The sequence below is a fragment of the Prunus persica genome, chromosome G2 (genome assembly GCF_000346465.2).
Source record: "Prunus persica cultivar Lovell chromosome G2, Prunus_persica_NCBIv2, whole genome shotgun sequence".
NCBI classification, from domain to species: domain Eukaryota; kingdom Viridiplantae; phylum Streptophyta; class Magnoliopsida; order Rosales; family Rosaceae; genus Prunus; species Prunus persica.
Genome location: NC_034010.1, coordinates 7,468,889 through 7,540,977, shown reverse-complemented (window position 1 = coordinate 7,540,977; position 72,089 = coordinate 7,468,889). Strand labels below are relative to the sequence as shown.

At 38.8% G+C, this 72,089-nt stretch overlaps 3 protein-coding genes and 1 long non-coding RNA gene across 11 annotated transcripts; 2 read left to right on the top strand and 2 right to left on the bottom strand.

The window, feature by feature from the left end:
• On the top strand, nt 30,049-31,054 carry LOC109947262. The gene is made up of 2 exons (XM_020557191.1): nt 30,049-30,391; nt 30,546-31,054. The coding sequence occupies exons 1-2, from the start codon at nt 30,049-30,051 to the stop codon at nt 31,052-31,054; spliced, it is 852 nt and encodes a 283-aa protein (XP_020412780.1).
• LOC109947102 lies at nt 33,217-36,028 on the top strand. Of its 2 annotated transcripts, XR_002270090.1 has the most exons (6): nt 33,217-33,440; nt 34,003-34,106; nt 34,216-34,332; nt 35,063-35,173; nt 35,299-35,523; nt 35,618-36,028. It is a non-coding gene; the product is annotated as an uncharacterized LOC109947102 (long non-coding RNA). The 2 variants fall into 2 exon arrangements; XR_002270091.1 differs by lacking the exon at nt 34,003-34,106.
• On the bottom strand, nt 37,072-39,928 carry LOC109947079 (probable serine/threonine-protein kinase kinX). Of its 2 annotated transcripts, XM_020556482.1 has the most exons (3): nt 39,551-39,928; nt 38,885-38,988; nt 37,072-38,777 (listed from the first exon to the last, which is right to left on the bottom strand). In XM_020556482.1, the coding sequence occupies exon 3, from the start codon at nt 37,994-37,996 to the stop codon at nt 37,364-37,366; it is 633 nt and encodes a 210-aa protein (XP_020412071.1). In that variant the 5' UTR covers nt 37,997-38,777; nt 38,885-38,988; nt 39,551-39,928; the 3' UTR covers nt 37,072-37,363. The 2 variants fall into 2 exon arrangements, with proteins under 2 accessions (XP_020412071.1, XP_020412072.1); XM_020556483.1 differs by lacking the exon at nt 38,885-38,988.
• On the bottom strand, nt 43,298-48,693 carry LOC109947627. Of its 6 annotated transcripts, XR_002270407.1 has the most exons (8): nt 48,404-48,693; nt 48,156-48,279; nt 47,209-47,258; nt 44,852-44,923; nt 44,677-44,733; nt 43,994-44,074; nt 43,877-43,891; nt 43,298-43,648 (listed from the first exon to the last, which is right to left on the bottom strand). XR_002270407.1 is itself a non-coding variant. In XM_020558215.1 (5 exons), the coding sequence occupies exons 3-5, from the start codon at nt 44,045-44,047 to the stop codon at nt 43,387-43,389; spliced, it is 336 nt and encodes a 111-aa protein (XP_020413804.1). In that variant the 5' UTR covers nt 44,048-44,074; nt 44,677-44,733; nt 44,852-45,387; the 3' UTR covers nt 43,298-43,386. The 6 variants fall into 6 exon arrangements, 2 of the variants coding, with proteins under 2 accessions (XP_020413804.1, XP_020413805.1); XR_002270406.1 differs by having other exon boundaries at nt 43,877-44,074; nt 48,404-48,684; XR_002270405.1 differs by having other exon boundaries at nt 43,298-43,653; nt 43,877-44,074; nt 47,209-47,261; nt 48,404-48,682.

Here is a 72,089-nt window from a genome sequence, read left to right as displayed (position 1 = left end):
ACGTGTCACCCATGGTGATGCGAGGAATTGACGGAAATAAGGGGTACACCTAGGTGGTAGTTTTAAACCGTTTTCAATGCTTTCAAGAAATTAATGTTGACCATGAGTATGATTGGCATATATATATATATATATAATTTAGTTTGTATAACTGTTTTTACAGTGGGGTTAATATGTTCATATGTATTTTTCTAAACTTTGTTTTTGGGTCCACTCACCCTTTTAATGTTTTGCGCCCCGAGGCAATAGGCGTGCACAATGATCCACCACCAGGCCGTTTTTCACCTTCCGCGCTTTCCTTTCTGATGTAGAGCTTTTTTTTGTAAAAGAATTGACTCCGTTGTAAATTCTTAGTAGTCGCTCTAATAATTTGCACTATAATTAGAATTTAACTGTTGGAATGTATATATACGTATGCCGGCAGTTGGTTGTGTATATATGCTTGTTTGGCAGGTGTAGGTTTTTGGGTATTGATCCAGTTACAAGGGAGACTCTGCCGATTTTTCAGTAGGAGTCAACCTTGTTATTTTACCGAGCTTTGTTGGGCAATTAGGTCATTCGTGCCTGACATCCGCCAGGTGTCAGACACGCATAGGGTCTGACTCGGATTCCAAAGTGGAATTTGGGTCGGGTCCTGTCAGCAGGTTATGTTTTACAAGAGATAAACAGAGAACAGGAGAGTTGGTTTTCTAGAAAAAGCAAATAGACCATCATAGTAGGTTATGTTTTGCAAGAGATAAGCATAAAACAAAAGAGTTGGTTTTTCAGAAAAAGCAAATGGACCATCATAGCAGATTAAAAACTTCCCGATTCTTTGCATTGGAAAAGAAAAAAAAATCATTTCCAAAATATCTGCCCCCAGATATTAAAGAATAGACCCTCATTAAGAGTCTCTATAAAAATGAGATGAGGTGAACCGGATTAAGGGCCAAAAAATTTCAATCAAAACAAAAACTCTCAAAGTCACATTGACAAATTCAAAACAAGATTAGTTGATCTCAAAGGCCTTCAGGCCCTGAAGCAACCAAACTCTTTGATTCACAAAAGACAGACTAGCCAGAACTCAAGTTTCTGACTTCAGTTCAATTCAGAGAAACGGTTTACAAAGGAAACGAGCTCTCTCTCATTACAAATTTGGTTCAGTACAAGCCAAATCAAGCAGAATTCGGGTTTTTCATAATATGAAAACCTCAACAAATTTACAAAGATGTCTTGAGCTCTAAGAATTGCTAGAATAGCTCTTGGATGACTCATAATCAAGTAGAACAAGTGTTGTAGTGTAGTTCCAGGCCAGTAATCATCAATCTAGCCCCGTCCAGACTGAAGAAATCTCAGTTCTGCCCATCCAGCAAGTCTCTTCATGGCTAGAATAGATTAAAGCTCTGCCCCAATTGGTATCGATTTCCAGCTAAGCCTCATCATTTGAAGGTGTTGACGTTTGAATCCAACATAGATACATCCAATCCAGCTAGAATTACAGACAGCTATCCAAGCAGAAATCGAAGTCCAGTGTTTTGTTGACCTTTCAAACATGGCAGTCCTCTTTTGTCTTAAAAGTTCTGTAATATGCAGTTTTTCCTTAGAAACAGTTTGATCTATCTTTCAATATTCATTTTGGCTAGAACTACCAGTTTACTGTGATAGATTGTAAAGTCCTCACTAGTCTAAGGCAAAAAAAGAACTTGCTTGAGAGATATTCCTCACCCAAATTCACAATCACTTGTTTAAAGTCAGTAACTTGGGGCACAAGTTATCTATTTTTTCATAGAGTTTGTTAGAATTTTAACTAACAGTGGCACACTTGCACGCCAAAGAAAGTTGACTTGTTAACCACCAAGGTTTTCAAGCCAATGGGGAACTTTACCCTACCATGACAGGATTAAATCAAAACGGGTGAACAATTATAATAAACTTTGTACTGTGAGATGACCATTTATAGAGTGAAATTTTTTAATTGGAAATATTACTGCGATAGTGATACAGCTATACTCAAATTTTCACCCTCCAAAATACAACTATACATGTATTTTCAGGACTCAAAATTTTTTTTCCTCCAACCTTGCAGACTCATAATTTGAGTCTGCAACTTTATTAAATTGTTTAAGAATGATTAGCCCCTAATTTTTTTTTCTTGTTAATTTTTCTTGACATTATTTTTGTTTCAATACTCGTGATTTAATTTTCTAAACATTTTAACCTAAAAAAATTAAAATTCCAAAATGTAATAGAATTTCACTTAAAAATAAAAACAAGTACAACACCATACGTATGCCCAGAATAATTCAAACCCTTCATTGAAGCCATTGCCATAATTTTCTTCCATTTTTACTTTTACTTTTACTTCATTGGATTCCTTTATTCTCATTCAAAAATGTTTTGAACTTTTGCCCACCTCCACTTATGTTCTTCAATAATTTTCTGAACTCTTTCCCATCCCCTATTATCTTGTTTCAATCATGTTCTGAACCATTGCTCAACTTTGTTCATCTTACTTTATTGGATTTCCTTATCTTTCCCTATCTTTTCCTATCTTCATTCAATTATTTTTTGAACCATTTCCCATCTTGTCTTGTTTCAATCACGTTATGAACCATTGCTCATCTTTGTTCATCTCACTTTATTGGATTCCCTTATCTTTCTCTATCTTTTCCTATCTTCATTCAATTATTTTCAAACATGTAGGTCATCTCATTCTCTTGTCTATTTAAGAAGTGTTATTCTACTAAATTGACCACAAGATCTGCTTCAATTCTCCTTCTTACAATGAATTCACGTGGGAAGGCTATACAAAATTTCTTCAATGATGATTCTGATGATGATGACCTTCATCAACAGAGGATTGCAATGGCTATTCAACACCATACATTTTTGCTGGAGCAATATGCTCAACAATCCAAACATGGTGGTTCTGTTGCAGGCCGTGAATACAAGAATCAGAAGAGAGAAAAACATCATAAGAGTCTCATGGAGGACTACTTCTGTGAAAGCCACTTTATCCCTCAGTGGACTTTCGCAGGCGGTTCAGCATGAGAAGAGAGCTTTTCTATCGCATCTTGAATGATGTTGTTGCACATGAGCCATACTTTACCCAGAAGATAGACGCTTGTGGACGACAAAGTCTATCCCCAGAGCAGAAGCTAACAGCTATTTTTCGAATGCTCGCATATGGATGCTCGGCAGACTCAACCGCTTAGTACTGTAGATTTGTGAATCTACATCCCTTGAATGTTTGCGAAAGTTTTATTCTGTTATTGAAGCTGTGTATGGTCAGTGGTACCTCCATTCCCCAAATTCGGCCGATCTTTACAGGCTCTTACACAAGGCTAGTCGCAGAGGATTCCCAGGCATGTTAAGCAGTCTTGACTGCATGCATTGGGAATGGAAGAACTGCCCCACTACTTGGGCAGGCCAGTTTACTGGCTACAAGCATAAGCCAACTGTCGTTCTAGAAGAAATGGCCTCATATGACACTTGGATATGGCATGCCTTTTTTGGCATTGCCAGATCGAACAACGATATAAACATTCTAGCTCGTTCCCCGTTGTTCAATGATGTAGTGAATGGAGTGTCTCCCCATATCCAATATGCTGTCAATGGAAATGAATATAATCTGGGTTATTACTTGGCTGATGGTATCTACCCTCGTTGGGCTACATTGGTTAAGATGATTTCCCAACCGGATACTCCAAAAAAAAAGACTATTTGCCCAAAAACAAGAGGCTTATAGGAAGGATGTCGAAAGAGCCTTCGGAATACTTCAGGCTCAATGGGCAATTGTTAGGGGACCTGCATGTATGTGGCGCAAAGAACAACTTCATTCAATCATGATGACGTGCATAATATTGCACAACATGATTGTTGAGGATGAGTATGAGGATCTAGATGCAGAATCTGATGATGAAGACAATTGTCCATGAACATCTAGAAGAGCAAGACCAAGACTCCAACTATCACGTACGATATAAACTGAGATAGACAAACTATCTCAGACTACATGGTCCATCATAATAGAGTTCGTGCTTCACAAGTGCGTCACAATCTAAGAAATGATTTGATCAACCACATTTGGAGATGCGAAGGAGAGGGGCAATGAGCTATGTTGTGTGTTTAAATTATGTAAGTGTGTTTAAATTATATAAGCGTGTTTAAATTATGCTGTGTGTTTAAATTATGAAAGTGTGTATAAATTATAAAAGTGGTTGTGTGATTTTAATGAATTATATGGTTTATCATTGAATTTATAATTAAAAAAACTAATCATAGAAAAATAAACAACAATCATAAAATAAAATAAAAAAAGATACCGATAATCTATATATATAAAGCAAAAGGCAGAGAATGGTGAAACATTCAAAATACCAGAAAATGCCCTTGGTTAATGCAAACATTAAGAATTGAAATTATTAATTAAATGAGGATAATATGGTAAATTCATAATTTTTCGTTTTAAAAAAATTAAAATTAAAAGAAAATTCAGATAATGGGTCCTATTTTTATGGAACACAAATATCCATTATCTTTTTTAATTCTAAAATAATTTTAAATTTTTTTAAAAAAAAACCTCTCGCATGCGCGGAAGCGCGTGTAGAGAGGCTAGTTATATATAAAGATAAACAACAATTACAAAGAAAGATAAACGATAATTAAAAATAAAGCTAAACAACAATTAGAAATAAAGATAAATGACAATTATAAATAGAGATAAACAACAATTACAAATAATCGTAAATTAATAACCACTATGTGGAGGGCTTGGATAATAGTCTCCAGAGTTGTCTTCTGGATTGTAGGGGGAACTTGTATTCATCTGGGCCTCAATAATTTCGTCTTGCTTATTCCCCAATACTTCTTCTTTCTTGGAGTAAATTTGGATAGGTCCATGGACATTATCCTTCGTTCATTGGCCTCCTTATCTTGTTGGATTTGATATGCATGTTGCTCTTGTAGGAGCTCTAACTTTCGCCGCCTATCCTCTTTTGCCTCATTTCCTTGTTGAATCAATTCAGACAAGAACTTACCACTTTGGTTGAGACAACTTTCAACACATTTCCCTTTCTTTTTTTCATCCTTCTGTTTATCTCTTCCCAATGGCCTTGGAGTGGGCATGACCACATCATCTTCATCTTCCTCCAAGTTGACTGTATTGCCACTATGAGAAGAATCTTTGAATGTTTGTGTGGGAGATTCACATAGGTCGTTCCATTTTGGGCAATCTTTTAAGATTTGCCAAGCATGATACAACTTGAAAGGCCTATTTAGAGGTTTATTATCATTCAAGAAAAGTGTTTTTGCATTCATATCCTACTCATGAAATTAAAAAAAAATCAAGTTAATAATTGAAAACAATTAAAATTATAAATTTAAGCATTGAAAAAAATGGGTACTCGCCACATCTTCAAGATTGGAGCCACTCACATGCCTTGCATTGGCCTTTGTTATACATGCCTTCCAAAGAGAACATTGTTGGTTGATGATCTTGAACGGAGAAGCAATAGCTTGCGGTGATCGTACCCCGGCTCCGCTCATGCCCGAATCATTTTCCAAAAATTTTTGGTACACACGCAACCAAAATGAATCGTTTGATTGATTCGTGCCAATAGCCCCATCTTCAAAGACAGAAACCCACCCTCTACACAATGCCTCATTTTCTTGTGGTTTCCAATTCACACTTCTTTGGGGTTTTGGGGCCATTCTCAACAATAATGAATGTAGAATGAAAAATTGTAATAAAGGGAGGAAAAAAATGATTTTGGTGGATTATTTACCAAATGAATGGCTATTTATAGAGTTTGGATTAAGTTTTGGGGTTGGATCTGACTTAGATTAATTATAAATATTAATTTGACTTAGATTAATTATAAATATTAATTTGACCATTGGATTTAAATTTGAGCTGTCGGATATGAAATTTTACTGTTGAGATTGCTTAAAATGAATCAGAATCGTTGATTTTATAGCTGTTGGAATATATATATATTTTTAAACAGCATAACAAAACATTTGAAAAAGTAGTCATTGCTTCTCAATAAAGGAAAGGGAATCTTCATTCCCACTTGTCAAAGCGGGCCAGCAACATAGCCCATCACGTGGGCTTCTCCTAGCATTCAAAAAAAAAATATATATATTAAAGCAGATTTAGGCGCCACAAGTTTATCAGTCTAGGCAGAATTCTGACTGGAATTCCAGTCCAGTTTTGAGTCATCTCAAATTTTCACCTCCCAAAATACATGGGTTGGAGAAGTTTTTTGGAGGCTAAACTCAAAATTTGAGTTTCCACCCTTTGGGTTGGAGATGGTCTTAAGGGAAGGGGATTGAAAATGTGATCGATGTTCAGTTTGGTGGTGGAAGAGTTATACGCCCGGGGGAAGTGCTAGTAACAGCTGAAGAAAAAGCTGCTAAAGAAGCACACATAAGACGATTAGTTGCTGCTTACAAGAGTAAAATGGGCATGAACATTGATACAAAGCTAAGATCTGAATGTGGGAAGGTTTGCTTCTATTGAAATTTTTCCTTGTCTGCTTGTATGCCAAAATCTTTTCTTGCCCTGAAAACCCTTTCCCTTGCCCTATTGTCTTTTCTTAATATACTTTTGTTTTTGTTTTTTGGTTTCATAGAATTCCTTTTTTAAGATAATGTCATTGCAGGATATGTTTCCTTCTCTATTTGCAATTCAAAGGAATGGTATACTTGGTTTATTCATATCTGAATTAATGTTTTTTTATTTTTATATAATGCTCATACAGCACTCCCAAATAGGAATTTGAAATGTTTCTAAAATTCTATTGTTATTTGCAGGTTTTAAGATGCTTTACTGAGTAGGGAGCATGGTGAATAATAATATTGTGATAGGTCAATCAAAATTGTGGCTCCTCAACTGTGAGGGCAGCGCTTGCGAAGCTCTAAGCTAGCTATATTGGAGCAGCTTTTGCATGATGCAAAACTTTTTATTTGCCGAATAGAATTCCAACATTGTGCTAGCCCATATGTAGAAGTACTTTGTTCTATTAAAGACTTAGATGTGCCACTAACTAGTCTACTGTGGATCGCTTGTTCGCCTACCCAACAAACGCCAACTCAACAGCTTCACCAAGTTACCCCCATGGTCGACGCAACTTCTAGCTTGCAAACTTGGGGGATTGGGGAACGCCCTACGGCGCTTGCTAGACCAAAAATACTCGATTTGATTATCCAACCCAAAAGCCACTTCTTGATCGCAAAAGTTGAGGGACTATTGTTTATACCATACTAAGCACATTTGGCACTAAAGGACCAGCACGAAGATAGACCCGAAACCTGCCGAAGCTCTCAGTTACAGAGCCTAGAACCATGGACACGCATCACCACTACAACGATTTGGACAAAGTTCCACGTCAAAACTTTGTGTAAACTCTCACTTTCAATTCTCTATAAAAGAGGAATAGTGCCCAAGTAAAAAAGGTAATTACTTTTCACCTTTACTGTTACTTTACTAAAATTACTACATAACCTACTCTTGTTGACTTACGTATCGGAGAGCCTTCGGTAGGTACCACAGTGGTATCCGAAACTTGATGATTGCTTCCTCCCTATTTCTTTCGTGGGATCTCTCCTTGCCGAAGGTCCACAACCCTCTTGTTATGCTGAACACTTGACACTTCTTCCACCTAAGATGTCCTCCGATTTTGGGCATCAACAAGAGTAATGGCACAAAATTTCAGGTAATTTTGAAAAGAGAAAAAAAAAGAAAAAGAAAAAAGAAGATTTGAAATTAGAGTTGAAGAGTGACAGTTTCCATGGCAGTATTTTTATGAGGAAATATGCCAGATCTTTACAGATCACAAAGGATTCCCATATTTCTTTATACAGGAGGAAGAAAACTTGAGACGGAGAAAATGGTCAGAGGTTATAGATACACTCAGTATGAAATTCTCAAGAGAAGTGGCTTATCTCCGAAGGAGATAGATAATCAGTGATAGTAGGACAAAAGTTTAGCTGGATACGAATAATCAGAAGCATTGTTAACCACTTTTCAGGGAAGATCAGTACTAAGGACACGAATATGTTCACCCGTTTTCGCGTTTACTCCTGAGATGGAAGGGCGAAGTTCCCCACTAGCTTGGAGACCATTTGTTGGTCGACAAGTCAGCTTTCTTTGGTGTGTGAGCGTGCTACTGCTGGCAATGTAAATCCTAGCAGACTTCTTTTTAGAGTGGATAACTTGCGCCCCAAGTTACTGACTTCTAAAACAAATGATTGTGAATTTGGGTGAGGAATATCTCCCAAGTAAGTTCTTTTCTTGACTCAGACTGGTGGGGACTTTCATAATTTATCTCAGTATCAAACGGCTGTTCTGGCCAGAAATATTCGATAGAAGTTGGGCTGTTTTAAACAGAATTGCCTTTTACAAAACAATAAATATGCATATCGACGCTAGGAAGGTTAAAAGACGGCCGGAACTCCGTTTCTGCTTGGATAGAAAGCTCTGGCTTGGGCTGGACTGGACGCACCTGGGTTGGTCCGTACTGCTTCGTGACTTCAGATGCTAGGCTGAGCTATAAATCGATACCAAAGTTCGATTTTGGCAGAGCTTTATGTTTACTTCACGCTTCGTGAGGCCTTTTAGTGGGCAGAACTGCAGCTTCTTCAGTTTGAAGGGGGCAGAAGTGGCTATTCTCGAGGGTTTGGTAGGCTAGGGGTTGCACTACGAGCGTTGTTCTGCTTGAGCAGGACTCTTCATAAGTTCGTTGAGGTCTCCACGTTTGTGAAAACTCGAACTCTGCTTGCCTTAGCTTTTGCTGAACTAAATTTGTAACGAGAGAGATCTCGTTTTTAGAATACTTATTTTCTAAGTCTGAACTTTGAAATTCTGATCTAAAGCTGGTTTCTCTTGGAATCCAAGTGAGCTTTTGGTTGTTTTCTTGTTGTTTGTTTTTTTGATTGATTGATGAATTGACTGTCCGTTCCTTCCTTGCCTACTTCTGTTTTTATAAGAGACCCTCTTGGGGAGGTGGTTTTAAATTTAAATAATGGGCGGCAAAAAGATCTCCTATAATGTAAAGTAAAAGGGATTTTTATCAATCAAGGCAGATAGGCTCTCAGTAGTCACCTCCTAAAGCAGTCCCTTCCCTGGTTTCCTGGGTGGCAGCTTTCTATTTCAACCAACGCCACCGTCTGTGTGGGCTTTTTATGGCGGTTGGTTTTTCTTTTGTATTTTCTGAACAACTCCCTGTTTCCCGTTCTAATTTAGATAGCGTGACCCGGGAATTCCTTGGAAGATGGTGTATTACTTTTTTGGAGCAAAATCTCCGATCACAGATGGGTTTTGATCTTCTGCTGGCAGTGTTTCAGAGATGTCCCTCTCATATTTTTAACTTAGTTGAATTTGCTGACTTTTCAAAGCTGAGGCAATCATGTGGGTGTGTTTTTAATTCCCTTGGGTTTGAACCCAACAAAATTTATGGGCTGATCCTTGAAGCCCAAATGACGGTTTCCACGTTGGTCCTTCTCGGGTCCCCTTTTTTTGTTTTTGACATCCTAGCCTGAAACCCAACCTGTCTGGATCCTAATTTTGTTACCCTCAAGCTTTTTGGGCTAGGCAGGTAATTTCACTATGGGCCTGTCTTTTGAACTTTGGCGTGCCAAATTTAGGCCTAAACAATGCCCCCTAAGTCTGAATCGTTTTGGAATTGGAATGGTTTCAGACTTAATGCTTTTGCCATTAATTTGCGCGCCAGTCGTCTGCCACGTCCGCCTACCACGAACTAGAGTTCGTGGGAAAACGGCTAGTTATTAGCTAGTTACTAGCTAATAATCATCAGGTGCCGTCCCATCTTCTTCTTCCCACATTTTCGAGCTTCTCTTTTAAAAGAAATTCAAATCCACCGCTTCTGAAAACCTAGCCCTTCTGACTCCGTTCTTCCGAGCTTTTCTTCGGGATTTCCATTGTTTCCTTCAGACCTCCCTTTTCTTTCACTTTCTCTCTGCTTCTTCCCTCGAATCAGAAATGTCTTCCCCAAGGTCTCGTGCTCAGTCTTCTTCAGCTCCAGTTCCTCCTGATTACATTACTGGGACCGGGATTGATGCTCATGCGATAGAAGTCAGGGGCAAGCTTCATCCCTTTGCCCAAAAGAATCTGGACGAGAACGTCCTTCATTTGTTCGAGAACACCCTGGTGCTAGGGCCTCACTGGTTTGGCTCTGTCCTGGTTGAGGTGGCAGAATTGCTGAAAAAGGATGCCGAGGCTCCTTTGTGCTTTGAGAGTACTTCTGCCCTGGCTTCTTATTCTTGGGTTAGCAAGAATTTGAGCCGGTCTTTCACGTCCAGCGAGGTGAGGAACAGTCCGGTCAAATGGGCAGGCTGGATTGACAGACTTCTCCCGAGGTATGGGGGTCACTGGAGGAGAGCCGAGATTTATGATGCCATTCTCCTGTCCAAGCAGTCGATTAACAGAGATGAGAACCTGCTTGCCGCTGCTTTGTGCTTCTGGAATTCTGCCAGTAACACGTTTGATTTCCGTGTGGGTCCTATGGCGCCAACCCTGCTGGATATGGCCCAAATCTTTGGGTTCAGGCCCTATGGCAGGCCTGTTGATGCTGTTGGAGATTATCACAGGCGGAAAAATCAAGAAAAAGTGGCCATTCCCTTTACTATCTCTCAAGCCACGATCAACCAGAACTGCTCCTTCTCCAATTATCTGAAGAAATTTAGCGCTGAGAAGGACAAGGATCAGCAACACATGTTGTTCCTTTTGTATTGGCTGAACTGGTTCGTTTTCCCCAATCGGTCTTCGGCAGTTCTGCTTGAGTACAGACATCTGGCAGAAGCGCTTCACAATCACACTGATGTGGGGCTTGGGCCATCAGTTCTGGCTCACCTTTACAAGAATCTGCACACTGCCACCCTGGAGAATCCACTGAACCTGTCGGCCCCTAGCGCATTCTGGATGATCCAGATCTGGCTGCAGGTCTATTTTCCAGAGCTAAGGTTCTCAGACATAGTTCTGCCTGAAGACCAATTCCTGGCCCTTCCTCTGATATCGGCAGAAGTGCCCAAGCGTTCTGTTGAGGAGTACTTGATGCTCTTCAGGCATTGTACAAAGAGGTCGGCAGCTCAGTGGCAAGTGGTGATCAGAAGGACCTATCCTTGGTTCCAGACCGGATTTCGGTTGTTCGAGAAGGAGCTAGAAGATGAGGCTGCCAGAACAGACTTCAGGAAGAAATTTCTGAGCATTACTCTGCCCAGAGATCTGCCCCACGGTGGGGGCAAACCTCCAAATTATCATCTGGGGGCATAAGTCTATCATCCCAACTTCTGTGCAAGGCAGCTTGGCTGTCCTCAGCTCATTCCGCTGAAATCATATCGGAGTTGTAACCGGGCCTCCTCTTGGAGGGATGCAGATGATTTGGAGGTGCACAAGGATGCCCGGTGTGCAGTGAACAAAATCAACAACAGCTCGAATTCCTGCAGTTCCGCTGATTTTGACGCCTGGTGGAAAGCCAGATTCCAAGGTCTGCCTGCTTCTGTCACTGCCCTCAAGGTGCTTTTTGATGGTTGGGAAAACTGGGCCATTTTTGCGGATGGGGATGCCAAGACGCACATGGTCCAGACTATCAAAGACATTAATGCACAAATCATAGAAGGTAGATTTCTGATTCTGTCTGGGATTTGTTCTGTCTTGATGATCGATTTCTAATGTCTGTTCTGCCTATATCAGATCCTTCTCTGACCAACGTAGGTGGGCAATCTGTTCAGGCTGGAGAAGTGATCGGTAAGTTTTCCTTTTTAATTTTCTTCTGTCTTTTCCAGCTGGATTGGTTTCTAATCTCTAACTCCTTGGTGCAGTCTCTTCTATTATTGCCGCTGGGGACTTGGAGCTTCCTTCTGCAGATGAAGAAGATGAGGTCCAGGTAGAACAAACTCCTGCTGAGGCCGCTCTTTCTGGCAGAAGAAAAAGAAAAGGACCTGCCCCTCCTCCGGACAATACCACGCGGCCTGGCATTTCAGGTAAGCTCGTGATGTTCCAGCTATTCCTTTCAATTTTATTCTGACTTGCCTTCTTTTTCCTAATCTTTGCTTTTTGTTCTGTCTAGCTGAAAGTCCTTCCCCTCCTCCTACTAAGTTGAAAAAATTTAAAAGGAGGAGTGAAGTGGAGTACATTGCCACAGAAGAAACCGTAGCAGTCCCTACCACTACTTCTGGGACGGATGAAGAGCTGCGAGAGGCTTTTGAAGAGGTGGAGCAGGAAAAAGAGCTGGAAGAGTTGGAAGGAGTGCCCCAGGAAAAAGCGGCAGTGGTGGAAGGAGAGGTGAGTTTTATTTCTGTGATTTGTATCAGTTCCCCTCTTGCCCCATTCCTTCTGTTCTGATCCCTGTTTTGTAGGAGGAGATCCCTGCTGAGGTGATTGCAGAGAGCGTTGCCTTGGCGCAGAAGTAACAAGGGGGTCCAAGGGCTGAGCTGACTAGCTCAGAACTGGCCTTATTTGAGGATGCCGAGGCAGAGCACTCTACTGCCGCTCCAGCGGCTGAGGATCAGGCGGAGCGGTCTGCATCAGAGCCTGTGGATCAGGCAGAACTGTCTGTTGTAGTTCCGGAGGCTGAGTTGGAAACAAATGCCGTTGTTCCTGTGGTTGTGGTAATTTTCCTCCCTACCTATCCATATTTTCTTGCGATTCTGCCTTGTTCTTCCTTTTTAACTATTATAGCCTTTCCAGGCAGAAGTGCCTAAAGTTGTTGGCGTCCTGGCAACGGTGACCAGTCCCCTGAAGCCTCCCATTGTTGCTGTAAGTTTTCATAACTTTTAGGCCCCTTATTTTCCACTTTCTGCTTGGTCTTAACTTATGCTTTCTTCTGCAGATGCATATTCATTCCTTTCCAGGATCATCTACCACGGCTTCTTTTGCTGATCCAGAACTGGAAGAGTTTGAAGCCATGGATCTGGATGCTCAATTGGATAGATTGGAGAAACTCAGCTCTCCTCCAGGCAGGGCAAAATCTAGGGCAGTGGAGGAGGCCATGGAGAGGTTGAAAATCTGGCAGTCCACTGAGCTGGAGTTTGACCAAGACAAGGAAGCCTTTGATCAGCTGATGAAGGACTTGGACCTGCTACACAGACAGAACATGGCTCCGAAGCCTATTCTTGAGATGGGCCTAAGCTTGGCCAGAGATGTGCTCAATTTGCATGATCGTTATGAGGATCTTAGGCCCACCTTCAAGACTTCTGAGTTCTGCAAGGCCACCCATGAAGCCAACCTGGCTGATTTACAAAGCAGAAAGCAGAACTGGACCAGATGGTGGCAGGATATAAAGAAGCCAAGGCTACTGCAGACAAGCTGGAGAAGCAAATCGAAGAGCTCCAAAAACAGCTGGCAGAGTGCAGGGAGGTGCAGAGCAGGCTTGGGGCTGGACTGAGTTCTAAGACCAAGGCTACTTTTCTTGTTCAAAGCATGGTTGCAGAGGCTTCGATTCACCAAGGGGTGCTGCTCCAGAAAGAACTTTCTGTCAAGAAGGCGAACCTGCAAGAAACCCTTACGAAACTAGGATTTTAGTTTCTTTCATTGTTTGAATAATTTGCCGCGAGGGTGGCTATTTTTATATAAGCTTGTTCATTTGTTGCCCTTAAATAGCATTTCACTGCTTTTCATTTACTTTTGATGCAATAACCGGACACAGTTTCGAAAGCAAAAACACAAAAACTTTAAAGCAAAAATAGATCCAAACAAAATTCTTTTCAAGAAACAAAAAGGGTCAGTCTTGTTCCTCTTCTATCCCGGGATCTGTCTGTACAGCCTGCGAATCCCACATGGTTGGATAGAATTTCTTTAACCATTTACCATTGATTGGGGCAGTATGAATAATTCCATCTCGGTCCTGCAACCTGTATGCCCCCATTCCGAGGATCTGGTTAATTACAAAAGGGCCTTCCCATGTAGGTGACCATTTCCCATATCCAGCTATGTGTGCTCCAAGGGGCAGAATTGCCTTCCAGACTATCTCTCCCTCTTCAAAACTCTTGTTTCTAACTCTTTTGTTGTAGGCCCTCGACACTGTTTTCCTGCTAAGAGTTTGTTGAGGGTGTCAATCCTGCTTGCATCCAATTCTTCCAATTCCAGCAACATGGCTTGAGAGTAGTCCTCCCCAGTGAGACCGTGCTGGTGAGCAATTCTAAAAGACTGGACTGCTATCTCCATGGGAAGAATTGCATCATGGCCGTAGGTTAGAGCATAAGGGGTCATGCCAGTTGCTTCTCTTTTTGAAGTTCTGTATGCCCACAAAGTCTCTGATAACTGCTCATGCCACTGCTTTGGGTTTTTCTCCAGCATTTTTCTGATGATATTGATAATTACCTTGTTACTTGATTCTGCCTGTCCATTAGCTTGAGCATAGTAAGGAGTAGATTAAAGCAGTTTGAATTTGAATGTTTCTGCCATATCCAGTATATCCCTAGATATGAAAGAAGAACCCCTATTAGTTGTGATTGATTCTGGAATGCCAAACCTTTGTATGATCTGTTCTTCTATAAAGGTGATGATCTCTTGAGATGTTGTGGTTTTTACTGGCTTGGCCTCTACCCACTTGGTGAAGTAGTCTGTGGCAACAATAATGAAACAGTGCTGCTGGTTGCTGGCTGGATAGATCTTGCCAATGAGATCCATTGCCCATCCCTTAAAAGGCCATGGTTTTACTACTGGATTCATGGGAACCGAAGGACCCTGCTGGATTGGGCCGTGCCTTTGACAGGCCTCACATCCCTTGGAATAGTTGATGTAATCCTTCATCATGGTTGGCCAGAAGTAGCCATACCTTCTGATTAACCAGCACATCTTTCTTCCCCCTTGGTGAGCTCCACAGATCCCCTCATGGGTTTCTCCCATGACTTTCATGTATTCTGCCTTCCCGAGGCACCTTAATAGCACCTCATCCTTACTTTTTCAGACCAAATCTTCATTCCACATGAGGTAGTTTGTAGCCATGATTCTGACTCTTTTCTTAGAGGGCAGAGTGGGATATCTTAAGTAAGTCATGATAGGCTCCCTCCAATCATCTTCAGTGATTAAGGCAGAATTGACTTCTATCTCCATCCCTCTAGTCAAAACAGATGGTAGACTTTTCCTTCCTATCTTGATGATCCTTTGGACGCAGTCTTCGAGCATTTGTATGCCTGATGCCACCTGAGCCAGTTCATTGGCTGCAAAGTTTTCCTCCCTTGGGATGTGTTCCCAAGTAGCTTCTCTAAATTCTGTCAGCAGATTTCTAGCTGCTACTAGATATACAGCCAGAGAAGGATTTAGACACTTGTATTCTCCAGCAATCTATTTTAGGACAAGCATGGAATCTCCCAAGATCTCCACGGATTGAATTCCTAATTCTACCAACATCTCAAGCCGTATAATCAAAGCTTCATACTCGGCCCTGTTGTTGGAGCACTGGAAATCTAACTGGAAGGAATAGCATTGTCTGACCCCCAATGGTTCTTCCAGAACAATCCCGGCTCCTGAAGCCTTATCTGTCTTTGATCCATCAAAATATAGTTTCCAAGGTGTGAGATGAATCGAATAGATTGGATTGTTAAGGCAAATATGAGCTCTAGTTAGCAGATCTGCATTTGCTATGTCCAAAGAGTCCATGTTTTCAATTTCCTCTCCTGGGTGATCCGCTAGGAAGTCTGCCACAGCTTGCCCTTTAACAGCTTTCTGGGGGACATACCTGAAGGTGAATTCTGTCAAAGCCAAAGTCTATTTCCCAATTCTGCCCCTCAGCATTGGTCTTGTTAGCATGTATTTGATTAAGTCTGTCTTGGCAATGATGTAGATAGTGTGTGGCAGCATGTAGTGTTTGTTTTTTACAGCAGTGAAATATAAGGCCAGGCAAAGCCTTTCTATTGCGGAATACCTTTTCTCCACTCTGTTAATGTTCTGCTTAGATAGTAGATTGCTTGTTCCTTTCCTTCTTTGTTATCTTGAACTAGCAGACTTCCAATGGATACTTCTGATGCAGATATATAAAGCTTGAGTGGTCTGCCTCTTTTTGGTGGGGAAAGAACTGGTGGATTTGAGAGGTAATGCTTTATTTCCTGGAAAGCCTGTTGGTGTTGTTCTTCCCACTTGAATGTTTGTTCCTGCTTCAGCCTTAACAGGGAAGAAAAAAGGTTAGATTTTTCCTGCAGAATTGGATATGAATCTTCTTAGAAAATTGATATTTCCTAGGAGACTCTGAAGTTCCTTCTTGTTCCGAGGTGGTAGGGCTTTTATGATGGATTTTGCTTTATTTCTGTCAACCTCTATGCCTCTCTGGTGAACCAAGAATCCTAAGAAATTTCCTGCTTGGACTCCAAAAACACACTTTTTTGGGTTCATTTTTAGTTTGTGCTGCCTCATTCTTAGGAATGCCTTTCTCAGACTTGCTATGTGGTTTCCTTTCTCGGGGGATTTAATCACCACATCATCTATGTATACTTCCAAGGAATGTCCTATTATATCATGAAAAATGGAATTCATTGCCCTTTGGTAGGTGGCCCCCGCATTTCTCAAATCGAAAGGCATTACAGTATATTCGAAAGCACCTATATGTCCAAGGCACATGAAGGCTGTCTTGTGGATGTCTTGTTCTGCCATCATAATCTGGTTATAACCTGCATTGCCGTCCATGAAAGATAGCATCTGGTTATGAGCAGCTCCATCCACTAGCATGTCTGCCATTGGCATAGGATATTCGTCCTTGGGAGATGCCTCATTCAGATTTCTGTAATCCACGCAGATTCTAACTGCCCCTGTTTTTCTTTTGAGAACAGGCACAATATTTGCTAACTAATCGGCATAGACGGCTGGCCTGATGAATCTTGCCTTGAGCAGCCTTTCTATCTCTTCTTTGACCTTTAGTTCCGTGTCCATAGACATTCTTCTTCTGGCCTGTTTAACTGGAAGGTAGCCATCTTTAATTGGCAGCTTGTGCTCCACTAACTGCCTGTCCAATCCTGGCATCTCGTGGTAATGTCAGGCAAAACAATCTCTGAACTCCTGCAAAAGTGCCATGAGTTCAGTCTTGAGTGGTTCCTTCAAAAGCGTGCTGATGAAAGTAGGCCTTGGATCTTCTTCTGTCCCTAAGTTTATTTCCTGTAAAGGATCCTCCACTTCTGGCAAGGAGTCATCCAGTGCTGCTGGTGCAAAATCTAATACTTCCTTCTGTAAAATTTCCTCCTTTTGTTCCTTTGTGCTTTCATGGGTGAATTCTGCCATATTGATGGCTGGATTCTGTATGAAAAACATCCTTTCTTCCCAGTATATCAACAATCTTTTTGTGATGGATCGGATTGTTGCAGCTCGATCCTTGTCCAGTTGATTGAGACTAAACATCAGAGTTCTGGTAGTTCTGCACAAAAAGGTCTATTCCAGTCTTCTAGAGAACTGGCTAAACCTTCTTCAATGAGTCTTTGGGCCGTGACACCATGATGGCGGCCGTTCTGGTTGACTCCAAGGAAAGTGAAAGGACCGAGGTCATCATGATAATACCTTGCTTCAAAGCACATGGCAGAGGGCAGGAATGGCCATGGATCGGCCTCTATAATCTCCATGCAGCCTTCTTCATTCCATAGTGCTAACTACTGGTGGAGGGTGGAAGGAATACAAAGGCTCTGGTGAATCCAATCCCTGCCAAGTAGTGCATTGTAGGTGGTGGAAGTAGTGTCTATCACAAAGAATGCTATTTTCAACTCTTTGCTTCCGACTATGACATCCACGTCTAAGATGCCATGAATTTTTGTGATGCCCCCAGCGAAGTTGGTGACGGTTAAACGTGTTGGAATCAAATCCTTCTCTGTTCTGCCCATTTTGGTCAGCATTCTATGGGGCAATAGATTAATGGCTGCACCTCCATCTACCATGATCTTGGAAATAGGAATACCTCCAAGATTTGCCGTTATAAACAAAGGCCTGAGGTGATTTGCCATTTCTCTGGTTGGTTTGGAGAAACAAAGTTGCTCTATAGCTGGGTTATTGGCTGTTTCGCCTGTCCTGGGGTTGTCTGCTTGCCGTTCTGGTGGCTCCTTTGCTTCTGTCAATCTACATTCAAAGCTTTCTTGAGAGAAAACATCTCATTCTAAAGTGCTTTCTTGTCCCTCGGCGGCCCTGAATTTCCCTGGTAGGATGAATACCATGTTAATTCCCAGATCACCCTGTAGCAGGTCTTCCAACTCTGCGCCAAAAGCTTATGTTTCTGCGTCCAATTCTTCACCAATTTCCATTAGTTCTTCCCCGTATTCTTCCGTCCAGTCATCCTGCTCTACAGCTCCGAGGGGCTCATTCCGATCATCTGCAGATGGTTCGTAGTCCAATTGCTCTTCTTCATATTCCTCAGTGTAGTCGTCTTCTCCTTGTAACGGGGTAGACCCGGATTTCTTTGGTGCTTGTATGGTGTCGGGACGACTGCTGGATGACGAGGCTAGATGGATAGGAGATCTGGCTGGCGGTTCTGTTTTTAGCAGTTCCCTTGACTGGCAAGCTTCCTGTTCTGTCTGGGGAAGTGTTTCAGGATTTTTTCCTTTCCTGGCAGAATTGGTTTCTGGACGTACTTGCGTATTATCCTGGCTCTTGAGATATGTGTAGTATTGCCTTTGGATTCTTCTTTTCTAAGTTCTGGTTAGCTCCAGAGTTGGTCTATCGCTTTTTCTTACGGAGTACCATCTACCCTCTATGATCGTTGCCAAGGGCTTTTCATTTTCGGGTGTCTTGACTGGTATTTCCTTCCTGGGTTGCTCCGTCCTCCTTTCGCTGTATTGTGTAGGCCTAAGACAGCTCTTCTGCCTTGTTTTGTCTCGGGATGAGGTTCCAATCCTGTCGAAGACACTAGGTGTGGGCTGATTTTGTCTGTCTAGAACCACCTCTAGCTCTGTTTCACATTTGCACCTGCTACAGACCACCACCCCAGCCGAGATGGTCGTTCTTGGTATTTGACTGGTTTCCCTTATGATTCTTCTGCCTCTGCTGCAACCAGCGTTTGTCATTGGCTCAGTTTCCCTCTATTCTGGCCAATTCAAATCGACCATATTGACTTGTAGTTGAGGGAAAGGATCTGTCGTGGCCGATGAAGGTTTTTCTGCCAGTTTCAACCTTCCTGCCGTTATCCCTTCTTGTATTACGTCCCTGAAAACAACACAACTATTGGTAGAATGGTTCCAAGAGTTGTGCCACCTGCAGTACTGTCTGCCCTTGAGTTCTTCGGGCTTGGGTATTCCGTGAGCGTTTCTATCGCCTTCTGCAGTAGCATCTCATCGAACAAAGCATCAACCTTGGTCAAATCAAAAGAGTAAACCTTGTTTTGCGTTGGCTTGTTGGGAACGAATCCTCCTGTGAATGGTGGTGGCCTTTGGTCTTTAGGTGGCTTTGTAAGGGCTTTGCAACTAATGGGATGTTTTAGTTTTGCCATTTCTGCCACTGAAACCTCTTTCTCTTCTGATTCTTCTGCATCTTCTTGTGATTCCACCTCGATCAGGTGGACTGAAGAAGAAGGGGCTTTGTAGTATGTACCTTTGGAGGAGTTCCTCCTTTGCTGTTCTTCCCTGAGTAACTCCTCATATTTGGATGCCTTATCAGCTAGTTCTGCCAGGTCTCCGAACAACATTCCGTCGAACCTCTTCCTGAGAGAGATTTTAAAGGCAGCTTGGGCCATCTGGATGAAATGTCTTTCTTCCATAAGGATTCGGCACTTCATTTTGAGCTTTCTGAACCTGGTTATGAAATCTTGAGCCGGTTCATCCTCACTTTGCTTGAGGGCAGCTAGATCACTGATGGTGACTTCTGGCTGAATCCTATAATAGTAGTCCTGGAAGACATTTTCCATCTGCTCCCAAGTTTGAACAGAATTAGCTGGCAAGCTGGTGTACCAGGTGAAAGCCTGTCCAGAGAGAGAATTGCCGAAAAGCCTTAATTTCAACAGAGGGTTGTTCTCAATAGCTATGCATTGGACGGAGAACCTGCCTATATGTTCAACTGAGGAAGCATGAGGGTCCTCCCCGTTGAACAAGGTGAAGTTTGGTACATTGAAACCTGGAGACTTTCCCCTCTATCGATATAGGCTGGGTATGGCTTTCTGTAAGTAGGCCTCTCCCCTCTTCTAGCCTCATATTTGATCATGATTTCTCTGATCATTCTTTGCAATGCTCATATGTCATTCAAAGCATTGACGGGGGGAAGATTTTGTCCCTGTTCTGGCTGGACGTAATCGATCCTAGGCTCTGCTCTGTATGGTCTGGGTGGAGCTTCCTCCCTGCGCTCTTCCTGCTTTTCGACTTCTGAATGATTCCTCCAGTTTGCCCCCGGCCTATTCCTGTCATGATTAGCAAAAAGGTTATTCCCCCCTCTGCCTCTTCTCCCTCTTACGGGTGGAGGAAATGGATTAGGGTCCATCCTTCTGGGTCTATATGGTGGTACTGCTGGTGGTTCAGGCAGAAGTGCCAAAGGTTGATCATGCGGGGCCACATGAGGTGGAATGGACTGAGGTTCTGGCTGGTTCTGCTGAGCTAGTGCAAGGTCATCTGGTCGGGCTGGGGCTTCGTGTTCTTCATTAGGAAGGGCTCCTTCCCTCGGACCAGCCTGGATTTCTCTGTGGTCCGGTACTCCAGCTATCTGTGCAACTAGGGGGTTTTCCTGGTATGGCCATGCTAGTCCTGGCGGAAGGCCATAAGGGAGATCTAACTGCTGGACTACAGCATCCGGGTTTGGGATTCTGGCCATGGCGGATTCTCGGTCCTTCCGGAACTGTCTGTTAACCTGTCATTACATCATGGCTGTCATGTTATTGAGAGTGTCCTGGCTCCTTTGTACTGTGATTTCTTGTCGGAGTACTGACTCCTGTATTTGATTCATCCTTTTGGAGCCAGTCCTGGAACGTCTACTTCCTGTACTGCCGTGGGCTGATTGCCTAGCATCGCTTTCTTCTGACTCGAGGCCTTCCCTGAGAGCCATCTTGTTTCTCTCCATATCTGGTGCGGGTTCTGGCTAGAGCTTCCAGTATTTATAAATCTGTGAATGATTCTGTCAGAGTATGTATACTGAGAAGTTCCACTGGGCGTGCCAAATTGTTCACCCGTTTTCGCGTTTACTCCAGAGATGGAAGGGCGAAGTTCCCCACTGGCTTGGAGACCATTTGTTGGTCGACAAGTCAGCTTTCTTTGGTGTGTGAGCGTGCCACTGCTGGCAATGTAAATCCTAGCAGACTTCTTTTTAGAGTGGATAACTTGCGCCCCAAGTTACTGACTTCTAAAACAAATGATTGTGAATTTGGGTGAGGAATATCTCCCGAGTAAGTTCTTTTCTTGCCTCAGACTGGTGAGGACTTTCATAATTTATCTCAGTATCAAACGGCTGTTCTGGCCAGAAATATTCGATAGAAGTTGGGCTGTTTTAGACAGAACTGCCTTTTACAAAACAATAAATATGCATATCGACGCTAGGAAGGTTAAAAGACGGCCGGAACTCCGTTTCTGCTTGGATAGAAAGCTCTGGCTTGGGCTTGACTGGAAGCACCTGGGTTGGTTCTTACTGCTTCGTGACTTCAGATGCTAGGCTGAGCTATAAATCGATACCAAAGTTCGATTTTGGCAGAGCTTTATTTTACTTCACGCTTCGTGAGGCCTTTTAGTGGGCAGAACTGCAGCTTCTTCAGTTTGAAGGGGGCAGAAGTGGCTATTCTCGAGGGTTTGGTAGGCTAGGGATTGCACTACGAGCGTTGTTCTGCTTGAGCAGGACTCTTCATAAGTTCGCTGAGGTCTCCACGTTTGTGAAAACTCGAACTCTGCTTGCCTTAGCTTTTGCTGAACCAAATTTGTAACGAGAGAGATCTCGTTTTTAGAATACTTATTTTCTAAGTCTGAACTTTGAAATTCTGATCTAAAGCTGGTTTCTCTTGGAATCCAAGTGAGCTTTTGGTTGTTTTCTTGTTGTTGTTTTTTTGATTGATTGATGAATTGAGTGTCCGTTCCTTCCTTGCCTACTTCTATTTTTATAAGAGACCCTCTTGGGGAGGTGGTTTTAAATTTAAATAATGGGCGGCAAAAAGATCTCCTATAATGTAAAGTAAAAGGGATTTTTATCAATCAAGGCAGATAGGCTCTCAGTAGTCACCTCCTAAAGCAGTCCCTTCCCTGGTTTCCTGGGTGGCAGCTTTCTATTTCAACCAACGCCACCGTCTGTGTGGGCTTTTTATGGCGGTTGGTTTTTCTTTTGTATTTTCTGAACAACTCCCTGTTTCCCGTTCTAATTTAGAAAGCGTGACCCGGGAATTCCTCGGAAGATGGTGTATTACTTTTTTGGAGCAAAATCTCCGATCACAGATGGGTTTTGATCTTCTGCTGGCAGTGTTTCAGAGATGTCCCTCTCATATTTTTAACTTAGTTGAATTTGCTGACTTTTCAAAGCTGAGGCAATCACGTGGGTGTGTTTTTAATTCCCTTGGGTTTGAACCCAACAAAATTTATGGGCTAATCCTTGAAGCCCAAATGACGGTTTCCACGTTGGTCCTTCTCGGGCCCGGTTTTTTTGTTTTTGACATCCTGGCCTGAAGCCCAACCTGTCTGGATCCTAATTTTGTTACCCTCAAGCTTTTTGGGCTGGGCAGGTAATTTTACCATGGGCCTGTCTTTTGAACTTTGGCGTGCCAAATTTAGGCCCAAGTAGAATATTCGTAGGTTAATTTCAGGATCTTGATTTGAATCCTACGAGTAAAGGTTGAATGATATGATATGAAGAGCGAAGTTTCAAAATGAAGATTTTACTAGTAGCTTCTTCTGATGGAAGAAACAGCAGAGTCGGTCAGCAAGGAATAGCTCCGCGACAGGAATCAACAGTGTTCTTGCAACCATTTCCGAATTCTGAAGGGAAGCGGGAGTAACTTATGATGGATTTTGTGTTCAGCCTCCTTGAACATAGAGAAACCAGAATGGAGTGTAGGAAATTAAGGATCGATTCAGTAAGTCTGTATAAGTTCTGCCGGTGAGAGCCAACTGTAGTTTGAACAAATCGGCAAAGATTTTCATAGAAAAGATCGTCAGACTTTATGGAGTACCAATCTTTATTGTTTGAGATCGAGAATCCCAGGCTATATTCCGTTTGAACTCAGTTCAAAGAAGCTTTTGGAACTCAATTGCAGTCTAATACTGCCATTCACCCATGACAGATGATCGATTTAAGTGAATGACCCAAACTTTAAAAGAGTGGCTGGGATGTTGTATACTGCAGTTTCAGAGTGTTTGGGGTGAAAAGATACCATTTTGAGAGTGTGCCTCAAGTGACAGTTGTCAGACCTCCTCGGATTACAAATCTAAAATTTGCCATTTGTATTTATAACTGAGATGTTTCCAATAGATGCCTTATACGGGACATAGTATAGACCACCCAAGTATGAAGATGGAATAGTAAGCAAAGTTTAGTCATATCGGGAAGTGTTGAAGGAAATAAAAAGCCTTATTGGATTAATCAGTAAAAGACTCAAGTGACCCTGGATTAACAAAGAGTTATGCAGATACTAGGAGAAAGATCTTCAGTAGGTATTCTTCAACCTTTATCGCCTTAAGGAAGTGTAGTGAGATTTAAGGAAGCAAGGGAGTCAAATCCTAGCTATACCGGACCCAATGAGATTATAGAATGTGTGGGAAACAAGCAATTCATATTTTGGAATGGGAAGTGTTTAGCTTTCAGTGACATATGCGGTGTAGTAACCCAAGTTGCAGATACAGGAGCAGTCCTTCCCCCTCTTTGAATAACAGGAATGTAAATTTCGAGGACGAAATTTTTATAAGGGGGTAGATTGTAATAACCCAAAACAAAATATCTAAAAAGTAACAAAATATCTAAAATGTAGGATTAATATCTTCTAGCAAAAAGACAATTTTGCCCTCGCATTATTTAATAGGAAAAAAGTTGACTTTTTGATCGAGAAAGAATTTGGCAACTCTGCTTACGCTGTTGCGTAGAGCGCGACGAAACGAGTCCGTAGACACGAAGTAGACCCGAATCAGAGTTGTAACGAAGAAATTACAGTCAAAATACCGCGAAGGGCAAAACGGTAATTTGGGAATAAGTCAGATTTTTATCTCTTCTCTCTCTCTTCCCCCGTCAATTTCTCTCTCCTCCCTCTCTCTCCTCCCGCGCGACTCCTCCCCGACCTCCGCCCCTTCGCGTCGCTGCCCCGGCCACCACAGGCCGTCTTGATCTCCGTCGTGGGTACCGTCGGAACCGTGACACCCTCGCCGTTCTTCCCCGACCGATCTCAGCCACGGCGCCGCTCGGAGTTCGCCGGAAACTGGCGAAAACCGCCGGTTTCCAGTCGAAACTTCTTCTTTGTTTCTCCACCAAATCGTTCGAGTAAGGTATGGATTCTCACCTATTTTTCGTGTTCTAGCTAATGGTTGGCTGGGTTTCGATCGATTTTGGCTCTAGAACACTCAATTTTTAACTTGAAAATTGGCCGAACTTCGGCCGCCGTGATCGGCCATTTTCGGCCACTTTTTGGGGTATGTTCAGAACAAAAGTGACTCCAAATGGGGTGTTTTACCTAGGATAGGAGTTTGAAATCTTGGTTTCGAGTTTTTCCAGCAACCCATAATCGCTTTGGACACCCAATCTGCCTGCACGTGTGGCGGCGCGTGGGTGAGGGTGGTGAAGTGACTCAGTGTAGTTTTGCGATCCTCGTGTTGTCACGAGCGCGTAGGATTTCGCGGATCTCGATTCGGAGTCCGTTTGAGCCTCAAACGAATTTTCCATATTACGCGATCCTTGGGTGCAGTGTCTTTGAGTCGTTGGATCGCACTCAATTTTGGATATGTCATACTACATGATTCCAGGATCGTGTAGGATTCGACGGATTGCGAATCGGAGTCCCGGATACTCCGAAATCGCGAACCCTGGGGCTATGGTTTGGATTTTAAGCGATAACGTGATTTTGGCTAATCCAACCGTCCGTTTCGGACCAAATTCGCGGAACATGGTTCCTTCTCTATGAGGAACCTTCAGAGAAGCCCAGATTGGCCATCGGAAATCGTGGACCCTACGGGTCCCGGATCGGCCGGTTTGACGGTTTATCGCTTAGTAAGCTTCGGGTCTTCCAAGACCGTTTTATTTGTCTGAAAGGCTAAAGTGGGCCTAGAATCGACTTTAAAATGAGTGCACACACATTTCTAGGAGCCGGGGGTAGGGTATTTAATTTAATTCTTTTATCGAGCAGTTTTATTAATTTAATCTTTATGGGTAATCAGGCACCAGAAGCCCGACAGAACCACAGGAGGGACCTTCAAGAGGTCCAGCTAGCTCGGACCAGCAGTGAGTGGACTTTCTTTCATAAATAATTTTATATAAATGAGTTATATAAATAATTTATATGAATGAGTTTACATAGATGATTTTATATAAATAAGTTTTTATAAATGAGTTTATCTAAATAAATTTCATTATTTGATTTTGAACAAGTTTTATTATGTTTTCGAGCATGATTAGTAAAGTATTAGTTCTCTAATTCTGTGCTACTTACTTACGCATGCAAATAATGTTATAGAAATAGAGTTTGAGGTTTGAATTAGATGAGATAGCAGCACAATTTGAAATTTCAGTTATTAATCAGATTTTTCTAAAGGAATTTATTCTAAAACCACCTCGTACCCATTTTCTTTGGTGATTACCCACAGTTGGACCGATGTCTGCGGACATCCAGTCTGATTTCAGTTACGTCAGTGCACTTGACTTTGCCTCACGAGTTTCGGGGACGCTCGGACCGTGAGTGCCAGAATTTGCGGCTCGGCAGACTTGGTGTCCCGAGACCTGCCAGGATTTGCAGCTCGGCTGACTTCGTGTCCCCGAGACCTGTCAGGATTGCGGATCAGGCTGACTACGGTCCCCTGTATCTTGCCAAAGTGGCTCGGGTTGACTTGGTGTCATCGAGACCTGCCAGCGGATCAGGCTGGCCATAGTCCCCTGTATCAAGCCAGTTTGCGGCTCGGATAGATTGCGTGTCACCCGAGACCTGCCAGGGGAATTGACGGATTAACAAGGGTACATTTAGGTGGTAGTTTTAAAGGAATTTGAGCACTTTTATGCAGCTATTGATTTCAATCATTTTATATCAGTTTTCTCATTATTCGTGCATGTTTTATATCTCCATATAATTGTTCAGTTTTACGAATTTAAATACATACGATTATATATATATATACATTTAGATGAATACCTTATATTAAATACAGTTGAACTCTAGTTTTACTTACCAAGTTATTTTTACCATGGGGGTTATTATGATTGTAAACTGTTTTCAAGAACCTTATGTTTGGTCCACTCACATTTTTAACTTGTTTTTCGTCCCCAGGCCGTAGAAGTGCGCAGGATCCACCACCGGGCCATTCCTAGCTTCTGCGCCATCAAGTAATGTAGAGTTTTGTGGAAAAGTCCTTGAAACCCTGTAAACTTTAGAAAATGCTCTGATATCTAATTTTAGTAAGAAACCTGAACTGGTGAATGGTTGTTTGGATGTATTCTGGCTGTTGGGTGAATTTATTTGCTTATTTAACAGGTGGAAGATTTTAGGTTTGGTCAAAATACAGGGGAGACTCTGCCAAATTTTCGGCCGGAGTCCAAAGAAAATTTTTAAGAATAACTGTAGCAGGAAGGGTTAAATTATCATTTGTGCCCGACAGTTGCCAGGTGTCGGACACGTACAGGGCTTGGTTCGAATTCCAAAGTGGAAGTGGGATCGGGTCCTGTTAGTAAATGGATTCACTATTGTTTGGTAGGGGTGGGCATCGGGACCGGAAAACCGGAACACCGAACCGAACCGGTGAAAAAAAACCGGAAAAAAAACCGGTTGACCAAAAAAGTCAATAAACCGGACCGAACCGGTTCCAACCGGTTCCGGTTCCGGTTTTACATCTCTCCGCACCGGACCGGACCGAACCGGACCGGTCATATATTTTATATTTATATTTTTACAAAATTTTAAAATCTAATGCCATATTTTAACTTTTATAATCACTAATTTTCCAAGTTCAACTTCAAAAAATTTCTAAATGTATGAATTGGATTATTTGTTCATTTTTAAGCTAAAAAAATAAGTTATTTATTATAATTTTTTTATAAAAAAAAATTAAAAAAAAAAATTTTTTTTTTAAAAAAATTAAAAAATTAAAAAATTAAAAAATTAATAATCCGGTTCAAAACCGGAACCGGTCAGAACCGGACCGGAACCGGTTAGAACCGAACCGGCCGGTTTTTGAAATTTTTTTTGCCTAAATCGGACCGAACCGGACCGGTTAAATAATACCGGTTTCGGTTCCGGTTTGAGGTGAGAACCGGACCGAACCGGACCGCGCCCACCCCTATTGTTTGGGCCTAAATTCTACATACCAGCCTAATTTTCATTGGTCTAATCAGAAAACAGAAGTTTGAGCTTTATTTGAAGTCAGAAATCAGCCCAAGTGGTTTTAAAGGCATAGACCTTTGTGAAACAAATTAGCAAGGATTAGAATCACATATTAAAGATTAATCGCCATTAAATTTCGACTTGACGTGGACAAATCAAACTTCTAAATTGATTTCAGGATTAGGCCCAGCTTCTAAAAAGCTCTCATCACCGTTAATCTCAATCCCAGAATGCAAGTTAGCAGATTTTTTGGGAAGATCTTTTCTAAAAAAGAACCCATGTGACTTTCTGACTTTGAAAGTCAAAGTTTTCAACTAAGGCAGAGGAAGTGATATGGAGTTAATAAAAGCAGGTTAACCAAAAAACACTCTCCATGTCCATTTAAAATGCTAGGAAAAGAAGACCAGGTTTCCTTTCTATACGCAGAAAGACTATGCATCATAGCAGGTTACGTTTTCAAGAGATAAACAGGGAGCAGGAGAGTTGTTTGCCAGAAAAAGCAAATTGACCATCATAGCAGGTTATGTTTTACAAGAGATAAGCAGAGAACAGGAGAGTTAAAGCATATGGACTATCATAATAGGTTATGTTTTGCAAGAGATAAGCAGAAAATAAGAGAGTTGGTTTTTCAGAAAAACCAAATGGACCATCATAGCAGATTAATAACTTCCCCCTTCTTTGCGTTGGAAAAGAAAAAAAAAATCATTTCCAAAATATCTGCCCCCAGATAATAAAGAATAGACCCTCATTCAGAGTCTCTATAAAAATAAGAGGAGGTGAACAGGATTAAGGGCCAAAAAATTTCAATCAAAACAAAAACTCTCAAAGTTACATTGACAAATTCAAAACAAGATCAGTTGATGTCAAAGGCCTTCAGGCCCTGAAGCAACCAAACTCTTTGACTCATAAAAGACAGACCAGCTAGAACTCAAGTTTCTGACTTCAGTTCAATTAAGAGAAACGGTTTACAAAGAAAACGAGCTCTCTCTCATTACAAATTTGGTTCGGTATAGGCCAAATCAAGCAGAATTTAGGTTTTTCATAATATGAAAACCTCAACAAATTTACAAAGATGTCTTGAGCTCTCAGAATTGCTAGAATAGCTCTTGGATGACTCATAATCAAGCCAAACAAGTGTTGTAGTGCAGTTCCAGGCCAGTAATCATCAATCTAGCCCCGTCCAGACTGAAGAAATCTCAGTTCTGCCCATCCAGCAAGTCTCTTCATGGCTAGAATAGATTAAAGCTCTGCCAATCTCAACATTGGTATCGATTTCTAGCTGAGCCTCATCATTTGAAGGTGCTGACGTTTGAATCCAGCATAGATACATCCAATCCAGCTTGAATTACAGACAACTATCCAAGTAGAAATCGAAGCCTAGTGTTCTATTGTCCTTTCAAACATGGCAGTCCCCTTTTGTCTTAAAAGTTCTGTAATATGCCATTTTTCCTTAGATACAGTTTGATCTATCTTTCAATATTCATTTTGGCTAGAACTACCAGTTTACTATGATAGATTGTAAAGTCCTCACCAGTCTAAGGCAAGAAAAGAACATGCTTGGGAGATATTCCTTACCCAAATTCACAATCACTTGTTTAAAGTCAGTAACTTGGGGCGCAAGTTATCTATTTTTTTCATAAAGTTTATTAGAATTTTGACTGACAGTGGCACACTCGCACGCCAAAGAAAGTTGACTTGTTAACCACCAATGGTTTTCAAGCCAATGGGGGAACTTTACCCTACCATGACAGGATTAAATCAAAGCGGGTGAACAATTATAATAAACTTTGTACTGTGAGATGACCATTTATAGAGTGAAATTTTTTAATTGGGAATATTACTGTGATAGTGATACAGCTGCTGTAGTTCTGTATTTAGACCATCTTCAACTATGTTGGGGCTAAACTCAAATTTTCACCCTCCAAAATACAACTATTCATGTATTTTTAGGACTCAAATTTTTTTTTCCTCCAACCTTGCAGACTCATAATTTGAGTCCGCAACTTTATTAAATTGTTTAAGAATGATTAACCCCTAATTTTTTTTTCTTGTTAATTTTTCTTGACATTATTTTTGTTTCAATACTCGTGATTTAATTTTCTAAACATTTTAACCTAAAAAAATTAAAATTCCAAAACGTAATAGAATTTCACTTAAAAATAAAAATAAGTACAACACCATACGTATGCCCAGAATAATTCGAACCCTTCATTGAAGCCATTGCCATAATTTTCTTCCATTTTTACTTTTACTTTTACTTCATTGGATCCCTTTATCCTCATTCAATAATCTTCTGAACTTTTGCCCACCTCTGCTTGTGTTCTTCAATTATTTTTTGAACTCTTTCCCATCCCCTATTGTCTTGTTTCAATCATGTTCTGAACCATTGCTCAACTTTGTCCATCTCACTTTATTGGATTCCCTTATCTTTCCCTATCTTTTCCTATCTTCATTCAATTATTTTCTAAACTCTTTCCCATCTTGTCTTGTTTCAATCACGTTATGAACCATTGCTCATCTTTGTTCATCTCACTTCATTGGATTCCCTTATCTTTCTCTATCTTTTCCTAGCTTCATTCAATTATTTTCAAACATGTAGGTCATCTCATCCTCTTGTCTATTTAAGAAGTGTTATTCTACTAAATTGGCCACACAATCTCCTTCAATTCTCCTTCTTACAATGAATTCACGTGGGAAGGCTATACAAAATTTCTTCAATGATGATTCTGATGATGATGACCTTCATCAACAGAGGGTTGCAATGGCTGTTCAACACCATACGTTTTTGCTCGAGCAATATGCTCAACAATCCAAACATTGTGGTTCTGTTGCAGGCAGTGAATACAAGAATCAGAACAGAGAAAAACATCATAAGAGTCTCATGGAGGACTACTTCTGTGAAAGACCACTTTATCCCCCAGTGGACTTTCGCAGGCGGTTCCGCATGAGAAGAGAGCTTTTCTATCGCATCTTGAATGATGTTGTTGCACATGAGCCATACTTTACCCAGAAGATAGACGCTTGTGGATGACAAAAGTCTATCCCCAGAGCAGAAGCTAACAACTGTTTTTCGAATGTTCGCATATGGATGCTCGGCAGACTCCACCGATGAGTACTGTAGATTGGATGAATCTACATCCCTTGAATGTTTGTGAAAGTTTGGTTCTGTTATTGAAGCCGTGTATGGTCAGTGGTACCTCCGTTCCCCAAATCCGGCCGACCTTTACAGGCTCTTGCACAAGGCTAGTCGCAAAGGATTCCCAGGCATGTTAAGCAGTCTTAACTGCATACATTGGGAATGGAAGAACTGCCCCACTACTTGGGCAAGCCAGTTTACTGGCTACAAGCATAAGCCAACTGTCGTTCTAGAAGTAGTGGCCTCATATGACACTTGGATATGGCATGCCTTTTTTGGCGTTGCCAGATCGAACAACGATATAAACGTTCTAGCTCATTCCCCGTTGTTCAATGATGTAGTGAATGGAGTGTCTCCCCATATCCAATATGTTGTCAATGGAAATGAATATAATTTGGATTATTACTTGGCTGATGGTATCTACCCTCGTTGGGCTACATTGGTTAAGATGATTTCCCAACTGGACACTCCAAAAAAAAGACTATTTGCCCAAAAACAAGAGGCTTATAGGAAGGATGTCGAAAAAGCCTTCGGAATACTTCAGGCTTAATGAGCAATTGTTAGGGGACCTGCACGTATGTGGCGCAAAGAACAACTTCATTCAATCATGATGACGTGCATAATATTGCACAATATGATTGTTGAGAATGAGTATGAGGATCTAGATGCAGAATCTGATGATGAAGACAATTGTCCACGAACATTTAGAAGAGCAAGAGCAAGACTTGCTTATGAGCTTGAGCCAACTATCATGTACGATATAAACTGAGACAGACAAACTATCTCAGACTACATGGTCCGTCATAATAGAGTTCGTGCTTCACAAGTGCATCACAATCTAAGAAATGATTTGATCAACCACATTTGGAGATGCGAAGGAGAGGGGCAATGAGCTATGTTGTGTGTTTAAATTATGTAAGTGTGTTTAAATTATCTAAGCGTGTTTAAATTATGCTGTGTGTTTAAATTATGAAAGTGTGTTTAAATTATAAAAGTGGTTGTGTGATTTTAGTGAATTATATGGTTTATCATTGAATTTAAAAATAATCATAGAAAAATAAACAACAATCATAAAAATAAAATAAAAAGATAAACGATAATTATAAATAAAGATAAACAACAATTACAAATAAAGATAAATGATAATTAAAAATAAAGCTAAACAACAATTACAAATAAAGAAACGACAATTATAAATAAAGATAACAACAATTACAAATAAACGTAAATTAATAACCACTATGTGGAGGGCTTGGATAATAGTCTCCAGAGTTGTCTTTTGGATTGTAGGGGGAACTTGTATTCATCTGGGCCTCAATAATTTCGTCTTGCTTATTCCCCAAATACTTCTTCTTTCTTGGAGTAAATTTGGATAGGTGCATGGACATTATCCTCTGTTCATTTGCCTCCTTATCTTGTTGGATTTGATATGCATGTTGCTCTTGTAGGAGCTCAAACTTTCGCCGCCTATCCTCTTTTGCCTCATTTCCTTGTTGAATCAATTCAAACAAGAACTTACCACTTTGGTTGAGATAACTTTCAACACCTTTCCCTTTCTTTTTTTCATCATTCTGTTTATCTCTTCCCAATGGCCTTGGAGTGGGCATGACCATATCATCTTCATCTTCCTCCAAATTGACTGTATTGCCACTATGAGAAGAATCTTTGAATGTTTGTGTGGGAGATTCACATAGGTCGTTCTATTTTGGGCAATCTTTTAAGATTTGCCAAGCATGATACAACTTGAAAGGCCTATTTGGAAGTTTATTATCATTCAAGAAAAGTGTTTTTGCATTCATATCCTACCCATGAAATAAAATAAAAATCAAGTTAATAATTGAAAACAATTAAAATTATAAATTTAAGCATTGAAAAAAATGGGTACTCACCCCATCTTCAAGATTGGAGTCACTCACATGCCTTGCATTGGCCTTTGTTACACATGCCTTCCAAAGAGAACATTGTTGGTTGATGATCTTGAACCGAGAAGCAATAGCTTGCGGTGATCGTACCCCGGCTCCGCTCATGCCCGAATCATTTTTCAAAATTTTTTGGTACACATGCAACCAAAATGAATCGTTTGATTGATTCGTGCCAATAGCCCCATCTTCAGAGACAGAAACCCACCCTCTACACAATGCCTCATCTTCTTGTGGTTTCCAATTCACACTTCTTTGGGGTTTTGGGGCCATTCTCAACAATAATGAATGTAGAATGAAAAATTATAACAAAGGGAGAAAGGAAAAAAAAATAATTTTTGGTGGATTATTTACCAAATGAATGGCTATTTATAGAGTTTGGAATAAGTTTTGGGGTTGGATTTGACTTAGATTAATTATAAATATTAATTTGACCATTGGATTTAAATTTGAACCGTCGGATGTGAAATTTTACCGTTGAGATTGCTTAAAATGAATAGAATCGTTGATTTTATAGCTGTTGGAATATATTATTTTTTTTAATTAAAAAAACAGCATAACAAAACATCTGAAAAAGTAGCCATTGCTTCTCAATAAAGGAAAGGGAATCTTCTTCGGGAAATAGCTCAAAATACCACCAATTTTATAATTTTATGTCAAAATACCACCCTTTCTCAAAAATTTTAAAATTACGACCTATAAATACATTTTTATTGTAAATTGATTGCACCCATGTCACATTTTCAGAAAACCTGAGGGGAACTACGGGTTTAGAATGACTTCGCATCCGCCTCTTTTCTCGTTCGATCGTCTACGGCCTCCGCTTCCTCTCTCCTTCGTTCTTCTACGCCCCTGCCTCCGCCTCTGCTTTTTCGATTGTCTGCCTTCCTCCTCCTCCTCTGCTTTTTCGATTGTCTACCTTCCTCCTCCTCCTCCTACTTGGCTCTTCTCCTCAGCTATCAGCTATTTCATACCCAGAAGTGTTGGATCCTGAGCAAGCAGTGAAAGGGCTATCTGGTAATCTAATGACTAATACTATTAGTTGGATATGCTGTATGTTTTCTCTTCAAAATTCTAGATTTAGTAGGGTTGGCATACACTATCATGACCTGATATATTTTCAGTCTGTTTTAATTACTGGCTATTAGGGTGTGGTTTGAAACTTTGACTGATGGGGTGGGGGAGCTTGGACGGAGTTTTCTTATTTTTGTGAAATGGGTTTTGGAGGATTAGGGATTTTAGGGGAGTGTGTGAGTTCGCTGTTTTGGTGGAAGATATATGCAGAAGGGTTATGATGATGATGGGGGTGGGTTTTTGTGTTTTGTTAATTCTTTTGTTTGTCGGAAGAAGAATGAGATATTTTTCCAACTCTTATGAGTGAGTTGGGTTCAAAAGCAATTATTGTTGGTTTTATATTTTGATTTATTTGCAACTGTCTTTATAGAATTTAATTTTTAATAGTAATATATGTATTCTTCATGAATGGTTTTGCTCTGTTCAGGTGCGTCTGTCTACATGGGTTTGTGCTTGAAGCATAATGCAAGTTTTGTTAATAAATTCTCTGTTTTATGCTGTGCAGGTGTGAATTGGAATAAATAAAAAAAATTTGCTGGGTTTTTGAGACTTGTGATGTTATTCATCAGTATTCATGCCTGGTTTCTTCTTGCAATAATTTTGTTGATTGTGAGCTTTTCCCTCTAGCGCTTGTTGCTGATACTGATTGTGAAGGTGAATTGGTTGTGCTTTATGATGTTTGAACCTCATTTCTGTTTCTTCTCTTTCATGCCAATAGGTTGTAGGAAACTCCGCTCTCAAACATAGACAATGAACAATTGAGTTGACATGCTGCTGGGAGAATTGTTTGCAATGCAGAGAAGACTTGTCTCTTACTTTTGTGATGATGAACTGGGTGAGATTCTTTAAGAGTGATGTGTCATATTTGAATTTTTGAATATCATATTTTAGTTTTGTTTTTAAGTTTTGAACTTTGTTCTATTTCAGCATCCTATAGACCTGTGTTAACTTATATCTACATGTGATATGGATATAACTTATGCTTTCAAATTAATTTGACTTGTGTTATATCTTGTTTCGTACCTTTGTTTCGAAAATTTCTTTGTAAAGACCAAAAAGAATAGTGTGTTTTTGTCATGAATGATGTATGGACAAATTGGAATGTGTTGAATATGATGCAAGCTGGTGTTACAGAGCATGATATCCAATATGATGATGTATGGGTGCATGTAATATTAACCAATATTAACTCTGTTAAGGAAATAGGGAAAAAGGCCATGGCATTGAAATCAGTATTGCTAGTCTTATGTACATCCTATGTATTTATTAAGACGTGGGTATTTGAATTGATCCGATTCATGAAGATCAAGAATTAGATTGATTGGCGGAGTAGGTGATTCCATATCTAGTATTTCTCTCTCCTATTTCAAGCGAGTAATTATGCCATTAAGTGGTCTGGAGAATTGACATTAAATTTGCATATAATCTAATAATCAGTTTTTGTTTGAGTATAAGAAAGAATGTTTTTTTTAATTTCTCTCTGTTCTCATCATTGGTATTAGAACTTTCAATGCCATGGCCAACAATGCTTTGTATTAATCCTGCTGATTATGCTTATCTTGCAGGTTGTAGCAAGCAATTTTGACATAAGAGTTGAGTTGAAATTGAAACTTGCTATTGAACCAAAAGGGAGCTGCTGAAAGTGGGTCTAAGCAGCAGCAACAACAACCCAACAGGTATGTGGTGCTTCTCTGTCACCATAATTCTATGTTCTGCAATTTCTGATAATCAGTTTATGTTTGAGTATAAAACAGAAAGTCACAGATTATGATTTTGTTCTTGCCAATATTGTTAATGGCAGGGTAGACATGGATCGAAAGAGAAAGAGGAAGATTGTGACAACTCTAGTTGCAGTAGAGTTAGATAAACAACATTTGTGTGCATCCATGATGTCAGTAACTGTCATATATACTTTGACAGATGGTACTATGAAAAATACCATTACCGCATCTGACCAATGGTCTGGATGGAGGGATAGTAAATAGAAAATCTATATGTTGGGGGTTTTCTGGCTAGCTAAAAATCTGTGAGAAATGATGAATCCATCTGATTGCAGCCTATTTAATGTTTAATACCTTCATTAAAAAAAGGTTGTTGACAGTGCTTTGACTATCTTGCAGATTATAATGGCAAAACCAGCAGGTGGCCCTAGTGAGAGAGATCAGCATGCAGGGATGGATGAGGACTAATTTTGTGTGTATGACAATTGACTATCTTTGCTTATATTGCTCTATGTTAGGGATCTTTTGTTCCATTTTAGTAACAATTTTGTTTAGGAGAAAAAGAAACATATTGCAGTTCATGCTTTGTAAATGCCACTATTATGTTATGATGGACACGTGGTATGCCCTTGTTGGGTAGGTTTTGGATTGAAACCATGGTCGAGTGCTTGAGCCATGTTTAGTGTGAAGCTTGAATGGATTTTCTTTTCTGTTGTATTTGGCCCTTGTCTTTTCAAGCATGCCAAAAATCATCCTAGTTTTGTAATATGTGGTTTGTGTCCAATTAATTTACTGTGGACCTTGCATTTTTGTACCCAATATTTGATAGCTGCCTTCTTTTGAACGAAGATTCATTGAGGGAGAGAATTACTTTCCTTTTGAATATGAATCGATGTGCAACTCCAACTATCATTTCAAAGGTCAACATCAATTCATGCTAATATAAGGATGGATAACAATTGTCGTGTCCATGAGATTCGAATTCAGGATTACTTTTCAACGAAGTGGAGACTCTGTTATTAGACCAAATGGCCATTGACATACGATATAATAGCAATATTAGGCCAATACATGTACACTATAGAGGCAATATGAAAGCAATATAACCACAATACGATAGCAATAGTATTACAATATCACCTAGAAAAATATAATTATTGTCCACTTATTGCTGATTTTTCACATGTTCAGAAATTTTGTTCTCTCTTAGCTCACTCGGCTCTCTCTCTCTGGCACATCTCTCTCTCTCTCTTTGGTATCTGTCTATCGCAGCTCTCTATCTCTCTCTTGGCTCTCTCTCTCTCTCTAGTGCAACTCTCTCTTTGCTCTCTTTCTGTAGCGCAGCTCTCTCTCTCTCTCTCTAGCTTCGTTCTGCCTCTTTCTCCCCTTATTCGCTCTCTGTCTCTTTATTCATACCTTCCTTTTTTTGTAAATTATTTTTTAGTTGTTATTATTTTTTTAAATAATTTCTTACAATGTCTTACGATGCAATTATGATGCACCTGATTGCCTGTTTTTGAAAGGCATGTTGTTTCTTTCTCCTCCTCGTCTTATTTTTGAATGCAATATGGCCCAAACCGTAAACCCATTGATGAGCCGTAGTCAATATACATACACTAGAGAGGCAATATTAGGGCAATATAATGGCAATACGATAGCAATAGCATTACAATATACATCCAATACGATGGCAATATGCATACAATATGTATACAATACACAGGCAATATTAGTACAATACACATGCAATAGGACAGCAATATTAAGTCAATCTACATACAATACACACACATCCATTACAGACTACAATTTAGACATGGAAAATAAATCGCCACCGAACCCTAACAATACTATCCCAAGAAGCAAAAATTATTTCTTTCATAAAACTTGACAATTCAATTGTTATTACATAGTCAACCAATCTTTGCTCTATTACATACATACTTCCTACCTATAATTATAAATAATGGAGAGCTCACAAATTCTACTAATTTGATCTTAACTTCATCAATTTGTTCTTCGTTGTATGAGTTAGCTCTCCCTTCTTGCACATTTTCCACGTTGTTCTGTTCTCCTCCCGTGTAGCAATATCAGCAACAACAGGTTATCTACAGATCTAAAATCATAACTGCACATGATTCTCAATTAGCAAAGAGGAAAACCTCCAGGCTGGCTATCAGTTGGAGTCTCAGCTTCAACCATAGCAACTGTTTCAACAATCTCTCCAGCCTGAGTCATATGTCCATCCTTCTGCTCTACTTGTGTCTTTTGTTCATCCACATCAACATCATGTGCCTCACGCGGAAGAACAGTATGACCCTCCTCAACTTGATCTACCTCAACAGCTCTTGACTTACCCTGCATTGTTTCTGGATTTACTGAGGGTCCCACTACTGAAATCTTGTTGTCATCTTGAGAACCCACAGATTCTGATGGGCCATCATTCTTAACAGTGGGTTCAAAGGGCTCAACTGGCAGTGAAGATGATTCAGATTCAGATTTTTCAGGCTCTGCTACCACTGTCTCTGTTTCCTCCACCGTCGCAGCATGCTTATCATCTGTTTCTTCCTTGACAACTTCAATTTCCTCCTTATCAGCCATCTGTTCAGTTGAAGAGTGTTGTAAAGTTTTTGTTTTGACCCCTTCCTTTGCCTCAACAGTAGAGAGTTTTTGTGGAGATTCAGATTCCCCTGATGATTTGTCAACCTTTGGCGGATGCTCTGAAGACTCAGCTTTCTGTGATGAATCAACACTACTTCCCTCATTTGTTTGTCCCATAAAAGATATAACATGATCAAATAGCAATTTCCCTTCAGTAGACGAAGGCCATAATCCTGAAGCTGTCACACATATAAAGGGGACATCTTACTTTCAACTTTCATGCAAAAATAGAGAACACAGCATAACTACCAGAATTCCTTTTTTCCAAATAAATCCTATCATTGAAAACTCTGTTCTACCCGAAACGAGAAACACAATGCAATTAAATACGCTAAGGAAATCATGATTTACAAGTAACGGAAACTGCAACTTATATAACCACTATATATAAGCTCCAAAATTAGTATTTTCCTTTTGCCTTGGTTGTGTAAACCAAATTTGAGTTGCTCAGCCATTTTACTTCATGAAGCATAAAATGTAGCTCATTCTCTACCCAGTAATCAATACTATAATTATCATTAACAAAAATACCACCCAAAAAAAAAAAACACACTATTCTTTTTGGTCTTTACAAAGAAATTTTCGAAACAAAGGTACGAAACAAGATATAACACAAGTCAAATTAATTTGAAAGCATAAGTTATATCCATATCACATGTAGATATAAGTTAACACAGGTCTATAGGATGCTGAAATAGAACAAAGTTCAAAACTTAAAAACAAAACTAAAATATGATATTCAAAAATTCAAATATGACACATCACTCTTAAAGAATCTCACCCAGTTCATCAACACAAAAGTAAGAGACAAGTCTTCTCTGCATTGCAAATAATTCTCCCAGCAGCATGTCAACTCAATTGTTCATTGTCTATGTTTGAGAGCGGAGTTTCCTACAACCTATTGGCATGAAAGAAGAAACAGAAATGAGGTTCAAACATCATAAAGCACAACCAATTCACCTTCACAATCAGTATCAGCAACAAGCGCTAAAGGGAAAAGCTCACAATCAACAAAATTATTGCAAGAAGAAACCAGGCATGAATACTGATGAATAACATCACAAGTCTCAAAAACCCAGCAAATTTTTTTTATTTATTCCAATTCACACCTGCACAGCATAAAACAGAGAATTTATTAACAAAACTTGCATTATGCTTCAAGCACAAACCCATGTAGACAGACGCACCTGAACAGAGCAAAACCATTCATGAAGAATACATATATTACTATTAAAAATTAAATTCTATAAAGACAGTTGCAAATAAATCAAAATATAAAACCAACAATAATTGCTTTTGAACCCAACTCACTCATAAGAGTTGGAAAAATATCTCATTCTTCTTCCGACAAACAAAAGAATTAACAAAACACAAAAACCCACCCCCATCATCATCATAACCCTTCTGCATATATCTTCCACCAAAACAGCGAACTCACACACTCCCCTAAAATCCCTAATCCTCCAAAACCCATTTCACAAAAATAAGAAAACTCCGTCCAAGCTCCCCCACCCCATCAGTCAAAGTTTCAAACCACACCCTAATAGCCAGTAATTAAAACAGACTGAAAATATATCAGGTCATGATAGTGTATGCCAACCCTACTAAATCTAGAATTTTGAAGAGAAAACATACAGCATATCCAACTAATAGTATTAGTCATTAGATTACCAGATAGCCCTTTCACTGCTTGCTCAGGATCCAACACTTCTGGGTATGAAATAGCTGATAGCTGAGGAGAAGAGCCAAGTAGGAGGAGGAGGAGGAAGGTAGACAATCGAAAAAGCAGAGGAGGAGGAGGAAGGCAGACAATCGAAAAAGCAGAGGCGGAGGCAGGGGCGTAGAAGAACGAAGGAGAGAGGAAGCGGAGGCCGTAGACGATCGAACGAGAAAAGAGGCGGAGGCGAAGTCATTCTAAACCCGTAGTTCCCCTCAGGTTTTCTGAAAATGTGATATGGGTGCAATCAATTTACAATAAAAATGTATTTATAGGTCATAGTTTTAAAAATTTTGAGAAGGGGTGGTATTTTGACATAAAATTATAAAATTGGTGGTATTTTGAGCTATTTCCCATCTTCATTCCCAATTGTCAAAGCAGGCCAGCAACATAGCCCATCGCGTGGGCTTCTCCTAGCATTCAACAAAAAAAAATATTAAAGCAGATTTGGGCCCCACGAGTTTATCAGTCCAGGCAGAATTCTAACTGGAATTCTAGTCCAGTTTTGAGTCATCTCAAATTTTCACCTCCCAAAATACATGGGTTGGAGAAGTTTTTTGGAGGCTAAACTCAAAATTTGAGTTTCCACCCCTTGGGTTGGAGATGGTCTTAGGGGAAGGGGATTGAAAATGTGATTGATGTTCAGTTTGGTGGTGGAAGAGTTATACGCCCGGGGGAAGTGCTGGTAATAGCTGAAGAAAAAGCTGCTAAAGAAGCACGCATAAGACGATTAGTTGCTGCTTACAAGAGTAAAATGGGCATGAACATTGATACAAAGCTAAGATCTAAATGTGGGAAGGTTTGCTTCTATTGAAATTTTTCCTTGTCTGCTTGTATGCCAAAATACCATAGCTCATCATGACCAAGCAACAAATAGCTCATCCTTAGGTCAGCATGACGTGTAACTTCATGGGCTCACGAATTGGGCATGCCTTAATCAGTTGATGAGTTTGAGCCTTCCATCTTGAAGTTCAAAATGTCATGTTTCCAACCACATGTCATTTGGGCCAATCAAAGTCGTATGAAGATGTGAATGTGGGTTATGTTTTTGTATATTATTGGGTCTGGGGGTATTTGATTTGTTCATAATTGTATATTATTTTGTACTATTCTAGCTTATGATTTGGTTATGTTTTTTATTTAAACATGTGCTTTTAATCTCTTTTGTGTTTATCATTCCGTTCATTGAGCCTTAGGTAGCAATGGTGACTTTGGACAGGAAAAGATGCAATATGGTCCAAAAACGTGCAGACTGAGTTAACAATTTATTTTGGCCTTACAGAACATTCTGAACTTCAAGATGGACAGCTCAAACTCATCAATTGATTAAGGCAAGTCCAATTAGTGAGCCCATGAAGTTGCACGTCATGCTGACCTAAGGATAGCTGATCGTTGCTTAGTCATGATGAGCAATGGTTTCTGATGGGATTCATTGGTGAAGTGCAGTAGTAAAATAAGAAAAGAAATTGATTTTCTATTGCATTAGTTTGTTAGGTGATAGCCATATTCAATTCAAATTTCTCACTTCCCTCTCCCTATAAATACCACTTCCATTCCACATTCAAAGTGTTCACATCTTGGGATTCAGAATCCCACAAATCACTTCATCCATACTCCACACTCCCATCATTTCCTAAACACATCCAGAAGTCCTCCTCAAACACTCCCACAACCCCAAACACTCTGGCAATCAACCCAACACTCTAAACAGCCCCAAATCACCAAAACAATTCCAGCAAGCCTTTCTTCGATTTCCTTTCGAATTTCCTCTTTCTTTTCCATCACCACTCACCCAAACTCATCCAAAATCACCTCCTTAGTTGTCATACATCCTTCTAGACGTGGGGAAGCTCTTGGAGAAGCCTTGGACACCACAAGAACTTCTGAAAAAGGGGTTTTTCTACTCTTATTGCGTTCATTATGTTTTCTCACTTCTGTCTAAGTTTCTTTCCCATTATGAGCAGCTAAATTCATAATTAGGGCTTCGATGTAACTTAACGAATATTCTGGGTTTATAAATTTCAAGTTTCAAGTTTGATTCATGATTCTTGTTCTTTTTCATTATGCTTATAAGTTAATATGTTTGTTTGAATGATTGATCATTATTAAAACTTGTATGTTAGCTATCTTGGTTTGAATTAAGAGTAGACACCATGCTTTAATTCGAATTGAACTATGAATAGAAAGAGTATGTATGGACATTCGACAACATGGATTAGATACATACTTGCTTGTTTAAAATGTTCTTCTATGCTTAATGGATTCCTAATGCTTAATTTTAGGCTAAAATCAATCTTTGAATCTCAATTAGACTTGTCACTTGAATCCTTATAACCTAGAATTGAATTGTTATGGTGAATCGAATGCCTTGCCTACAAATCTGTTTTTCAACCTTCAAAATCACCCTTTGTTACAATTGCTTATTTTGCTTTTGTTTGCGATTTCATTTTGCTTTATTTGTTCAACAATCACAATCACTCTCGCTTTGATTTCTGTTTTAGACTTAACCTCCTACTTTCTTGAATTCGGCAATCTAAGTAGATAACCAACATTAATTTCTCAATCCTCGTAGGTATGACCTCGTACTTGTCTTACTATACTACAAATTGGCCCGTACAATTGCGAGTTAACATAACAACAACTTGTTTCTCGGAGTTTCAAGATTTGGAACCTTGCTGAATTAGAGGCTTTGAAGGTTTTTCCCTAGTTTTTTTTGTTCTTTTCCTGCCCTTCACTTAGACAACAATTTTTAATGATTCTTAGGTTCAACTATAACACTAATGTTAGCTTTCATGTCTTGTGTCTTGTGGTAGGCCTCTGTGACCAATGAATGCACTGCGTTAGTAAATCGTGTTATTTGGAGTCCTGATGGTTCCTATCTTGGTATGTTCAAGGGGACTTACTTCCCATGATTCATTTTTCGTTTACTTCTTGATTGGTGTGCCCTACATGCATGAGAAAAAGTAAAATTATAGTTTCTGTTAATGGGGGGAAATTGTTTGAAGTTCTCAGATCAAGTTATTTCCAATAATTTTTTGTTCTTACTTTTTGCCCAACTTCTATTCAAGTATTGTCTTATTCCACGAATTTAGTGCACTATATTCCTGTCAATGGTGGTGACGATTTACAGAACCACCTAGAGGTTCTTTCTCTTTTCCTTTTTTTAATTTCATATAGTGACTCTTACGATTTCTAGAATTGTGATTGCTAGTATTGTTTAACCTGATTTGGATACAAACAAGGTTTCTTGGCTGTTTACAACTATCCATTTTTTTCAAGACTGTAATTACTTATATGTTGATCGGATTTTTTTAATGAAATTTTGCCAGATAGATGCTCATGTCGGTAATGTTAGTGATCTTGCTTTCACTCGCATAAACAAACAATTATGCATCATAAATTGTGGAGATGACAAGACAATTAGGCCTTGTTTGGTGGGCTGGACTGGACTAGTTATGATTGAACTTGGAGTGTTGGATAGGTTTGGCTTGAATTGGAATGGACTTTAATAAGTTGTTTGGTACATTAAGTTGGACTAGACTGAACTGGACTACAGCCCAGTCCGTTGTTTGGTACAAGTATGGGCTAGATTGCATTGGACTTTAAACAAAATTTATTAAAATAATTTAATATCAGAAATAATTAAATTTAATATATAAAAAACACGCAAGAAAAATTAAAAATAAGAAATCACACGAAGATACCATAAAAATAGTCCAAAAATTCACAAAATTAGTAATAACACGAAAATTCTTTTCAAGTACATTCAAATGATCAACAAATACTTATCTTATGTTGCTCTATTTGCCATCCACTCATTACACATCTTAGTAGCCAAATTATCTCTCCATACAGACCATTGGTTGGATGCTGCAACGGTATCAACAGTGCCATGATCTACATTATTATCAATGAGGGTATCATAATAAAATTCTTGCTCCATTGGATCTATATGACAGTTACTAACATCATGGATGCACATAAACGTTGTTTTTCTAACTCTACTGCAACTAGAGTTGTCACAATCTTCCTCTTTCTCTTTCGATCCATGTCTACCCTGCCATTAACAATATTGGCAAGAACAAAATCATAATCTGTGATGTAATAATTCTTGAAACTCATAAATCCAAAGCTGAGCAAAATGCCAAAATATATGAGATAAAAAACAAATATATTTATATGTGTGTGTATGTCATCAGAGACCAATAATATTATTGCGGAGGATGATGAATATAGAATATCAAACGGAACAAATTAGAGAAAATTACATGATGACATACCAATTTCAGATCCAGCTGCCAACCAAACCAACATAGAATATCAAAGAAGGAGCCAAACAAAGACCAGGGAATTAGTTGCAGCTGATGATCTCTGAACAGAACCGAAAATCAAGTTACCTTAGCTTCAGCTTTATATTTTGTGTGCAATTTTGCACTTACAATAACCGCCATCTTTAACTCAGCTCTGTATCATGAAAACTGTGATGACCAGGGGAACAAAACAACCATCTAATGTCAGTTTTTGGCAACTATAGAACTCAGCCACCACAGACAGAAACTCAAACAAGTAGAAGCAGCTCAGAATTAAATTCATACAAAAGAATGAGAGCAAAGATATAGTTTTCAAACAAGGGCAACTTTTAAATAGATATATAGGAGGAAACAAAGGCTTTGATAAAGTTGTACAGGTACAAACGGAACAAATTAGAGAAAATTTTGCAGAAGGTGCTCAATCAAACATTTGGGTCCTTAACTTCTTTTCCTATCCAATAACATGCCCCAATGAGTATTGGGATGTACAGAAAATTTACTTAAAGATTGTGGCACAAAAACAAAAAGGAAAGTGTTTTGAGCATGACCCAATACATACTCTAAGGCTCTAGCGAAGAACACCAGATGCATTCAAATACTTTGGTTGCCCTCAGCATTTCTAGTTTCTGCTTGAACATAAATAAATAACTACACCATTTCGCTTCTTCAACATAATAAGCATTTCAGAATTCAACCCAGAACCACAAATCATGAAAGGGGCCTATCTGATGCCAAATTCACCAAATTGAGATGGGTTTGTTTCTCTTTACCTTGTCGTTCATTGGTGTTGATGGAGTCGGAGGCGACTACGTCGTTCATAGGTGTTGCTGGAGTCCCAGGCGAAGGCGTCGATCAACCCATTAACCAAAATTAACAACAGAAAATAAATAAATAAAATTGAAGCCAAAAGGAGATTGAGAGGTGGAGAAAATCTGGGATTCTTACCTTCCTTTTTTTTCTTCCTCCTATTTCCATGGGAGAGAGCGAAAGAGATTGAAGTTTCAGATTGCCTGAAATCTGTGGGAGAGACAAAGATGAATAGAAGAAGAAAAGAAAGACGATGAAAAGAAGAGGAGGCTTCGAAACCCATGGTTCCACTTGGGTTTACAAAACCCCTCATTCGCTGGATTGGTATCCTATCAAAATATGAGGCCTAACCAGTCATACAGTGTATTTAGGCCCACCAAACAACAGCTAGGATTATAGTCCATTTTAATTGAAAAAGTCTGGTCCAGTCCAGCCCACCAAATAGGGCCTTAAGGTTTGGTTTGCATGCCATTTTCCATCATTGCGATGGATAAGGCTATGGCTTGCAATTGCAAACATCATGGTTATCTGTTTGCAGATTTGGAAAGTTGCCACTGGTGTTAAGCTATATACCTTTGAAGCTCTAGTAGTGTGAGGAGACATACAGGTTCTTATCACTTTTATATTGAGAGGGTTATGTTCATCATGTTCACTGTTATATATTTCGAGGTTAATGTTAGAGTTGAAAGAACACATGCCTTTAATATCTGTGCTAGGATTCTCATTGTTTATGATTTAAAAAGGAAATATGCTAGCAGTTTCAGCGAGCGAGGATGGTATTAAGGTACTGGAAAATGCCGAAGGTGTTAAACCGCTACATTCACTTGAGAATCATGGGGTTTTTGCTTTTGGACTGTCTTCCTGAACCGCTAGGAAGGTAAAACTGTTGCATCAGATTTAACAAGTGACTCAAATTTCAAATTTACCAAGTGATCAAAAAGGTTGTTAAATAAAAAAATTATGTTGCAAGAATCCATAATTGACACATTTGGTGCTTCCAATTCTGCCCATGGAACAAACAACAAAGTGCTCAAAATTGAGGTTTTAGTAGTAGGGGAGCATGATACCTTGCTTTTCATAAGAGGAGCTCTTTCGAGAGCCACGTTGGACTTGGGTTCGTTAGAAACCAGGCTAGCATTTCATTATCCATACGAAGATATCCCTTTCATAGTATCTTGTAATGCACTTGAGCGTCCTAACATGATCGTTATGGACCATAGCTTTGTTGTTCAGTTGGGGAGAGGTAAAATCAAGATACTTGTGGGCGGATGGCGTGGGAAGAAGTGGGGACTGGGGGTTGATTTGACAGTGGTTACAGTGGTGTGGGTTGGTCATGTGGAGGGCGAAAAATTGAATGCTTTGAAGGAACAACGGAAACAAGATGGCAAAATAACTTCTCCTTTTCCTTGGCTGATTGATGCTGTGTTCCTAGGGGAGCAACTCGATGATCTAAAAGAGATTCCCCTCTTTTTGGAGTTTCTTTGACTTCGCAAGAGAGAAGAAGGGCAAAGAGTCTACTTAGTACTTATTTCTTTGTTTTCTTGTTGCCCAAGAACAATTAAGTGCTGCTCTCAGCAGTTAGTCCTCCTCTAATGTTGAGATTTCTGTACATGCAGCTAGGAAACGTGAAAGGTCAAGTCTCTCTTTTGTGCGGCCGAGCAATTCCTAAGTACTTTTTGTCCTTCAGCCCTTTTGCGAAGTGAAAGCAGCTCCAAAGTGAAGGGGCAATCTCTTCTAGATCATCGTGCTACTCCCCTAAGAAACACAACATCAATCAGCCCAAGAAAAGGAGAAGCTATTTTGCTTCCTTGACTCCATTGTTCCCTCAAAGCGTTCAGTTCTTCGTCCTCCACATGATCAGCCCACACCATTGTAACCACCGTCACATCAACCTCTGGTCCCCACTTCTTCCCACGTCATCCGTCCACAAGTATCTTGATTTTATCTCTCCCTAACTGAACAACAAAGTTGTGGTCCATAACGATCATGTTAGGACGCTCAAGTTCATCACAAGATACCATGAAAGGGGTATCTTTGTATGAATAATGAAACACTAGCCTAGTTTCCAACAAACTCATGTCCAACGTGGCTCTAGAAAAAGCTTCCCTTACAAAACGCAAGGTATCATACTCCCCTATTACTAAAACCTCGAGTTTGACCAATTTGTTGTTTGTTCCATAGGGAGAACTAGAAGCACCAAATGTGCCAATTATGGATCCTTGCAACATAATTTTTTTATTTTACCACCTTTCTGATTACTTAGTAAATCTGAATTTTGGGTCACTTGATAAATATGATACAATAGTTTTACCTTCCCAGCAATTCCAGAAGACAGCCTAGAGGCAAAAACTCCACGATTCTTAAGTGAACGCACCAGTTCACCTTCGGCATTCTCCAATACTTTAACACCATAATCTGTAATAGACATATTGAAAAAAGAATAAGTGGAACCGTATACGAATAACTAAACATAAGCAAGGGAGGGGGAAAAGTACCTCATCTGATGTCCCCATAGCTCTTGATCCTTTGGACGCGTGTCTAGAATCTGCTATATGACATAACATACGAGGGTTATTAGTGGGGGGAGTCCTAGGGTGCTTAGCAAAGATGCTACAATATCAAATAAATCCAATAGAGAAATAGAACTTAGTTGCAAAAGTGAGAACACAAACAAATTGAAGCAGGGAAACTATATCATGCGATTCGAAAAATATCCTTCAAGCAAAAGAAAATCGATTGGCAAGTGTCTGGTGAGTGTGAACCTGACAAACCCTATTCACTAATGAGCCCAACATATAAAAGAAATAGACGAAGGGAAATAAAAATCGTCATACAATATCTTTCTACAGAATCTCAACTAATCTCAACTACAATTCATGGTCACCAAATCTCACTAACAAACTTAACCCAGCGATGGGTGCTGACCAGTTTCATTCTTATCCCAATCAACATCCAACCCCCATGGATTCCATTTAAATACATTCTTATAGGTAATAGCTCTCCACATCCTAATAACACAATCCCCCATCCTCACACACTGGTCGGAACTTCAGAAACCACAACCAATGTCAATTCCACAAAGAGTTTTGAATTTTTCCTGTTTGCAAACTAAAATTATTTTTACAAACTAGCATTTTAATCATTTAACAGACAGAATTAGGTGTTTTGATCTTAAGGGAATTCCATCTCATATTGCCAATCATTCTGAGTTTCCGTTTAGTAATTTAAGACAGCATTCTGTACGCACCCTATTGTGTACTGACTTGTTCTAACAGAAATACAATGTAACTATCATCTTATGTGTCGCTGGAAAACTGGTACTTTTTACCACTCACATGTTATTTGAACATTTCCTAGCAATACAGCACCTTCAGTAATAAATCCATAAGCATAGAGAAAATATTAAAAGACATTAAATAAGCCAGATAATAAGAAATCATACGAGCATTCTTCGGAACTGTTAGACTGATCGGTCCAGTAGAAACTGTTTGGCGTGGAGCACAAGACTGGTTAGCCGTCCCTTCAGTGATAGATGCCATAAAAAGTGTCGGCGGAGGCTGAACTGGCTGAAAATGAAATATATTAAATAAACATACAAATAAAAATTTCCAAAGACTTCCAAAACTTCAAAAATAACCAAAACCAAGTACATAAACAGCTAGGGCACGAAAAATGGATGGAGAACCACACATTTATTGACGACAATGGTTACCGGAGTCGCCGGAAACGGCTACAGAAAAATCGCAAACCTCTCCGCCTTTCCGAGCTCCGGCCGTCACAGGGAGGGGCTGTGCTGGTCGTAAAAGGTAAAGGATGAGGTCGCTGGTCAGTGGCCGTTCTTTTCCGACTGGTCCCACGACCTGGCTTGGCCGGACGACGAGAATCGCTGCCAGTCTTGGTGCTGCGCGCAGAAGAAGAGAGAGGTATCGGGGAGAGGCAGAGGGAGAGAGAAGAGAGAATGACGCGTGCAGGGATGTAGGTATTTAGGGTTTCTTAAAACAAATTTTGAAATTCCCAACACGTCCTTTCCGTTTCTTGACTCGGATTCCTTTGTTTTAACACGAAATTGAGCATGCCACCTGTCTACGGACTCGTATCGACGAGCTCTATGCAAATATGCAGCTCAATTCTCCAAATTCCTTCTCAAATAAAAAATGACTAAAATGCCCCTATCCCCAAAGGAAAAAAATGTAATTTCACAATTAAACAATTAAATAAATTGCTTAAATTGAGTCAGGGTATTACAACTCTATATATATATATATATCTGCCCACCGCAATTTCTGAGTCAAATCCTTTTTACTGGATGATTGTTGGGGTTGATTGGTAGATGTCTGAGACTTTGGGGAGGCATCATCTTCATCATCCATTTGAGAAGCTTGAAAAATTATCTGCCGGGCAATTTCATGTAATTCTACCTTTGATCTTCCTTCGATTGGGAGGGAAGAATAAGACATTCCAGAAGTAGACGGCTTTTGGGAAGACTTCTGTGGAATTTTGACTGGAGGAAAATCTGCATTGACATAATCAGCAATTCCTTCGATTTTGAACTTGTCCCACCATTTGACTAAAAATTGACGGGAAAGGACTCTAGTATCCCAATTGATATTGTAAGACCATTTTAGTATACAAGGAACTTTGTATTTAGAGATGAAAATAAGTAGATTGGGGAAAAATAATTCGGACTCTTTGAATTTGTTTTTATTGGAAAAGTAAGTGACTAATTCTTGCATTGGAGGAGGGAGAATATCAGTGACTGGGCCATGTTTTTCCCCCCAGTGGAGGAACCAGTAGGGAAATGGACTTTTGAATTTACTATCAAAATTAACGAACCAAGAGTGACTGAAATCAATTGTTTCGTGAAGAAAAATTGTATATCAGGCTTCAATGTAATCATAATAACAATATCGTAGATCTGACTGGAGAATTTTTAGATCATAAGGGTGTTTACTCCATTCTTCTTCACTTAGGATGTGATGAATATACATGGAATGGTAGAGAATAATGTGGGGATTATTACGGTCTTTGATAGGCTTGATTTCAATTAACTGGGTCTCATGAAGGATGTACCTATAATATTTAAGGGATTTGTAAGGAGCTTGAGGAACAAAATGACAATTTGGAGGAAAGTAGGCCTTTGCAATTGTGACTGGATTGGTAATATTGTCGTATTTGGATTCAATAATGAAAAGGTGAGTATTGCTCTTAGAAAGGTAAGGAGATGACTTGTGCAGAGGAATTGGAGATTGAGTCTCTTGGGTACTGATTTGACAGGGATCATAACTGGAGACTAAAGCGGACTGATAATTTGGTCGAATTTGGCCGACTGTGGAACCAAGTGGATTGAACTTGTCACTAATTTGTATTGGAGAACATCCCGGGAAGGGGACGATTTGAGAAGGAGACTCTGATTTGACTGGGTTTATTGATGCTGGAAGTATCCTGGGTGGCTAGGATGACTGGGGTTGGCTAGCTTGTTCTTTTTCTTTACTGGGTCTTCTTGCTGCCACGACTTTCCCTATAAGAATTTTCTAGTAAGGAAATCAGGAATATAATTCTCACTGCCTCTCAAATATTCAATATTAAAATAAAAAAATACTTAAAATAGCTTGCCATTGTGCAAAAATCTATTTTGATGCAATGTTTTGAACATCTTTTCCTATGCTTCGCACTTTGCAATCAACTCTAACTAAAAAAATTTGATTTAAACAATCATCTTGAAATTTTGTAATGCATAATACTATAGATAAAATTTCCTTTTTAATAGTACTATAATTACGTTGTGCCTGAGTCTAAATTCCAGAATGAAATAGAACAATTTGCTCAGATAGATTGGGATTGATTCTTTGTTTAAGAATACCTCCATAACCTATTTCAGAAGCGTCAGTTTCAACTATCTTGAAGGAATTGACTGAAGGAATCCCAAGACAAGGTAGTGTCTTGACATAGATTTTAATCTATTTTATAATTTCTGTATGTACAAATGACCAAGGAGGGGGATTATTCTGGAGTCTATCAAATAAGGGCTTACATTGCTTTCGCAGATTTTGATAAAAATCAGAGACATAATTGAGAGAACCTAGAAACCTTTGGAGCTGACTCTTATCAAGAATTTGATCTGAAAATTTGTCAGCAAATTGGATGACTCGATCAATCGGACTAATTTGTGACTGACAAATATTAAAGCCAAGGAATCGAATATTGGTTTGGAATAACTTGATCTTTTTGGCCGAGACAACTAAACCATTTTGTTTGATTATTTGGAGGAATTTATGCAGATGTTTCCAATCTTGTTCTATTGACTGAGAAAAAATAAGAACATCATCAATATAAACTATGGAGAAATTATTGAAAGGATTGAATATCTCATTCATTATATTCTGAAATTTACTATGCACATTTTTTAGACCAAAATGCATAACATTCCACTCATAGTGACCAAATGGGGTTACAAAAGCGGTTTTATACCTATCTGACTCTTGAATTTGGATTTGCCAAAATCCACTCTTCATATCAAACTTAGAGAAGATGACTGCTTTGTCTAATATGTTAATTAAGTCTCTTTTATTGGGGATTGGGTACCTAATCCATTATCAACTTAGTAATCTCATATGTCCCAAATTATCTGATTTTCATTGGTATAAAGATGTCTTCATTTCCAGAGTCATGATTAGAGATGATAGTAACCAACCATTTTGGAAAGAAAAATTCATCAATGGTCTCCCCAATTTGTTTGCCCATAAAATACACACAATCCTTAGTAATGATCAAGGTCACATAGATTTCGATAATCTAACTTACGGTAATATAATCAGTACAATTAATCAAGTCGGAATGAAAATGTGTGTCGATATGAAAATAGGAAAACAAATACAGTCAAAAAGAAATTCAGCCAAATATGAATTAGGAGATTTCTGTGAGCAATATGGTCTAGTACCCATTCCTCAATCTAGAAAAGCCAAGCCTAGTTATCATGACCGACAAACCAGTAATGATAATAATGAATTTTACAGTAAAAAGAAATTTCACCCGCGTAAAAATTGGTCAAAAGGTCACAGAAAAGATAAGAAAAGGACTGACAAAAGAAAAGTTAAATGCTGGAAATATCAAACGAATGGTCATTAAGCTAATGAGTGTAAAGTAAAAGACACGACAAAGCAGTTAAAAATCACGGACGAAGAAAAAGACAAACTAATCAAAGTTTTAGAATTAAAAAATTCTAAATCTAATGAAGCCAACAACACAGTTACAAATTCTGAGTCAGTAGATTACAGTTCCTCAGATTCCCAATTAAGTTCACCCAGAATCCAATTTGGTTGTAAAGATAATTGTTGTAATATCCTAACTAAGTCAATTAACGTCCTCACAAAACAGGAAGAACAAGAAGAACTATTAATCGATTTGATCAGTAAAGTAGAAAACCCAGAATTAAAATCTGAGTATTTAAAGAAATTACGGAAAGTCATTAGTCAGGAAGAATTGAGTCAGCACATTCCCCAGAAGATAAGTCTGAACACTACCTTAGAGAAATTAATAAGAAACGAAAATAAGTTACCTTACAAGACTTACAATTGGAAGTAAAATTAGTCAAAAGGGAAATAGTAGAATTAAGACAAATAAGTCACAAATTACAAGCTGAGAATTTCTGAGATTAAACAGGAATTGATTAACTTAATGGAAAAAGATGCCTCTGAAGCTAAAAGCCAAGCAGAAAGCCCAGCCAATCCAGATGGCGAACCCTCCAATAATGACCAGGCTATTAACTTGATAAAACATGTAAATTTAATGGTATTCCAAGGTCACCATAGTTGTAAAAGATTTTGAATTAAACACAGTCGCCCTTTTTGATTCAGGAGCTGATCTTAATTGTATCCAAGAAGGTTTAATCCCAACTAAATATTACAAGAAGTCAAAAGAATCATTAAGCACAACCTCAAGAAAATCCCTCCAGTTAAACTATGAAATACCAAAAGCCCATGTCTGTCAAAATAAAATCTGTTTCAAAACTTCATTCGTTTTAGTCAAAAACATTACGGATTCAGTCATACTTGGATTACCCTTTATAGCCTTATTGTATCCCTTTCATGTAGAATACGGTGGAGTCATATCTACCCATTTAGGAGAAATAGTTAAATTCGAATTCTTAACTAAACCAGAGTTACACAATTTAAAAGCTCTACAAAAACATGCAATATCAAAAACAGTTCAAGTAATCCATAATAAAAATAAGCAATTAGATTTCCTTAAAGAAGAAGTCAAATTCAAAAGAACTAAGCAACGACTTAATAATAAGTCCTTACAGTCACAAATTCAGAAATTTGAAGGATAGTTAAAGCAAGAAGTCTGTTTTTATCTTCCCAATGCTTTCTGGCATAGGAAACAACACGCTATCAGTCTCCCTTACGTCCAGACCTTCAATGAGAAAAATACCCCTACTAAAGCCAGACATCAAATGAGTCAAAAAATTATGGAGTTTTGTAAACAAGAAATTATAGAATTACTTCAAAAGGGAATAATTCAGAAAAGTAAATCACCATGGTCGTGTCCAGCTTTTTATGTCCAGAAAAATGCTGAGTTAGAACGAGGAGCCCCAAGATTAGTCATAAATTATAAACCCCATAATACAGTTTTAAAATGGATTAGGTACCCAATCCCCAATAAAAGAGACTTAATTAACACATTAGACAAAGCAGTCATCTTCTCTAAGTTTGATATGAAGAGTGGATTTTGGCATATCCAAACTCAAGAGTCATATAGGTATAAAACCGCTTTTGTAACCCCATTTGGTCACTATGAGTGGAATGTTATACCTTTTGGTCTAAAAAATACGCCTAGTGAATTCTAGAATATAATGGATTAGATATTCAGTCCTTTCAGTAATTTCTCCATAGTTTATATTGATGATGTTCTTCTTTTTTCTCAGTCAATAAAACAGCATTGGAAACATTTGCATAAATTCCTCCAAATATTCAAACAAAATGGTTTAGTTGTCTCGGCCAAAAAGATCAAGTTATTCCAAACCAATATTCGATTCCTTGGCTTTAATATTTGTCAGTCACAAATTAGTCCGATTGATCGAGTCATCCAATTTGCTGACAAATTTTCAGATCAAATTCTTGATAAGAGTCAACTCCAAAGGTTTCTAGGTTCGCTCAATTATGTCTCTGATTTTTATCAGAATCTGCGAAAACAATGTAAGCCCTTATTTGATAAACTCCAGAATAATCCTCATCCTTGGTCATCTATACATACAGTGTAACACCCCGACTCCAAATTAAACCCCTTATTTAAATTATTTCAATTATTTAAAGGAAATTATAAATTTACCCTTGAGACAGGGGTATTTTGGTCATTTTCTTATCCGGAGAGAGTTTGGGACAGTGACTAGTATTTTTCGACAGGTCATACTGAGATAAATTCGTAGACACGTAGTGGGCTCGAATCGGAGTTGTAACGGGAGAGATATGGTCAAAAGAAACCCAGTGGCACAATCGTAATTATTTTGAAATGAGATTTTTATAAAAAATCAGATTTCCCTCTCTCTCTCTCTCTCTCTCTCTCTCTCTCTCTCTCTCTCTCTAGCGCGCGCAGTGGCAGCCGGCCACGTTTTGGCCTGTCGTTCTCTCCTCCAACCACCGATGACGACGGGACCGGTACCAAATTGACCAGGGCATCATCCTCTTCCAACCCCAGCCAGGTCCCGCCGCCAGCCGTCGCGGTTTCGCCGGAAACTGGAGAAGAAGCGGCCGGTGTCGTCCGAACTTCTCTGCCATCGATCTCCTTCTTCCAGCCATCGATTCCGACGAGCGAGGTATGGTTTCTCACCTACTTTTCATGTTCTAGCTGCCTGTTGGGTAGGATTAGATCGATTCTTAGCGTAGGTAATTCGATTTACAAATTGAAATTCGGCCTGTTTTGGGATCTCGATTTTGGCCACTTCCGATCAGTTTTTGGGGTAGGTCCAAGAACAAAACTGGCTCCAAATAGGGTGTTATACCTAGGGTAGGAGTTTGGAGCCGTGGTTTTGAGATTTTTCGGCGATGCATAATCGCTTTGGGCACCCAGCGCTGCCGGCGCGTGGAGAGGAGCGTGGGCGAGGGTAGTGAAGTTGTACTATGTCTCGATGAGATCCTTAGGTTGTCACGAGTGCGTAGGATTTTGCGGATCTCAATTCGAACGTCGTTTGACTATCGAACGGATATCGCCTATGGCGCGTTATCCGGGTTCGATAGGTTAGGACCGTTGGATGGTCTCAAATTTAATATATGTTAATCTAGGTATTTCTAGGATCGTGTAGGAATTCACGGATCGTGAATCGGAGCCCCGGATGTTCCGATTTAATAATTTAAAGTTTATATTTTATATTAACCGTCAGATCGTGCGATCGTGAGCGATCTGACCGTCCGATCTGGACCAAACTTCCTAGGACAAGTGTCCTATACCTCGTAGATCCCAGAGGACCGTTCGGATCGGAATTTGGAGGTCGTGGACCCCTTGGGCCCGTTTGACCAGGGTTATGGTAGTTTGACCCTTGGTTGACCGTGAGTCTCCCGGAGTAATCTCGCCTTCCCAGGGGGATTATCGGGTGCTAGACTATTGTTGAGGTTTACACAATATTAGAATTAATATATATATATATATATTTATATATGGTTGTAAAGGTATAAAAGGAGTCTAGAATGTCAGTTTGAAGTGCTATACGCACTACCTTAGGTACCTCCCCGGATTTTGGTTACACTACAAGTACCACCCTGTGAAAGTTATGTCCCACTTGGCGTAGGTTATCCACCGTGCGGACAGACCCCATACGTGGTGTTGGTTGTACCGGCATATGGGGAGATATTGTGATATGATGTTCAGGTCTCGCGTGGCGTAGGTTATCCGGCGTTGAGACAGACCCCATATGTGGCGTTGGTTGTACCGGCGTATGGGGAGATTATGTTATATTATGTTGAGGTCGCCCGTGGCGTTGGTTATCCGGCGTGTCGACAGACCCCATATGTGGCGTTGGTTGTACCGGCGTATAGGGAGATGTTGTGATATGATGTTCAAGTCTCGCGTGGAGTAGGTTATCCGGCGTTGAGACAGGCCCCATACGTGGCGTTGGTTGTACCGGCGTATGTGGAGATGTTGTGATAGTATGGTATGGTCGCACGTGGCATAGGTTATCCAGGGTGTTGACAAGCCCCATAAGTGGCGTTAGTTGTGCCGGCGTATTCGGAGATTATGTGAAATACAGAGAAATGAAATAAGGTATTGCCTATGTGTGGAATTGGGTTTCAAGGAAGAACTATGTGTGGCTTGATCCCTTAGGGAGGGTACGTAGGCAGCCTAAGGTTATTAAGTGCAGCCGCGGACATAGATGTGATTGTGTTAGGAGGTTAAAACCTCATATGTTGAAATTGAAAAAGTTAGATGATGTATGTTGAAATTTAGTAGTCATAATTTATATTTGAATTTATCGTTTGCCTTGTTTAAGGCATGAATTGATTTGCTAGCATGCTTGGTAGTTGAGAATTATTGGAAGGCCGAAGACTGTTTGTGTGAATTGCATGAAATTATATTGTGCATGCTGCCAGTTGTGGATATTAAATGTGTTTTTATACAGGTTGTAATTTTGGGAAATGTTCAATTTACAGGGGAGACTCTGCCGAAATTTCGGCAGAAAGTCTCGTACCCTTATTCCATTTTGGGAAAAAAGGTATAACTTTAGAAGTGGACCCAACATCGGGGTGATGTAGGGAATTTCCACAAGATTCGCCTCGAGTTTTGGGAAATTCGGGGCGGGTCCTTTCATACAGAAATTATAAAACATATTAAAATCCATGTCAAGACACTACCTTGTCTTGGGATTCCTTCAGTCAATTCCTTCAAGATAGTTGAAACTGACGCCTCTGAAATAGATTATGGAGGTATTCTTACACAAAGAATCAATCCTAGTCAACCTGAGCAAATTGTTCGATTTCATTCTGGAATTTAGACTCTATCACAACGTAATTATAGTACTATTAAAAAGGAAATTTTATCTATAGTATTATGCATTACAAAATTTCAAGATTATTTATTAAATCAAAATTTTTTAGTCAGAGTCGATTGCAAAAGTGCAAAGCATGTTTTAGAAAAAGATGTTCAAAACATTGCATCAAAACAGATTTTTGCAAGATGGCAAGCTATTTTAAGTATTTTTTATTTTAATATTGAATATCTGAGAGGAAGTGAGAACTCCATTCCAGATTTTCTTACTAGAGAATTTCTCCAGGAAAAACAATGGCAGCAAGAAGACCCAATAAGCAAAAAGAGCAAATGTGTCAAACCAGTCAACCCCAATCACTTAGAACACTCCCGGCATCAATGACTCCAGTCAAAACAGAGCCACCTTCTCAAATCGTCCCTTTCCCGGGATGCTCCCCCATCCAAATCAGAAATAGATTCACTACCCTTGGTTCCACAGTCAGCCAAGTCCGCCCAAATTATCAGTCAACTTTAATTTCTAGTTATGATCCCTTTCAAATCAATACCCAAATTTCCTAGTCTCTAGTGCCTTTACAAAAGTCATCCCCATATTCCTCAAGAAGTAAAACTCATCTTTTTATCATTTAGTCCAAATATGACAACTTTTCCAATCCAGTCACAATTGCAAAAGCTTATTTTCCCCCCAATTTTCATTATGTTCTCCAACATCCACCCAAGTCTCTTAAATACTATAGAGACATTCTCAATGAAACCCAGTCTGTGGAAATTAAGCCAATCAAAGACTGCAATAATCCTCACATCACCCTTATGATCTAAAAACCCTCCAGTCAACCCCCCCAATATTGCTATTATGATTACATCGAAGCCTGGTATACCATTTTCCTCCACCAAACAATTGATTTCAGTCACTCATGGTTTATTAGTTTTGACAGCAAATTCAAAATTCCCTTTCTCTATTAGTTTCTTCATTGGTGGGAAAAACATGGCCCAATCATTGATATCCTTCCTCCCCAAATGCAAGAGTCAGTTAATTATTTTTTCAATAAATATAAATTCATGGAGTCATAATTATTTTTTCCTAATCTTCTCATATTTTAGCAAAATATAAAGTTCCCTGGATTTTAAAATGGTCTTACCATGTCAATTGGAATTCCTGAGTCTTATCTTGTCAATTTTCGGTCAAATGGTGGGATAAATTCAAAATCGAAAGAATCATTGATCAAGTCAACATAGAGTTTCCCCCAGTCAATGCTTCCCAGAAGCCTTCCACCTCTGGCACATCTCACTCTTCCCTCCCAATCGAAGGAAGATCCAAGTCTGAGTTAAAAGAAATTGCCCGACAGTTAATGCTCCAAGCTTCCCAAATGGATGATGAAGAAGATGATCCTGATGCTTCTCCAAAGTCCCAATCTTCTACCGGTCTGCCTCAAATTCCGCCAAGTCAAAAAGATTCTACCCCAAAATTTTGGTGGGCAAATTATCCTGATAGTCAAGATCCTTACAATCTCAGTGAAGACTAGTTAATAAAGGCAAAAGCCACATAGTTAATATTCTCCAACAGTCCTCATGAAAGTAGTCATCATGAAAGCAAGAAAAAGCAAAAGAAAAGTCAAAAGTAAGAATGATGCTCCAGTTAAAGCAATAGCGAAAGATCCATGCTTCAATAATAAAATTTCAAGCATCCAATGTTGCCGACACTCTTGATTCTGCTTTTTAAATAGAGGTTTCAGTCTCAATTGTAGACAGATTGTAATCAAGTTTTATTTTTTCAGTCTTCAAAGTTTTCTCTGAGACTCCCTCAAGAAAACTACTATTGTAAAACAAAACAAAAGAGAGTGAGAGAGACACTCAACTCAAAAATACTTTATCTCTACTATTATAAAGCCAGCATAAAATCAGTTGAGTTAAAGGGCTTCACCAAAAACAAAAAATAAAATAAATGGACAAAAACACCCCTAAAACAAAAATAAAATAAAGTGATGTGGAAAATGTTTATTTAAAATTCACGTGAGTATTATTGTAAAAGACAAAAAATAAAGCAAAATTAATTAATTAATTAAAAACTGAAATCTACGCAGTCCATGTACAGCATAGTGGGTTCTTAATTGTATGGTTTTTTTCTTCAATTTCAATATAATCCATGCCTGATTATTTTTCTTTTCCAATTCATTTACGGAGTTCACTTCAGGCAGCTGACGATAGTAAAGAGAGTCTGTTAGTATGAAAATAGTGTTGTCATTTTCTAGACTCTAGCATAGGTTGAAAATTAGTGTGCGAAGAATTGTTACTGGACGTTTTGGCACAACTCATTCAACTCCATACATCCGAGGCTTGACTTGACCGATATAAGAAACTTAATTTCAGGTAAATCATGACATAATCATGCATTCATTATAGAATTCCTAGTTTGAGTTTTTTGTTTTAATAGATATTGTTTTTCTATTAAAAATTGATTGGTTGGCGTTTTTCAATAAGAATCCATATTGAACTAATATTCATGTTGGAAAACCAATTGTGGTCTTCATAAGAGTCCAAATTAAGCTAAAAGTTCATAGTTATAATTGAAGTGGGTTTGGTACTTGTGTGCGGCCATCTGACTAGGTATAGGAAGCTTTGAATAAAAGCAGCTTGCATCTCTTTGGTTTTTTTACAGTTTTTGATATTAGGTTGAGCATATAGAATTCTTAAGCAAAAGCTGTTGTGCACATATTTGAGATAAATCATCAAGTGTTCTATGTTTACTTGGTGATTTATCAAACACTTTAATCATTCATATTGCATTCATATGCATGTCGGTGACTCATACGGTTGAGTGCACCAAGACCGTGGTGGCGGTTTTCCTCCGGCGAGCTTGAAGCAATCGTGGCCAGTATTGCGTTCAACATAAGGAGTGTCAAAGATCATCCCGTGACAGAAGTTGAGTTACGAAGAAGTCGGTAAACATTATCTAGAATGAGTCTAGGATAAGTGTGTAAGTACTTCTTGTAATCATCGTTCTACAGTGGATTTGAGTTGGACTGAGGAGTCCCGTGGATTTTCCCCAGAGGTGGGGTTTTACCACGTAAAATAATTCTCTCCGTGTTCTTTTATTTTAAGCTTTGCACATCTCAGGATTGATAACTAATATCAATCTTGCTTCAAAGGTTGATCATTATTTATTGCAAAAAATTCGAATTAGCTTGTTTAACCTTCTCCAGGCATATATAGATATCCTACAGGTATTCTCAATTGGCATCAGAGCAGGTTGCTGGACATACTCAGTAAGATCTAATATACCTTAGGATGGATCGTGCATCGGGCTCAATTGCACATCCACCATATTTTGATGGCAACAACTATGGCGCTTGGAAGGCCAAAATGAAGTCGTTTCTTTGGTCCTTAGATGAACGTGTATGGAGTACAGTGGTTCATGGATTTCCTAAACCCACAAAGAAGATCGGAAAAGGAGATGAAGAAACCACAATCCTCAAAGCTAGAGAGGAGTGGACCACTGCAGAAGTCACACAGAGCACTAATAATCAAAAGGGGTTAAATGCTTTATTTACTGCTGTCTCTTCAGATCAATTTGAATATATATCTGGTTGTGATACTTCTAAGGAAGCTTGGGATATTTTGCAGGTTACTCATGAAGGAATAGATACTGTCAAGGGAGCCAAGCTTCAAATGCATACTTTACAGTTTGAGACACTCATGATGGATGAGAATGAAACTTTTTCTGAATTTTATGCTAAACTGTGTGTAATTGTGAATGCTTGTTCAAGTTTAGGTGAAAAAATTCCAGAAGACAGGATTGTGAAAAAGATTTTGAGATCCTTGCCTCAACGATTTCAACCAAAGATCACGGCTATTGAAGAGATCCGTGACTTGAACACCTTGAAAGTTCAAGAACTCATAGGGTCCATACAAACCTATGAGATGAAACATCTAGCTCCTAAAAAGAGCAAAAATGTTGCTTTCAAGGTTGTGAATGAAGAAGATGATGGGCATTCAAATGAAGATTGCAGTGATGAGGAATTAATGATTCTCACAAGACGATTCATGAACTTTCTCAAGAATCAGGATCCAAGGAGTCGAGATTCAAAAGGTATAAATTCTAAAAATAGGTTTGTTAACTATACTGATGGTGGGTCTAAATTTCGCAGGTCAAATGAACGAAAGAATCCAAGAGAAAAGGTCCAATGTTTCGAATGTGAAGGCTATGGACACATATCTTCGGAATGTGCCAACACCTTAAAGAAACAAAAGGATGGCAAGAATAAGGCAATGCATACTACTTGGAGTGATAGTTAATCGGAATGCGAGAATGATGAAAAGACGGTTGCACTCATAACCACAGTTAGCTTGGATGAATCACATGAGGATGATGATTGTAAAGAAGTTGCTGTGCTGAAGCTGGAAAATTGCAGGATTGCAAACGAGTTTCAATCCCCTGATGCAGATTCCGAAAAGGTAAGTGCAGGTATGAACAAAAAATTGATGTTTTTGCAGAAAAAATTGACTGATCAGAATAAATTAATTGCTTCTCTAACTTCTGACAATAAAGCCCTTGAACTTGAACTTAAAAAAAAAATTGATGTTTTTGCAGAAAAAATTGACTGATCAGAATAAATTAATTGCTTCTCTAACTTCTGACAATAAAGCCCTTGAACTTGAACTTAAAAATTCAAAGGAAAGGATTGTTTCTTTAACCATTGGTGCAGAAAAAATTGACAAGATGATTAGCATGGGACGAAGAGATGGTGACAAACGAGGCTTGGGATTTCAACCAAGTAATAAGTCTTCCGCTGTGTCTAAAACAAAGTTTGTCAAATCTACTTCACCTATTGAACCTTCTGCCGCTCATGAAGTCAAAAAATTTATTCCAATTTGTCACTTTTGCGGAACTCGTGGGCACATAAGACCAAGATGCAATAAGCTTCGAAATGAATTTGTTCATTCAAATTCTCATGGCATGGGTGGAAAAGTAAGCATCCAACATAAGATTTCAAATCTTATGAAAGAGGTAAACCGTTTATCCAAACTATCTTCTTTTCATTGTTTGCCGTCAACTAAGACAAAGTTAGTTTGGAGAAAAAAGGAAAATCATTATTGTATGTTGGCTTCTACTAATGTTGTGCATAAACCCGTTGCTTTTGAAAATTTGGATCTTAAATGTCTTGTTGCAAAATCTATGGATAATCTTCGATTTGACACTCTTAGAAAGTCTTTAGGCATTTGTTCTTTTGAATAATTGTTTGTATGCATGCCAAAAAACTCCAGCTATTATCTTCTCTGTTTTTGAATTTGGATTAAATTCTAAGTATTTTGTTTAGCACATGCAGGGATTGATAAGCAATATCAATCCTACTGACGTCTGGAAGTTTTTGTTGATCTTAGATTGGATTTTTTGGCGTTGGATCACTTTGGGCTGATTAATGTTGGGTTTTTGTGAATGGTTATCAACTGTTTTTGTTTTTTATAAAGTCAATTAAATGCTCTTTTTATTAAATCACATGCCTTACATATAGCACATACACTCAAATCTTGCTTAATAATTTTGAATGGATCCTCTCCTTGCCCTTGTCTTGATACTAGATTTGCATTATACTTTTTGCTACTGAGCTCTCAAATTTATAGCATCTCTTTATTTAAAAGTAAAGTAAAATAAGTGCTTGATCTTGGTAAAGTAACCGGGCCTCTTGTCTAACCAACGTCGAGGTTCGCGTCAAATAAACTTTGATCTTGTACACATTGTTCTTCTTTGTAGCCTACATGACTCGGGTTAGTACATCCTAGGGGTGCTTTAACACTCATTGTCTTAAAGTCAACTGACTTGAGCACATTGATTTAACACCCGTTACATGGGTCTTGTAGAAAGCTTAATAAAGTTAGCATTAAAAAAAAAAAAATTGGTGCCCTCTGTATGCATTTTGTATGTGTTTATTCTATGTTCTTGGCTTGCTCTTGGTTGGATTTTTTCTTTATTATTAAGCAAGTTTAGTCACATAACACGAGATTGGGATTTAATATTTACTCATTTGATGGACTTTATTTCTTACAAATATTTTTGATTCTCCATTTTATAATCCTTGTGTTTGATTAAACCTTTGTGATTTGATGTGCCCTAGATCCTGAAAGACTTTGCTTCAAATGCTTCTAGAGAGATATTGGTATTGGTCTTGCTTGTCTATCCTTATGCATGGTGTTGGCATGTACTCCAGATTTTTTTTGGGCTTGAATGAAGGAGGAGTCTTGGGTTCTCATTAAGCATAGTATTTGGTGATTCTATGTCTTTGTGGTGTTGTTATCTTTTCTAGGTGATGTTTACGTTTTTTTTTAATTGTTTAGATTTGTTTGTAGCTTTATCTTTTCTTTATTAAAAACAAAAAAAAAAAAACAAAAAAAAAACAAAAAACAAAAAAAATAAATTCGAAACTTCTTTTGTTTTTCAAACACAGTGTTTATCCCTCATATGTTTGGTTTTTTTTTTTTTTTTTGTGATAATTTTTTTCTCATATCTTAATGCATGCTACTGTTATCCCTTTCTTTTTTGGCTTTGGACATCTTGCTATTCTTGTGCATTCATTTGGTGATTTCTTTATACCTTTATATTAGCTCTTTTATGTTCTTTCCTTACCCTTTGGATTTCTTGACAAAAAAGGGGAGAGATGACTGTGTGAAATTATGATAAAAAGGGGGAGAAATTGTGTTGTGGAATTAAGGAGGAGTTGTGTTGTAATTTTGCTTTGGATTACATTTCTTCTCCCACATGCTTCACTGGTTTTGTTGTTTCATAATGTGCAGGGATTCAAAGCTTCTAATTTAGAGTAGGATTTCATTTGTTTAATCCCATGCAATTTCTTTTGAGTTGTAATAGGTGTTTTGTCTAGGAAATGCCAAAGGGGGAGATTGTTAGTATGAAAATAGTGTTGTCATTTCCTAGACTCTAGCATAGGTTGAAAATTAGTGTGTGAAGAATTGTTACTGGACGTTTTGGAACAACTCATTCAACTCCATACATCCGAGGCTTGACTTGACCGATATGAGAAACTTAATTTCAGGTAAATCATGACATAATCATGCATTCATTATAGAATTCCCAATTTGAGTTTTTTGTTTTAATAGATATTGTTTTTCTATTAAAAATTGATTGGTTGGCGTTTTTCAATAAGAATCCATATTGAACTAATATTCATGTTGGAAAACCAATTGTGGTCTTCATAAGAGTCCAAATTAAGCTAAAAGTTCATAGTTATAATTGAAGTGGGTTTGGTACTTGTGTGCGGCCATCTGACTAGGTATAGGAAGCTTTGAATAAAAGCAGCTTGCATCTCTTTGGTTTTTTTACAGTTTTTGATATTAGGTTGAGCATATAGAATTCTTAAGCAAAAGCTGTTGTGCACATATTTGAGATAAATCATCAAGTGTTCTATGTTTACTTGGTGATTTATCAAACACTTTAATCATTCATATTGCATTCATATGCATGTCGGTGACTCATACGGTTGAGTGCACCAAGACCGTGGTGGCGGTTTTCCTCCGGCGAGCTTGAAGCAATCGTGGCCAGTATTGCGTTCAACATAAGGAGTGTCAAAGATCATCCCGTGACAGAAGTTGAGTTACGAAGAAGTCGGTAAACATTATCTAGAATGAGTCTAGGATAAGTGTGTAAGTACTTCTTGTAATCATCGTTCTACAGTGGATTTGAGTTGGACTGAGGAGTCCCGTGGATTTTCCCCAGAGGTGGGGTTTTACCACGTAAAATAATTCTCTCCGTGTTCTTTTATTTTAAGCTTTGCACATCTCAGGATTGATAACTAATATCAATCTTGCTTCAAAGGTTGATCATTATTTATTGCAAAAAATTCGAATTAGCTTGTTTAACCTTCTCCAGGCATATATAGATATCCTACAGGTATTCTCAATTGGCATCAGAGCAGGTTGCTGGACATACTCAGTAAGATCTAATATACCTTAGGATGGATCGTGCATCGGGCTCAATTGCACATCCACCATATTTTGATGGCAACAACTATGGCGCTTGGAAGGCCAAAATGAAGTCGTTTCTTTGGTCCTTAGATGAACGTGTATGGAGTACAGTGGTTCATGGATTTCCTAAACCCACAAAGAAGATCGGAAAAGGAGATGAAGAAACCACAATCCTCAAAGCTAGAGAGGAGTGGACCACTGCAGAAGTCACACAGAGCACTAATAATCAAAAGGGGTTAAATGCTTTATTTACTGCTGTCTCTTCAGATCAATTTGAATATATATCTGGTTGTGATACTTCTAAGGAAGCTTGGGATATTTTGCAGGTTACTCATGAAGGAATAGATACTGTCAAGGGAGCCAAGCTTCAAATGCATACTTTACAGTTTGAGACACTCATGATGGATGAGAATGAAACTTTTTCTGAATTTTATGCTAAACTGTGTGTAATTGTGAATGCTTGTTCAAGTTTAGGTGAAAAAATTCCAGAAGACAGGATTGTGAAAAAGATTTTGAGATCCTTGCCTCAACGATTTCAACCAAAGATCACGGCTATTGAAGAGATCCGTGACTTGAACACCTTGAAAGTTCAAGAACTCATAGGGTCCATACAAACCTATGAGATGAAACATCTAGCTCCTAAAAAGAGCAAAAATGTTGCTTTCAAGGTTGTGAATGAAGAAGATGATGGGCATTCAAATGAAGATTGCAGTGATGAGGAATTAATGATTCTCACAAGACGATTCATGAACTTTCTCAAGAATCAGGATCCAAGGAGTCGAGATTCAAAAGGTATAAATTCTAAAAATAGGTTTGTTAACTATACTGATGGTGGGTCTAAATTTCGCAGGTCAAATGAACGAAAGAATCCAAGAGAAAAGGTCCAATGTTTCGAATGTGAAGGCTATGGACACATATCTTCGGAATGTGCCAACACCTTAAAGAAACAAAAGGATGGCAAGAATAAGGCAATGCATACTACTTGGAGTGATAGTTAATCGGAATGCGAGAATGATGAAAAGACGGTTGCACTCATAACCACAGTTAGCTTGGATGAATCACATGAGGATGATGATTGTAAAGAAGTTGCTGTGCTGAAGCTGGAAAATTGCAGGATTGCAAACGAGTTTCAATCCCCTGATGCAGATTCCGAAAAGGTAAGTGCAGGTATGAACAAAAAATTGATGTTTTTGCAGAAAAAATTGACTGATCAGAATAAATTAATTGCTTCTCTAACTTCTGACAATAAAGCCCTTGAACTTGAACTTAAAAATTCAAAGGAAAGGATTGTTTCTTTAACCATTGGTGCAGAAAAAATTGACAAGATGATTAGCATGGGACGAAGAGATGGTGACAAACGAGGCTTGGGATTTCAACCAAGTAATAAGTCTTCCGCTGTGTCTAAAACAAAGTTTGTCAAATCTACTTCACCTATTGAACCTTCTGCCGCTCATGAAGTCAAAAAATTTATTCCAATTTGTCACTTTTGCGGAACTCGTGGGCACATAAGACCAAGATGCAATAAGCTTCGAAATGAATTTGTTCATTCAAATTCTCATGGCATGGGTGGAAAAGTAAGCATCCAACATAAGATTTCAAATCTTATGAAAGAGGTAAACCGTTTATCCAAACTATCTTCTTTTCATTGTTTGCCGTCAACTAAGACAAAGTTAGTTTGGAGAAAAAAGGAAAATCATTATTGTATGTTGGCTTCTACTAATGTTGTGCATAAACCCGTTGCTTTTGAAAATTTGGATCTTAAATGTCTTGTTGCAAAATCTATGGATAATCTTCGATTTGACACTCTTAGAAAGTCTTTAGGCATTTGTTCTTTTGAATAATTGTTTGTATGCATGCCAAAAAACTCCAGCTATTATCTTCTCTGTTTTTGAATTTGGATTAAATTCTAAGTATTTTGTTTAGCACATGCAGGGATTGATAAGCAATATCAATCCTACTGACGTCTGGAAGTTTTTGTTGATCTTAGATTGGATTTTTTGGCGTTGGATCACTTTGGGCTGATTAATGTTGGGTTTTTGTGAATGGTTATCAACTGTTTTTGTTTTTTATAAAGTCAATTAAATGCTCTTTTTATTAAATCACATGCCTTACATATAGCACATACACTCAAATCTTGCTTAATAATTTTGAATGGATCCTCTCCTTGCCCTTGTCTTGATACTAGATTTGCATTATACTTTTTGCTACTGAGCTCTCAAATTTATAGCATCTCTTTATTTAAAAGTAAAGTAAAATAAGTGCTTGATCTTGGTAAAGTAACCGGGCCTCTTGTCTAACCAACGTCGAGGTTCGCGTCAAATAAACTTTGATCTTGTACACATTGTTCTTCTTTGTAGCCTACATGACTCGGGTTAGTACATCCTAGGGGTGCTTTAACACTCATTGTCTTAAAGTCAACTGACTTGAGCACATTGATTTAACACCCGTTACATGGGTCTTGTAGAAAGCTTAATAAAGTTAGCATTAAAAAAAAAAAAATTGGTGCCCTCTGTATGCATTTTGTATGTGTTTATTCTATGTTCTTGGCTTGCTCTTGGTTGGATTTTTTCTTTATTATTAAGCAAGTTTAGTCACATAACACGAGATTGGGATTTAATATTTACTCATTTGATGGACTTTATTTCTTACAAATATTTTTGATTCTCCATTTTATAATCCTTGTGTTTGATTAAACCTTTGTGATTTGATGTGCCCTAGATCCTGAAAGACTTTGCTTCAAATGCTTCTAGAGAGATATTGGTATTGGTCTTGCTTGTCTATCCTTATGCATGGTGTTGGCATGTACTCCAGATTTTTTTTGGGCTTGAATGAAGGAGGAGTCTTGGGTTCTCATTAAGCATAGTATTTGGTGATTCTATGTCTTTGTGGTGTTGTTATCTTTTCTAGGTGATGTTTACGTTTTTTTTTAATTGTTTAGATTTGTTTGTAGCTTTATCTTTTCTTTATTAAAAACAAAAAAAAAAAAACAAAAAAAAAACAAAAAACAAAAAAAATAAATTCGAAACTTCTTTTGTTTTTCAAACACAGTGTTTATCCCTCATATGTTTGGTTTTTTTTTTTTTTTTTGTGATAATTTTTTTCTCATATCTTAATGCATGCTACTGTTATCCCTTTCTTTTTTGGCTTTGGACATCTTGCTATTCTTGTGCATTCATTTGGTGATTTCTTTATACCTTTATATTAGCTCTTTTATGTTCTTTCCTTACCCTTTGGATTTCTTGACAAAAAAGGGGAGAGATGACTGTGTGAAATTATGATAAAAAGGGGGAGAAATTGTGTTGTGGAATTAAGGAGGAGTTGTGTTGTAATTTTGCTTTGGATTACATTTCTTCTCCCACATGCTTCACTGGTTTTGTTGTTTCATAATGTGCAGGGATTCAAAGCTTCTAATTTAGAGTAGGATTTCATTTGTTTAATCCCATGCAATTTCTTTTGAGTTGTAATAGGTGTTTTGTCTAGGAAATGCCAAAGGGGGAGATTGTTAGTATGAAAATAGTGTTGTCATTTCCTAGACTCTAGCATAGGTTGAAAATTAGTGTGTGAAGAATTGTTACTGGACGTTTTGGAACAACTCATTCAACTCCATACATCCGAGGCTTGACTTGACCGATATGAGAAACTTAATTTCAGGTAAATCATGACATAATCATGCATTCATTATAGAATTCCCAATTTGAGTTTTTTGTTTTAATAGATATTGTTTTTCTATTAAAAATTGATTGGTTGGCGTTTTTCAATAAGAATCCATATTGAACTAATATTCATGTTGGAAAACCAATTGTGGTCTTCATAAGAGTCCAAATTAAGCTAAAAGTTCATAGTTATAATTGAAGTGGGTTTGGTACTTGTGTGCGGCCATCTGACTAGGTATAGGAAGCTTTGAATAAAAGCAGCTTGCATCTCTTTGGTTTTTTTTACAGTTTTTGATATTAGGTTGAGCATATAGAATTCTTAAGCAAAAGCTGTTGTGCACATATTTGAGATAAATCATCAAGTGTTCTATGTTTACTTGGTGATTTATCAAACACTTTAATCATTCATATTGCATTCATATGCATGTCGGTGACTCATACGGTTGAGTGCACCAAGACCGTGGTGGCGGTTTTCCTCCGGCGAGCTTGAAGCAATCGTGGCCAGTATTGCGTTCAACATAAGGAGTGTCAAAGATCATCCCGTGACAGAAGTTGAGTTACGAAGAAGTCGGTAAACATTATCTAGAATGAGTCTAGGATAAGTGTGTGAGTACTTCTTGTAATCATCGTTCTATAGTGGATTTGAGTTGGACTGAGGAGTCCCGTGGATTTTCCCCAGAGGTGGGGTTTTACCACGTAAAATAATTCTCTGCGTGTTCTTTTATTTTAAGCTTTGCACATCTCAGGATTGATAACTAATATCAATCCTGCTTCAAAGGTTGATCATTATTTATTGCAAAAAATTCGAATTAGCTTGTTTAACCTTCTCCAGGCATATATAGATATCCTACAGGTATTCTCAGAGTCTTTTTATATTGTAACTGCTTTCCCTTCTAGGTTCATTTCCATTACTTTTCTTTCATTGTTGTTCTGAAATTTCATTTGTATTTTTCTTCACATTTCAGTTCTTGGCTCTACTGCTTTCTTCTGCTGGAATGGTTTTGGACAAAAGCATATCTGCAGCAGGCTTTGTTTCATCTCTCTCAATGAACAAATTTCCTTTCTTTTCTTCACAGTGGTATCTCTTCTCTTGCCAGTTTATTGTTTTCTTCACAGTGGTAATAAATTTGCTGGATAATGGATCTTTAACACATCAATGACTCAACTTATTAGAGATAAGCTCGGAGCCAATTCAAATTGAGGCAACATTTATATAATTCTACTTTTCTTGGCAGTTAGAGGTCATCTTCAAACCATCCTGTTGGCACCTTGTGAAACCCAATTTCAATATCACACCATCCCCCTCCCTATCGATTGTCATCACAAATATATATATATAGGGGGCGGATTCGTGGCACCATATTTTTGACACAATTTTTGGGTCATCAGATTACTCTACTTTTAATGGTTGAGATTAAACATGACATGACAAAATAATATTTTTCTCTTTAATTAATATTTATACATTAGGATTAAAATTCTGATACCATATTAATTAAGAATTCATTCTCTCTCATCTCATTAAATATATTTAATTAATTAATTATATCTCTTTCTTCTACAGAGAATTGACGCATTCTCTCTTTTTCTTGTATAGAGAATTGACGCCTCCTCTCTCTCTCTCTCTCTCTCTCTCTCTCTCTCTCTCTCTCTGTGTATCTCTCTGTGTTGAGGCCCAAAAAATTCAGGGTTGGGCCCAAATAAAATACCGGCCTAGAGCAATGCCTTATTAAGAAAAGACCCAATTTGGAACACGCAAAAATTCGTCATTCACATTCTCACGAGTCATGATCCACATGTCATGCCAAATAAATATGCAATATGTCACGCTAAGAGTCTAAATAAGCACTGGCTCTATAAACCCAAGCTAATTAATCCCGTCAAGCGTCATATTCCTCTTCAAAGCGATAAAATTCAAGCACACCAATGACATGCAATGCCAAGCGAAAATCATTATTATTACACCTAGCCACGCTACAAGCTTAAGTGGGCCCAAGCCACGCAAATGTCCAAGGCTAACTGGTAACGAGCTTTCATGAGACCCAGTGAAAGTTTTGGGCTACTTGAGAGCCCCAAAACTTAAGCCCATTTTTTGAGCCCAAATATATGGGCAAGCATAAAGGAGAGAAAAAAGCTCAATACTCTAGAAGAGATAGCCCAATACTTTCGGAAAAATTAGCTCATCATCTCAATAAAAATGGTCCATCACTTAGGAGGTTGGCCTATTCCCTTAATGCACTAACCCATTACCTTAGGAAGGCCAAATAGCCCAAGTGGCTTAGAAAATATCCCAAAAATCTTCAACACATGGTTTGAAATGAAACCATGATAGAAAACCAGCAGATGTTTGTACGCTCAGGCTGCTGGGAGACTCCAGCACATGGCCAAAGACAAACCCAACGCAAGCCATCAGAAAAACCAAGGGATACTTAAGCAAAACACTCTTTAAACCAGCGTGCATACTTATTTCTTTCCCCCATCAGATCTAGCCATGGAAGAAAGAAAGAAAGAAAGGAAGGAGCTGGCTGGGAATAGGAGTCCCCCACTGAAACAACTGCAGAAAAAGACTAGAGCTCCCAAAAATCCCTGTTTTTTGTGCAATTGGGCAAAGAGGATTTCACCAAAATAAGATACGTCAAAGGGAGAGAGGAGAAAGGAAGGGAAAGACTTGGCCAAATTGGATAGAAACCATTATGGTTTCTTGGAAAGAAGGAGCTTCTAGCAGTTGTAAATGAGGCACCTCCTACCCAACAACCAACATCCACATCCAAAGAGCAAGCTTCCTCTTTCACCTCCAAAACCCAGCAATTTCGTGCTCTGTTCATCCTTCTCCCCCATCTTTTCTCTCCTGACAGGCTGTTCTAATACTTCACAGAACCTCTGTAGAGCTGCCGGAAAACCGCTTAAGTCACCCATTGCCCTCTCTCTCTTCAACAAACCTTCTTAGAATCCCTTCCCCCTTTCCTTAGAACCTCTGCTTCTCATAGGAACTCACAGCCCTCTCTCTCTCTTTAATGCTAAACTCATGATTGCTTTGCTACAAGCCTCTCATGCCAAATTAAGAAATTATATGTAAGTGACTGTTAGTTTTGCTGGTGAAGGTAACTAAGGTGCTTCATAAGGCTCAACTACCCTTTCGAAGCATTCTTGGGGTCTGATTCTTGAACTTAGACCCAGGGAAAATTTTCACACATTTGGCTCTTTACAGCAGCCCAGGCACACAGTAGCTGCAAAAAGCCCCCACACTTTCTCACGTCCCCAAACCAACTTCTTAATTAATATTTGCAATGTGGTTTCATATCATTTTCATTTTCCTCCAAAATTTCTCCCTTTCACTTTTTTTTAATTTCTCAGAGGTGGAAGACCTGACTGTCATCAGAGAACTTATTCAGTGAAATACTTCATTGATCAAAGCTATAGGCAGACCTGACTGGTTTCATATCATTTTCATTTGTCGATTCAATCAAAAAGCTGAGAACTTGAGAGATCAATATAGGCAAATAGAAAACAGATTAAAGATAATCTGGCAGTGTGAATTGGGTTGAGGCAAGGCCAGCTTTAAAGATTGTAAAAGCAGAGGAAGCAGAGCCAACAAGGTAGAGTCACACAATCTATAGAGCAAGCAATAAATTGAGTTTCCTACCAGTCTCATGCATAATCTATTAAGATATTATCAAATGTTGAAAAGCTGAACTCCTCAATGCTGCCATCCTCTATCATATTGTTGAGAGAAAGCATAGCTTCAATCAGCATATCTTCTAAATCATCTATGTAGAGAGAGA

What these genes read in the sequence shown, in the direction of transcription:
- LOC109947627 (XM_020558215.1), bottom strand. Translation starts at nt 44,047, where the DNA reads ATGGCGGTTATTGTAAGTGCAAAATTGCACACAAAATATAAAGCTGAA.
- LOC109947262 (XM_020557191.1), top strand. Translation starts at nt 30,049, where the DNA reads ATGAATTCACGTGGGAAGGCTATACAAAATTTCTTCAATGATGATTCT. An exon ending in TACCCAGAAGATAGACGCTT is followed by an intron (nt 30,392 to 30,545) that starts GTGGATGACAAA and finishes CTGTTATTGAAG; the next exon opens with CCGTGTATGGTCAGTGGTAC.
- LOC109947079 (XM_020556482.1), bottom strand. Translation starts at nt 37,996, where the DNA reads ATGGGACAAACAAATGAGGGAAGTAGTGTTGATTCATCACAGAAAGCT.